Source organism: Triturus cristatus, chromosome 8, assembly GCF_964204655.1.
Source record: "Triturus cristatus chromosome 8, aTriCri1.1, whole genome shotgun sequence".
NCBI classification, from domain to species: Eukaryota; Metazoa; Chordata; class Amphibia; order Caudata; family Salamandridae; genus Triturus; species Triturus cristatus.
In genome coordinates this window covers 718,993,435-719,065,523 of record NC_140591.1, presented here as the reverse complement: position 1 = coordinate 719,065,523, position 72,089 = coordinate 718,993,435, and positions in this window count along the sequence as shown.

Genomic DNA, 72,089 nt, shown 5'->3' with positions numbered 1-72,089 from the left:
AAAAACCTTAAAATAAATAAATTAATATATAAAAAATATAATAAAACATACATAACTTAGCATTTAAAAAACCTTACAAATTCACTTAAACAACCATAGGTTTCACACACGTTATAGTTAGGAATTAGCATTTAAAAAACCTTGCAAATTCACTTAAAAAACCATAGGTTTCACACATGTTATAGTTATAATTTGTTTTTCGCCCTAAATTTCTCCTTGCCAATCTTTCAGGGTTGCTCGCTTTCCTCTTTCTGCAATAGATTTCTTGTTGTTACTATCAAATGTGTCCACAGCCATCCTCCTAAGCATATGGTCTCTCCAAATACCCTCTATACTCCATCTTGTCTTCTTTGCTCTGCTGCATAAGTTCTCCAATATGAGATAAATGAATAATCGTCTATTTCCTGTGAGCCGTAGTCATAGCATTGGAATTATAAAAGCAAATCATCAATTAAATTAAAATAAAATGATTTTAATCAAGGGAATATATATATATCTATATATATATATATATATATATATATATATATTACCTACTGGCGGTCGCCAGTAGGTAGTTATAGTTAGGACCACGTTTCCATAGGAAAACCTCAACATTCTATTTTGAATAACTTTGGCGCCGGTCGACGAATCCTCGCGAATTTCTCAAAATAGGTGGGGCGCTATGCTCCGCTCCTACCCTGAAAGTCTCGGGGGGATCCGTCAAGCGGGGGCTGAGATAAAAGGGGGGTCCCAAAACGCGTTTTTCCCATGCATTTTTCCATAGGACCTTTAGAACGAGCTACAGCCCGAACGGCTGAACAGAATTACTCAAAATTTGGCAGAGAGGTAGTCCCTAGGTCAAGGAAGTGCCTTTTGTAGGTCTGGTGTAAATCTGTTCAGTATTTCCGGAGAAAATAGCATTTAAAAGCATATATATATATATATGCGCGCAGGGTGCGCGCACCGTGCGAGCACCGTGCGAGCACCCTAACGTGCGCGAGCGTAATTCTGATTGGTGGTTACATGTTAGTCAACGTTCGAATCGGTCGAAATCAGGAAGTGTCGGCCGCCATTTTGTTTGTTTTCAGTGCGAGAGTGAAAAAGGAAGGTGGCGAACGTGAAAAGGGGGCAGGGTAGAGAGTTCCTGACCCCCTAGCCTTTGTCAGGGGGTCCCTGAAGGACCCCGAAGGCAAAAAAAAAAATTTTTTTTTTAAAAATCGCGGGGGTGCGCGCACAGTGCGCGCACCCTGAAAAACAAAAAAAAAATTTTTTTTTTTTGCAAAAAAAAAAAAATAATTCGCAGGGTGAAAACCAAAAAAAAAAATAATAATAATTTTTAATACGTAGTTTATTGTAAAATAAATATATAAAAAATAATACATAAATAAATTAGCATTTAAAAAACCGTACAAATTCACTGAAAAAACCATAGGTTTCACACACGTTATAGTTAGGAATTAGCATTTAAAAAACCTTGCTAATTCACTGAAAAAACCATAGGTTTCACACATGTTATAGTTAGCTGGACATTTTACTGATAAAAAACCAATGAAATTCCCCCGTTATAGTTACTGTAGGCAACTATAACTCACGCGACCGTAATCCTCTGCTGATGACATATGTGTCTTTATGAAAAAAAAATATTTGTAATATATGTATAGCTAAAATTTAATGGAAGAAGACATGGGCAAATAAGTGTCTAAATACAGTATTAGCATCAGCAGAGGATTACGGTCGCGTGAGTTATAGTTGCCTACAGTAACTATAACGGGGGAATTTCATTGGTTTTTTATCAGTAAAATGTCCAGCTAACTATAACATGTGTGAAACCTATGGTTTTTTCAGTGAATATATATATATATATATATATATATTTATATATATATATTCACTGAAAAAACCATAGGTTTCACACATGTTATAGTTAGCTGGACATTTCACTCGTAAAAAACCATTGAAATTCCCCCGTTATAGTTAGACCGCCACTCTATCACAAGGATGATGTCATCAGTGATGTCATGAGTGCTGCCACTGACCATGTCATGAGTGATGTAATATGTGACGTCATGAGCAGTCGATTGCGGGCGCGCGGGTTATAGTTATCTGAACTAACTATAACGGGGGAATTTCAATGGTTTTTTACGAGTGAAATGTCCAGCTAACTATAACATGTGTGAAACCTATGGTTTTTTAAGTGAATTTGCAAGGTTTTTTAAATGCTAATTCCTAACTATAACGTGTGCGAAACCTATGGTTTTTTAAGTGAATATATATGTATATATATATATATATATATATATATATATATATATATATAATTGTTTGATACTTATATTTTACATTTTAAAATAAAAAGTATGTTAATTGTTTGGAAAATATGCAAATTAATAAAATCAATATGTTAAATTAATTTTGGGATTTTACTTTTTTTTTAAAGATGTTATTTCCATTTGAATTAAGATATATATTAAATGCATAACATAAAATAAAAAATATATAGGAAACATTTTAATAAAATAAAATATTTGGGAATATTTTTTGCAAAATTCTGTATTTGAATAATTTTTGTAAATGTGTATTTTAAATTGCTGAAATGTTAATTTTTTAAAATAGTATTACAAAAATATATATTTGAAATTTATTTAAAAAAATGTAAATATTTTTTATTTTATTATTGTTAATTTTGGAATAATAATACAGTCCTATTTAATGGTTTATAGTTTAGGAATGGTATAGAAAATTGTCACAAATAGTTAAACTATCCATTTCTCGGGGAGGACTCCACTATTCGGACACTCCCATTGTCCTTCTTCTATCCATCCCATGTTAACTGTTCGGACACGCGACTGGAAGAGGGCTGGACAAGGGTGGGACGTGGAAGCTATAACAGAGGGAACAGAAACATCCCCTATTATTCTAACAGGACACCCCAATACCTGGACTATAATCGGTTTACCTGCCTGGAAGGGGTTGACTGACTACCTAATAATCCCAACTTAGGGTGTTATGTGAGGGTGAGTGGCACTACTACGAGCAAATTTGTTTTGCACGATCGCTCAGTGTCAGATATGGATAGAGGTGGACCAGGGAGAACGCACAGCATACAGAGGGTCCAGCTAGGGGCTAATATTGGTACTCCCATTTCCGAAGACCAATCTGGGATTGCAGCAGAAGGAGGTATGGCGGAGAATAAAATGATTTCCGAGGGCAATGTTGAACTAACATTGAAAGCTATACCGATCTCAGCTACATTAACTATTTTGTCATGGAATTTAGCAGGACTAGCCAACAAAATAATGTGTCCTGAATGGGGTTCCTTTATAGATACAAATGATATATGCCTCTTTCAGGAAACATGGGCTAGGGTAGAACACCACCGGAGTGGTTATGCTTCTTTTTCAGTCCCGGCAAGGTGGAGCGGTAAGGGTAGACCTTCTGGGGGCTTATTAATCTGGGTCCGCACCCATTTGGGATGCCGACCCAGGGTTTTGAACACGGCATCAGAAGATTTACAGTGTGTCATTCTAGAGTGGCCGAATGACTACAGGCTTGCTGTGATTAATATTTACTCAAGACCTGTAAATATAACATCGGAGTCTGGTGCCATTGAAGAACTTTCTGTATTCTTAAATACAATTCCCCAGGGTACCACTCTCATTAATGGGGGTGATTTCAACTGTCATTTTGAGCCGCTTCTGGGACTGACGGATAGTGGTTTTGTGGAGGAGGAGGAACACTGGAAAATTCCCCAAGTAGTGGGCCCTTCACCGAGGTCCTGGGCTCCTTTGGCTGTCCAAATCATGGCCCTAACTTTAAAGCACTCAATCAGGGCATGTAATGGCCGCACATTATCAGATGCCCCATCTAAGTGAACTTACAACAAACCAGGCCAAGAGTCTCGTTTAGACTATATATTTGTTGAAAGTCGCGCATGGGACAAGATCGTTGACTTTAGGATAGAAGATAGGGAAGACAGTGATCATAATCCACTGATCCTGGTATTTCTTTCCCCGGCCAACTTTGTTGGTTCTGCTAGCTCAAATGATGACCTAGATGATAGGTGCCTTTTATCGAGCAACAGGCGTAAGGTTAGGTGGGAAAAATTAGTTACCCATCCAGATTCAGTGGCGGAATTATATAAGCAGGCAATTCCGCTACTGGAAGCAACCGGTTCCCTTCCGTTACAGCGCCCTGAACCTGAAACATATCAAATATTTAGTGACTTAAATTTGGAATTGACCACGGTCTTGGCTAATGTCCTCAATCCTATAGCGCCTAAAAAAAAGAAGGACCGGTAATAGACCTTCCTGGTATAATACTGCCTGCAGTAAATCTAAATCAGAACTCCTTAAGGCTGTTAAGCTTAATAACAACAAAGCGCTAATAAGGAAAAAACTATTAGAATACAGGCAGTTAATACATCATGCCAAGATGGAGTGGGACAGCGACAACTGGGCCAACCTAACCTTGGCACTAAAAACAAAGGATTCCAGGAAATTCTGGCAAATTTTCAACTCAGGGTCGTCTGACTCTTTACCGGCGATTGTGCCCAACATCGCTGCCAGTATTTGGGAAGAGCTTTTCTCAACCCTTTATGAAAGTGATCATTCTATCCCCGATAGAGATCAGGGGCCAGTATTGTTCAATTCCATTTCTGACCCATATGAGGATAAGTCTAGTGAACAAGAGGTCTTAGTTACCTCTGATCCCTATGAGGATGAGTTCAGGGAACAAGAGGTTTTAGCTATAATTTCTAAACTCCCAGCTGGCAAAGCCCCTGGGCTTGATAAGCTCCCTGGAGATCTTTTTAAACATGAACCTAAGGTTTGGGCTCCCTACCTAACGGCTTTGTACAATGCAGTACAGAAAGGGATGGCGAGACCTATTACTTGGCTGGGACCTGAGATAGTCCCAATTTTAAAGAAGGGCTCTCCTCTTCTCCCAGCCAATTATAGGCCTATTAGCCTTATTGATGTACCCCAAATTTTTTTTGCAAGGCTGATTCTGGACCGCCTTAGGGACTGTATGCAAGAATTTTCTATCCTGAGCCCATATCAGGCAGGGTTCAGGAAGAAGGTGTCTACTATTGACCAGATTTTCCGTATGACACTGCTACTCTGGAAAACCGTTAAAGTGGAGGGGGGTTCGTTGTATACTGTTTTCGTGGACCTCCGTGCGGCTTTTGATTTGGTCCCCAGGCAAAAATTATGGTCTGTCCTTCTGCAGATGGGCATACCTGTACCTTTACTGAACATGATAATTCGTTTGCATAAAGGTAATTTCGCACAGGTCAGGCGTGGGAAAAATGGTGTCCTAACTTCTAGATTCCCAGTTGACAGGGGAGTCAGACAGGGGTGTGTGTTGGCCCCCACCCTTTTCTGCCTCTACGTAAACGGAGTATTCACACATCTGAACGAGGTCATAAATAGCGATGCCCCAAAGCTTGCTGGTTCTCGGGTTCCCGCGATTATGTTCGCAGATGACACCCTTCTGCTTTCTAAGTGCCCGATGGGCATTCAACGGGTGTTGGATGGTTTCGAGACATTCTGCCTTGAGCGCGGCCTAGAAATAAACACACTCAAGACAAAATATATGATCTTTAACCCACCACCAACGACACGTCCTAACCCGACCATAGGGAGAGCTAGCTTAGAAAGGGTTCAGACCTTAGAGTACCTGGGGCTCACCTTAAATGAAAAAATGACATGGGTACCACATCAAATTAAGGCCCAATTGAAACTAACCCAAGCAACCGGGGGGATTATAAGACTTATAAATAAATCATGTGCCAAACCAATTGCCCCACCCCTGGAAATATATAAACTCCAGGCAAGGGGTGGTGTAATCTATGGCGGTGAACTCTGGGGCTTTCATTGCCTTCCAGAGATCACAGTCACAGAGAACAAATTCTTAAGGCAATTGTTGGCCCTCCCCACTAGTACACCCTTATTGCCATTGAGATTTGACTTGGGCCTCAGATCTATAGATGAGGAACTGGGCCTTAAACCCCTAACATTTTGGCGGAGGATCTGAATTACCCCAGAACTAGAGGGCTATAGAAAAGAGCTTATGGAAATTTAGGGATTACCTAATGCAGGGAAACATTGTTGGCTGAGGTACGTAAGAGAGGAACTGGAGAGAATAGGTCTTCCGCAGCTGTGGTCCAATCCGGCGACAGCATGCATTAGCGTCTCACGAAAGTACCTGGCTAACTCGTACTATGAAAGTAAATTAACTGCCCTAATACAGAAATCTCAATCTTCCATTTTAACACAATAATTTTTAATGTTCAAAGATCATTATCAGTTCGAGCATGTTTTAAATGATATTAGACCACAACTTACAAGGAAACTATATCTCCAATGGAGATACGGCACCTTACCTATAAGAGCTTTCACAAGTAAATGGTCTCCGCTCGTCCCAAAAAATTGTCCTGGCTGTGACGCGGAACAGGAAGATGAACTTCATATATTATTTTTCTGCCCGGCTTACAAAAAGCTTAGGAGGTGCTGGATCGTTCCACTTTGTAAAAACTTGGGTTTTACGCACTGCATGGATGCTTATCGAATTTTTCAAACAGATCCATCAATTATAACTGTTTTCGCTGTGTCATCATTCCTTGCAGCTGTGTGGAGGAAAAGAAGGATCTGTGAAAATTCTGTTTGAAATCATACCCTCCCACTAAAATGTGACAACTGATTTGAGCTGGTTTTTAATGGAGTCACACTAAAGTCCTCATCACTGTCGGTATGTTCAATGGGCGTTGCTGCCTCTGTTGCTGCTGTAATAATTGATACATATATAATTGTATTATCCTCCACTTTTGCAAAGGGTTGTTTGTTCTTTTATATTTTTATCAATTTTACTGTGTTTTTATTGTTAATTGTATATCTACTTTTATGACTGATTGTCGAAATAAAGATAAAGATTGATTGATTGATAAACTATTATAGTAATAAAAATATTTTTCCATCTGTTAATATTTTCATTTGTATATATAGGTTAGTAGTTTAGTTAGTTCTTATAATAACAATTATAGTAAAAAAAAGGTGTATGAATATTGAGTATTAATTGTTTATTTAAATTGTTTAAATTGTATAACGGGTGAAATGTTTTCTATTAAAGTGGATGTTGTAAATTCCCCCTCTTTAGCGTCCGACACCTTTTGTCAAACAGCCTTGATTGGTGTGGGATTATTAAATGTCACCCCTTTAGTGTCCAACACCTTCCCCAAATTGTTATAGATTGGAGTGGGAATAGTACATGTCACCCCTCTGGTGTCCAGCTCCTTCCCCAACTTTGTATAGATAGGAGTGGGAATAGTTAATGTCCCCTCTTTGGTGTCCAACAACTTCCCACCAATAGGATTGGATTGGAGTGGGAATAGTAAATGTCATCTATTTAGTGTCCAACGTCTTCCCAAAATAGTTTTAGATTGTAGTAAGAATAGTAAATGTCACCCCTTTTGCATCCAAAACCTTCCCCCAATATGGTTGGATTGGAGTGGGAATAGTAAAAGTCACCTCTTTAGTATCCAACACCTTCCCCAATATGGTTGGATTGGTGTGAGAATAGTAAATGTCACCCTTTTTGTGTCCAACACCTTCCCGCACTATGGTTGGATTGGAGTAGGAATAGCTCCTTCTCAGTAAATACTAAGTTATGGAATACCCTCCCCCATCACCTTACTAGCCTCAAAAATATTATGGCCTTAGGAAAGCTCTTAAAACCCGACTTTTTACTCTATATTGCTCATGGACTTTTCGTTCGGGCCTCCAGGGTCGCTGTTATGTCCCTGAGCTTAGGTTTGATTAATGGCTTCAGCGCCTTGAGGCCTTATGGGTATTTGTGAGCTCTTACCAATTTGTTTTATTTCATTTCAGTGTGAAGTGTGGCAGGGAGTTGTGAGTTGACAGATTAGGAAAATGCAGCAAAGGATAGTGTGACAGGAAGTTGGAGTGTCTGAGATACAAGAAGGTGCACATGTACAGAATTTGTGACAAACATGTGGATAATTTAGGAGGTGGGTAGGCTGGAGAAATGGGAATATGACAGTAAATGCGAGTACAACAGGGAACAGGAAGGTAACAGATATGAATAAAGTGGCAGGGTTGTTAAAGATAATATGTACTTCAAGAGGTATAGGGATAAGGAGAGTGATTGGTATGTGATTGTGATTGATAGTGTGGCAAGAACTAGGATGGTGATAGAAACTCTTAAAATATCAAATATTTAAAAGTGTGGCTCTCAAAGAGATGGTGATGTAGGATGGTAGTGTGTCAGAAATGGTAAGATTAAAGGGGACTAGGACGAGGTCAGGGACGAATAGACTGACAGGAACTCAGGGGGTCACAGTGATAGGATGACAGTTAATGAAAGTGTAACAGGGATGTGAAGAGTAATGCATAGAGGAGCAATGAATGACAAGGACAGATAAAGAGACAGGTTAAAAGTGTGACAATGATAGGGAGGATAACAAGGGTGAGAATTGAAATGGGTTTGGAGGGTCACAAAGATTGAAAACTGATAAAGAATAGGATTATGATTGAGGGGCTCAGAGAGATCCCAAAAAATAACAGGGGTGGCCAAACTGGATAGATGAGTTTGTAATATGATTGCAGACTGTTTCAGGGACTGGTAAAACAACAGGGATGCAAAGATGAAATGCAGATATCATCCGCAGCCCTGACGGTCACACAGAGATTGTGCAGTGGCAAGACCACCATCTTTTTGACTGAACCGCCTGAGGTCTGCAAATATCAGACACACTTCCCCTTTTTCTCCCACCAATCTATTTGTCAATGGCTCAAACCCTTCTTCCAGTGAGGCTTATTATGCTGTCCGCAAATTCTCACTCATTTATGATTCCTCTACTTGTCAGAAACAAATAGAAAACGTGAACTGCAAAAATCAGTCGCAGCCCTTCCTACCATGTGGATACTGTGGAGCACCAACAGCACTGCTCTTCTATTTCAGTTCTCTGCCTTGGGTCTGCACACACCAGATATACTTCTCTTTACTCTCCCGCTACCAGACTTGTTCAGCTCTTAACTATTTTTATTCATTATGGGTTACCCTGAGGCTTCCAGACTTCTAGACATCCAAATTCTATGATGTATCCACGTATAATGCAATTCATCCTGAATATCAATTGTTACTTTGCAGACTGTAAAATCTAGAGTCATTATTTTATGGCAAGTATATTGGGATTACCTTTGCATCGCTGTTTGTTACAATGGAAATGACTGTACTTGACAGATATTCGAGTATTATTTCGAGCCCCGATGCATATAGATAAGAACTAGGGGGCATATCAGCAATAAATTGCGATAATGATCGCAAAGCACTCATATCGCTGTTCTTTCTATCGCCGGCTATCGCTGGATTACTTCGCCGAGTTAGCGCGGTATTACCAACGTGTTTCCCAAAGGCGATGAGAAATCCAGCGATAGCGGAGAAAAGCGCCAATATCGCGTGAAAAACAGCGATAACTGGTGAGCGCTAATGATGAGCTTGTAAATATGGGAGTGTGGCTTTAACCTGCCAATCCACCTCCCATACACTAATATGCCCCTACATGGTTAAGTCAGGTTTTGAGGAGACGTAAGGATCTGGCGATACCCGCGGTTAGCTGGAGTTTCAATATCGCCTCGCAAATCTTGTTAATACAGCGCTGTTGTGTTAGCGGTCTCTTACATGTTGTAACTTCAACGGCACGCCTACTTTGCATCTCATTAGCGATGTTCATCGCTGGAATGAGATGCGGTGCAAAAACGGCTGCTAACATGCGTTAATGCATGTTAGCGCCGCATTGTAAATATGGAGATGAACTTATCGCCGCTTTTTTAGCTTTTAAAGCCAAAAAAGCGGCGAATTGACCCTTGATAATATGCCCCTAGAAGAGTTAACAAATCACATATCCCAACACTAGCCCAGGTATATCAGACCTATCAATATTAGATGTTGAAATACTCTATATATCTTCAGTAGAAACCCAGAGTCAAATGATGCTGACACATTTAATCCCTTAAATATTTCAGAGCAGACCAGTGTTATTAGCCAACTATATGATTATGGGGTAACAATTAATTTTAAAAAATGACATCAAGTTTAAACCAAAATCATCCTTTTTACCACAGCTACCTTGTGAGGGTGTAAATGTGTTCTGTGAACTTGTAAACATAGAGTTCCTCAAATGAAGAAGTGCAAGTACACTTAGGGATCAATCATGAGTCTGGTGGTCCACAGATCGCCAGATTTGCAGGGGAGGCGATGGCGGTCTTGCAACCACCCTATTATAATTAGGGCGATCGGACCACCATTTACCTGCTGCAGCTGCCGGGGAACCGCCATTCCCTGGCGGTGGTGCAAGGGTGTAGAGGCCGCAATATTATTGGTGGGACTGCTGCGGTCCCGCCAAGCATATTACAAATTTCCTCTCCCCCACGGTTTTCATGGCGGTACCTCCTCCATGAAAACTGTGGTGGAGAGGAAACAAAGGGGGGCCTACTGGGTCCCCTTGTGCCTCTGTGCGATGGGGTGCATGCAGGGGGGCACAATATGTGCCCCCTGTGTGCATACACCCCAGTTCCTGCACGGCATGGACTTTTCGGTCCATGCTGCGCAGAAACTGTTTTTGGTGGTCCCATTGCGGTGCCCATTTACAGGGCACCGTGGTGGAAACGCAAAAACAAGCCCGCCAGACATGAAAAACACTCATAATCTGGCAGGAGGCCTGGACATGGGCTTGGTGGCGCCGCAGCGGACCAGGCGCCACACTGCTTAACTTATAACCAGGCTTTATGTAGGTACAGGCTGCACAGTCTTACACCTGCACACTAGCATGCCTTAAATGATTTATCAGAAGATTGCAATATAGTCACTAAACCCTCTGGTAGGAGAGGTAATACGGTTGTCTTATTCAAAACAGATTATATAGAAGAAGCACAAATACAAATAAATGGTATCTGTTTCAAAGGTATTCTCAAATAATAGTATAAGGAATTGTGGGACAAATTCACAGAATTGTTGCCTAAATGAACAAATTGCAGTTGACCTGAGTAGGAAGAATACATCTTTTTGATGAATGATTCACCCGCTACACCGACATTATACCTACTTCCAAAGCTGCATAAGAAGAGACATAAACCTATTATCTCATCCGATGGAAAATACTTCCATGGACGCGGATCATTTCCTCTTCCCATTTGCGCAATGCTTACCATTTTATATGAGGTACCTGAATGATTTCATGGGTCCTACTCAACATCAGCCTTTATGATGGATGTAAACTTCATTTACACTACTATCAGACACATGCTTGCAAACATTCTTTCGATGTAAAAGATATAAACTACTTGGAGCACACCAATTTGCTCATAAACATGATGGAGGTTTGTTGTAAAAATAAATGTTTTTGTTCCAATATCAACATTGCAAACAGACACAGAGGATATCACTTGTTTGGCTCCCAGCTACAGACATATTTTCATGGGCTGGTGGGATGAGCATGTACTCTGGGCACAGGACATTGATTTTTTTCAAATTGCATTGTTATCTAGTTAAGACATAGAGACATTCGTTTCTTCAAATGGAAAGGATCCCAAGAAAAAACAAGCATTAGCATAGACCATGGGTTCTCACAAACTTTCTCTCGGGGGCCAAATTTACAGTGTGGTTGGAGGCCGAGGGCCGCACCTTGGGGGTGGGGTTATTGGGAGAGGGGGAGGGGCTAGAGCAACAAAAAAAAACTCTGACCATGAGGTGGAACACAGGCCCCTACAACGGACGCCTTCGTCCACTGAGCCACCGGACCCGGCATACACATCTCTCTCTCTCTCTCTCCATCTCTCTCTCTCTCTCTCTCTCTCTCTCTCTCCCCCTCTATCTCTCTCTCCCTCTCTCTGTCTCCCTCCCTCTGTCTGTCTCTCTCCCTCTGTCTGTCTCTCCCTCCCTCTATCTCTCTCTCCCTCTCTCTCTCTGTCTCCCACCCTCTCTCTGTCTCACTCCCTCTCTCTGTCTTCCTCCCTCTCTCTGCTTCTATCTGTCTCCTTCTATCTGTCTCCTTCCATCTGTCTCCTTCCATCTGTCTCCTTCCATCTGTCTCCCTCTCTCTCTCTGTCTCCCTCTCTCTGTCTCCCTCTCTCTTTGTCCCCCTCTCTCTCTGTATCCCTCTCTGTTTCCCTCCCTCTGTCTGGCTGTCTCCCTCCCCCTGTCTCTCTCCCTCTGTCTCCCTCCCTCTGTCTCCCTCTGTCTGTCTCCCTCTGTCTGTCTCTCTCTGTCTGTCTCTCTCTGTCTATCTCTGTCTCACTCCCTCCCTGTCTCACTCACCCTGTCTCTCCCTCCGTCTCTCCCTCCGTCTCTCCCTCTGTCTCGCCCTCTCTCTGTCTCCCTCTCTCTGTCTCCCTCTCTCTGTCTTCCTCTCTCTGTCTTCCTCTCTGTCTCCCTCCCTCTGTCTCCCTCCCTCTGTCTCCCTCCCTCTCTGTTTCCCTCCCTCTGTTTCCCTCCCTCTGTCTCCCTCCCTCTGTCTCTCCCTCTGTCTCCCTCTCTCTGTCTCCCTCTCTCTGACTGTCTCCCTCTGTCTCCCTCCCTCTGTCTCCCTCCCTCTCTGTCTCCCTCCTTCTCTGTCTCCCTCCCTCTCTGTCTCCCTCCCTCTCTGTCTCCCTCCCTCTGTCTCCCTCCCTCTGTCTCCCTCTCTCTCTGTCTCCCTCTCTCTCCGTCTCCCTCTCTCTCTATCCCCCTCTCTCTCTGTCTCCCTCTCTGTCTCCCTCCCTCTGTCTGTCTCCCTCTGTCTCCCTCCCTCTTTCTCCCTCCCTCTGTCTGTCTCCCTCTCCCTCCCTCTGTCTCCCCCTGACTCTCTCCCTCTTTCTTCCACTGCCTCCCTCTCTCTGTCTCCCTCTCTCTGTCTCCCTCCCTCTGTCTCCCTCCCGCTATCTCCCTCTCTCTCTGTGTCCCTCTCTCTCTGTCTCCCTCCCTCCCCCTCCCTCTGTCACCCTCGGTCTCTCTCCCTCCCTCTCCCTCCCACTCTCTGTCTCCCTCTGTCTCCCTCCATCTCCCTCTCCGTCTCTCTCTCATCTCTCTGTCTCTCTGCCTCTCTGTCTCTCTGCCTCTCTGTCTATGTCTGTCTCTGCCTCTATCTGTCTGTCCCTGTCTCTGCCTCTATCTGTCTGTCTGTCCCTGTCTCTGTTTGTCACTGTCTCTGTCTCCCTCCCTCTGTCTCCCTTTCTGTCTCTGTCTCTATCTGTCTGTCCTGTCCCTGTCTCGGCCTCTATCTGTCTCTGTCTGTCCCTGTCTATGTCTGTCTCTGTCTCTATCTCTGTCTGTCTCTATCCCTGTCTGTTTCTGCCTCCATCTGTCTCTGTCTGTCTGTCCCTGTCTCTGCCTCTATCTAGCTCTGTCTGCCCCTATCTCTATCTGTCTCCTTCCCTCTGTCTCCCTTTCAATCTCTGTCTGTCTGTCTCTGCCTCTGTCTGCCCCGTCCCTGTCTCTGCCTCTATCTGTCTCTGTCTGTCTCCATCTCTGTCTGTTTCTGCCTCTTTCTGTCTCTGTCTGTCTCTTCCTCTATCTGTCTCTGCCTCTATATGTCCCTGCCTCTATCTTTGTCTCTCTCTCTGTCTCTCTCTCTGTCTCTATCGCTGTCTGTCTTTACCTCTATCCACCTCTGCCTCTATCTGTCTCTGTCAGTCTGTCCCCGTTTTCCTCTGTGTCTCCCTCCCTCTATCTGTCTCCCTCTGTCTCCATCCCTCTTTCTCCCTCCCTCTGTCTGTCTCCCTCTGTCTGTCTCCCTCTCCCTCCCTCTGTCTCCCCTGACTCCCTCCCTCGGTCTCCCTCTGCCTCCCTCTCTCTGTCTCCCTCTCTCTGTCTCCCTTCCTCTGTCTACCTCCCTCCCTCTGTCTCCCTCCCTCCCTCTGTCTCCCTCTCTCTCTCTGTCCCTCCCTCTCTGTCTCCCTCCCTCTCCCTCCCACTCCCTGTCTCCCTCTATCTCCCTCTCCGTCTCCCTCTCCATCTCTCTGTCTCTCTGCCTCTCTGTCTATGTCTGTCTCTGCCTCTATCTGTCTGTCCCTGTCTCTGCCTCTATCTGTCTCTGTCTGTCCCTGTCTCTGGTTGTCCATGTCTCTGTCTCCCTCCCTCTGTCTCCCTTTCCGTCTCTGTCTCTATCTGTCTGTCCCGTCCCTGTCTCTGCCTATATCTGTCTCTGTCTGTCCCTGTCTCTGTCTGTCCCTGTCTCTGGTTGTCCATGTCTCTGTCTCCCTCCCTCTGTCTCCCTTTCCATCTCTGTCTGTCTCTGTCTCTGTCTCTCTCTCTCTGTCTGTCTCTATCTCTGTCTGTTTCTGCCTCTATCTGGCTCTGTCTGTCCCTGTCTCTGCCTCTATCTAGCTCTGTCTGCCCCTGTCTCTAGCTGTCTCCCTCCCTCTGTCTCCCTTTCTGTCTCTGTCTGTCTCTGCCTCTATCTGTCTGCCCGTCCCCGTCTCTGGCTCTATCTGTCTCTGTAAGTCTGTCCCTGTCTCTGCCTCTATCTAGCTCTGTCTGCCCCTGTCTCTGCATCTATCTGTCTCTGCATCTATCTGGCTCTGTCTCCATCTGGCTCTGTCTCCATCTGGCTCTGTCTCTATCTGTCTCTGCCTCTATCTGTTTCTGTCTCTGTCAGTCTGTCCGTGTCTCTGTCTGTCTCTGCCTCTATCTCTCTCTGTCTCTTTCTGTCTCTCCCTACTGCCCTCTGTAACCCTCTGTCACCTCACCCGACTCTCACACCCTGCTGTCATCTGTAATTTTTTGTCACCTCACCCCCCCCCCCCGCTTGTGTGGCAGCTGAGGCAGCTTCCCTTCATGGGCACACACACAGCCCCACCTGAGTACTTCACAGGTCTTTAAGAGACCATTTGCATGATAACGAGGCTTTGTTGTATTTCACCTCTTCTTAGCGCCCCTGCAGCTCCATTCGGACTATCACATGAATCGCCCGGCCCCCTCAGACCAGAGTCTGTGTTTGCTGACACTGTAAAAAAAAAAAAAATCAAACACCGGTACGATGTCTGCAAGGTCCGCGGGCCGCCAAGAAAGGCTTGCCGGGCCGCTGGCGGCCCGCGGGCCGTACTATGAGTACCCGTGGCATAGACAATAGGTCTTGCCTTCGGGACCTTATAAGTGTTTAGCCATGCAGCACATTATCCTGTTAATAATCCTGCCACACAATTGTACGCCATATGATGTTTAAGGACGCGATCCCTGTGTCAGTGCAGCCTAACAGTCTATGCAGTTCAAACAGTGGGGATCCGGAGGAGGAGAGTGAGGATGTTCAGTAGAGAGGAGAGAAGTGAGGAGTATCGGAAGGAGGAAAGTGTGGGAGAGGAGGAGGGGAAGAGAGGATATTTGGAGAGGTGGATGGCGGGAGAGAGGATCAGAGGAAGGGTGGGACGTGGGAGAAGGAATCAGAAGGAGAGCTCCAGGGAGGGTGTGTGAGAGAGGAGAGAGGATCAGGTGGAGGGGCTATGAGGGGATGGTGGGGAAGAGAATTATCAGGGTTCAGGGGAATAAGGGCCGGTGTTCAGGAGGGGATAAAAGGCTATGAGGAGGAGGAGGAAATTGGAGGGGGACAGCAAGGGAAGGAAAGAGAATCACAAGGAGGGACAGAGTGGGGATCAGAGGCTAGGAGGAAGAGGAGAGGGAAAGGGGCGGGACGACAGGTGTGCAGGAAGGAGAGAGGCCAGGGAATCACGGACGGGCAGAGAGCGGGTCGGTCGAGAGCGGGCGAGTGAGGATTAGTGAAGGGGGAACCAGGGAATGGTAACGGAGCAGGAAGTGGGGAAAGGGAATGAGAGGGGGCAGAAATGACTCATACAGAGGGTGGAGGGGAGGACAGAGAGCCGGTGAGGATTATTTCCGAGGATGGAGCGAGATGACAAGAGAATAAGAGGGGTGAAGGATGAGGGGGGGCAGCGGAGACATGAGAGGAGACACGTAAGGGCGGCGCGTGAGCCCAGGCAGTGAAAGGAAACTGAAACAAAGGCTGGGACCATGAGTGCCGTCAGCATATTAAGAGGCTGATATCAGATCTATGCTTTTCCAGTAATATCCCCGTGTTCCTCCACATGTCGCCAGGACTTCATCAACATTGTTATCAAAAAGCAAGCCATTTCTGTGACTCAGAACGGGCAGCTCAATCTGAGGATGAAACGTATTTTTCCATCTGGGGCTCTTGGGTCCGAGCTGACGTTATCGCTGGGCCACAGATGTGAGATGAAAGGAGGAGAGAGCCCTTGGCAGACACGTGCCGTGCGCCTCCAGTGCATGAACAAAGGCACAAGCGCAGTGCATTGTGGAATAAGTGTTACACTAGCGAGGTAAACAAACCCGGGAGTAGTGCGCGCTCGCGCGCTTGTACCCACCGCTGCCTGCGAATAACAGATGGCACACTGTGCGCCGATGCTCGTAACAGCAAGCCGTAGGCTGTGGACGGATACATTTCATGGGAAAGGTGGGACATGCACCCGCCTTTGCCCAATTGCGTGCTGTCTTCGCACGCAAAGCCCAATCGAAATAAAGTAACAAAAAAAACCACACGAGCGTGTGAAAAGTCCAGATTGATTCCAAAAGGTCGTTTTCCTAGGGCAGCGCACATAGGTTTTGTAAAATATTGAATCAGAATAATTTGAACTTGAGTTTAACTATGAATTACAGCAAGAATTGTCTAAAGTTCATAGACTTGACATTTATAATCGGAAAAAGAGAGACTTTTACAAAATGAAATCCTTGCAGGAAAATCCATCTTGTTCTCTAGTATGAGTCATTCAATAGTTTAAAGCACAACTTGCATTTCAGTTAATTTATATGAGCTAAACACAATTGTAGCTCAGCTGATAGCTATGATACTTATGAATGTACCTGTGACCAAATTCTGATGGATACAGGGGATAGTCCATCAAAGTCTTAAAACAAGCAGCTGAGCAAATGGAACAATACACTAAGGAATCCATTCTATATGAAAACAAAAGTTCAGTGAAGTCCTTCAGGCATGATTCAGATAGTAAATATATTAGAGTTATAACTTCATAAAGAACCCAGGCATATGAAGTCAGCTGCGTATTGACCAAAAATTAGAATATTCAAAAAAATGCTAAAATGCTAAAATCAGTAGTCAATCAGAGACTGTTTAGTACATTTTGCAAGTACCCATCTTCGAATGGCTAACTAGCAAGAAGCTATTTACATAGCGGTAGATACACCACATGGCTGAACTCAAAACCGATGTGGACAGTGTAAGGCATGTAAGCTTAACACTAATGTCACTGAAAATGTTTTGCTGCTTTAAGAATGTAAATGAAAAATCAAGACTAGTATTAAATGTAAAACTGAATGCATGGTATATGTCCTGGGGTGTCTTTGTGACTGCATAAATGTAGGAAGCACTATCTTCTCAGTAAAAAATAAATACATTAGAAAACATCAGGGAAATTGCAAAGATTTAAGTTCCAGCACTGCCAAAAATGTTCATTTTTTGAAAGCACATATGACCATTACAGTCCCCAAAGATCCATGTCAGCAAAACAGGTTACTTCAGCTTAGATGTCTAAAATCTAAATATAAAGTAGTCATACAGAGCCAGGGGCCAGAAGGTCTAAATCTAGATGAAGAACTGTTTATATATTTGAATTCAGTATTTCAATCAGCTGATGTATGATGTCCTTTAAGTTTGAATGTTTTATGTAACATTTCCATATTTTAATTATTACTATTTACCTTTTCACTTTCCGTGAAGTGCTCCTGTGAAGGATGGACTAATCCATCCATATCATATTATGGAAGATGTTTATTGTTTTCAGGGTTTCTCAAACATTGCATAAGACAATGAAAGACTTTGCAGCAATTAATCATTTTTCACTGGTTTAATAACCTATTGATATGAGCAAAGAAATTGACCTTTGACAGTGTACCTAATTTGAGGAAGACAGAATGAAACAATTAAGTAGTTTACAAGCTTGTTTGTCAACTGGTAAATGCACTACTGACCGAAGCACAAAACAGTTAGGTCGAATTATAGTTAGGGCTGTGTGAAATTATAATAAGCTGTGTGTGAAATTACACCTTTGAAACATTTACCACGCCTACATGGGTGGGGCAAAATGTGCCAGAGCAATGTCAATGGCGACGTTTAGTACTTTAAAAAATAAATAAACAACAAACAGCATTTCTTTGATGTGATATGTTCAGAATTCCGAGCTGCCCTGGAAGTCCTATTGAGGGGCTAGAAGCTTTAAGCCCACCCAGGACTCCCTGAGGCTGGATACATTCTCTTGAATGTCCACCTCTTTCACTTGATGTGCACAGATTACAAGAATAGTTAGTGCTCTGGAAGACCCGGGGACCTGGCCCTAGGTCAGAGTTGCAGCTTACCCTGGAGTGGAAAATCCCGACCCTGGGCTCTGTTTTTCAGTTCAATGTGAATCAAAATGCAAGCAATGGGGTGCTGCAGGTCCGGGGAGGCCCGGTGAGGTCTCCCCACCTTGGCCAGGTTACGAAACCCTGACTGGGGCCTGGGTCAGCCTCTGGACCTAGGCTCTGTTCTCTGGCCCACCATGTTTCAAAGAGCCTGGGACAGGGTCCTGCAATGGCAGGTAGGTCTTCCCTGCTCAGTCAAGTTAATAAGCTCTGCTGGGCCCCGTGTCAGATCTTCAGCTGGTCCTGGGGTGGAAGCCTCCAGTCCTGGGCTCTGTTCTCTATCCCACTGTTTCTCAAAGTACCCTGGACAGAGTCCCACAGGTCTAGGACAGTCTCCCCTGTTGCCAGGGTTTGGGCCCCAAATCAACTCTGGCTGAGTCTGAGTTTGAAGCCACTAGCACAGGACTCTGTGCTCCTTCCCGTCGTATCTCAAAGTGCCCAGGATGGCGGGGTCCATCAGGCCCTGGAGGTCTCCATGCTTGGCCAGGTTAAGAAGCTCTGATCAGGCCCAAGTCATAGCTCTTGCTGGCCTTGAGGCAGTAGTAGTAGTCAGTGAAAATGCATTGATTGGTTACTACAAACCATTACAATCATCCAGTCATTATGTGTATGAGAACAATAGTGTTCTAAACACATTGGGCCTGATTACGATGACGATGAGACCTCCACCAGCTTGTTGGTGGCGGTCTCACCGCCATTGTAAGCATGTTTTCCGCCCGCCACATTAGGATTACGGGCAGAGGGGTGGGGGTCAGAGAGACTAATCTCCACTAATCTGACATGCTCAAGGAGCTTGTCGGACTGTCGGAGGGCACTTTGATCCCTAAAATGGTGGCGGTGCCATGAAAAGGCTGGCACAAAGGGGCAGTGGGGCCCGTAGGGGCCCCCCCTTTCTCCCTAGCCCTCAGTGTTGGGTTTTCGGGGCCACCTATGATGCCCCCTACATATCCCAGCACCATGAGGCAGGCACCCCATGGTGCCTGCCACATAGTGCAGGCATATGCACAATGTGCGTTTTTTGGACTGCGGCATGTGCCGCACGCCGCAATACCAAAAATACACTTTGCGGTCACCTTGAAGGTAGTCGCATTGTAATTCTGGGTGTGGGACCACCGACAGCTTGTCGGGCAGTCCCATCCCCGATTCAATTATGTCCGACTGCTATCATAATCATCCCCATTGTCCTTTATGTGTCCTATTGTTACAGTGCAGAAGCGTAACTTAACAATCAAAAAATGATTGCAGAGAGAATTCATTACAATTTGCTGTAGCGAGCTAAAAACTTGATAAGATATAACATGACATAACGTGATAAAATATACCATGACACAGCAACGTTAAGAGCAGCAAAAGTGTATTAAAAAGAAGTGAAGCCTCATTTTGGGCTTTCAAGTGCAAGTTTTAGATAACGGAAACTACGCTTAACTGATACAATACATTACGTTGACAGTTAATAAAGTGCAATTTTTTCATGACAGAAACTACTCTGATCTGATACATAAAATAACAACATTGATAGTTGTTAAAGTGCATTCATAAAAACAAGCATTTGCAATGCAATAGGTCTCGCATTTATAGGAGTTTGAACTATTGGCATTGTAAAATTACAATGCCTTTTATTTATGTTTTGGTTTTAAAACAAATAAAAGGCATTGTCATTTACAATGTCAGTAACATAAACTCGCATAAAAGCAGCGTGTGGAGTGCAGCAGTGTGCGGCGTGCAGCAGTGTGAGGCGTGCAGCAGTGTGAGGCGTGCAGCAGTGTGCGGCGTGCAGCAGTGTGTGGCGTGCAGCAGTGTGTGGCATGCAGCAGTGTGTGGCGTGCAGCAGTGTGTGGCGTGCAGCAGTGTTTCGTGTAGCAGTGTGAGGCGTGCAGCAGTGTGCGGCATGCAGCAGTGTGCTGCGTGCAGCAGTGTCGTGCAGCATGCAGCAGTGAGTAATGCAGCACTGTGCAGCAGTGTGTGGCATGCAGCAGTGTGAGGCGTGCAGCAGTGTGTGGCGTGCAGCGGCATGCAGCAGTGTGTTGCGTGCAGCAGTGTGAGGCGTGCAGCAGTGTGAGGCGTGCAGCAGTGTGAGGCGTGCAGCAGTGTATGGCGTGCAGCAGTGTTTCGTGAAGCAGTGTGCGGCGTGCAGCAGTGTGCTGCGTGCAGCAGTGTCGTGCAGCATGCAGCAGTGAGTAATGCAGCAGTGTGCAGCAGTGTGTGGCGTGCAGCAGTGTGCGGCGTGCAGCAGTGTGTGGCGTGCGGCGGCATGCAGCAGTGTGTGGCCTGCAGCAGTGTGCGGCGTGCAGCAGTGTGCGGCGTGCAGCAGTGTGAGGCGTGCAGCAGTGTGAGGCGTGCAGCAGTGTGTGGCGTGCAGCAGTGTTTCGTGTAGCAGTGTGAGGCGTGCAGCAGTGTGCGGTGGGGAGCAGCATGCAGCAGTGTGCGGCGTGCAGCAGTGTGCTGCGTGCAGCAGTGTCGTGCAGCATGCAGCAGTGAGTAATGCAGCAGTGTGCAGCAGTGTGTGGCGTGCAGCAGTGTGCGGCGTGCAGCAGTACATTCCGTATGACTGCCCTCCTCAAATCTGTGCTGCTGCTAGAGACAAACAAACATTGTAAATTATCTACGTATCTAAGACACATTAACATCATTACAAGGCCATGTGCTTGCCCCTGAAAGCTCAGGTAGCCATACTAGCTAAACATTGAGTCACGTCTTGAGCCAATCAGGTGAAGTTTTACAAGTCTTGCTGAATGCTGTTCCTCTTTATCAGACAAAGTAAATTCCAGGACAGAACAGATGAAAATGAAATGTGTCCTTCTCCGATTGGGTAATGTAGTAGCATATAGTCACATATAGTGTTTCCTTGAAGTGGCAGCTCAGCTGCAACTTAATCAGAGGAAAGCCTCTGAATGAAGTAGAGAGTATGGGCATTACTCAAAGGAGCGACCTGCGGCTCTCCAAAGAGCAGACACCCCGTCAACAAACAACCCTATCATCTGCTGTTCTTCGTGGTAACTAGTGATAAAGTAAACATAATCAAACACCGCTCCATAAAAAGAGCCTCAGAGATGCATATTGAGGTGGTTGGGGCAGGGGAGTTTAAACCTGTATTTGTAATCACAGCTCGGAAAATATGCTCCCTCGATAGCAGGTTTTGAATTGATTTTTGCTGGATAGTAAAGTTGCTGGCGTGGGCAGGCAGAGGTTTCTTCCAGTCTGCTTGTGAAAGTCAGAAACAGTGAGTAGATAATGCCTCTTGTTCTCTCTAAAGTTCATTCTTTAACTCAGAGAAATTCCAGGTCATAGTGATGAATATTAGATGCCTTAGATGCAAAAAAACAGGCACTGGGCTCTGCACTGAACCAGCTCAGCACCATGTGGCCCCAGAGCTCAAACACAGCCCAAGAGCACAGAGCGAAGCAGAGTGCGCCCTGCGATGGGAACCCCTCAATGGTAACGGGTCCTTACTCCCAGGGAGGCACTACAAGGTCATACCAAGAGCAGAACGTGCGCTATACTACTGGGTGCAGATGACATAAATATCATAGCTTGAGTGTGACACATGACGAGTGTCAAGTAAAGTGAATTATATTTAGGATATGATGCTTATATAGAACAAACGTGAATAGTTAGATAGTTTTCATTGCAGCCCCAAATCCTTGATGTTTACCCATATGGCTTATTTCTTTGTGAATGGTGCCCCATTCTATCTGTGAAAGCCTGTTTTTTGGTGCAAAGTTCCTGTATGGCCTGCAGACACGCATTGTGCAGCTATAAAGATTTTTGCATGTAACTATTTACTTGTATTTTTTTGCAAAGTACCCGAGGAATGCGGCTTATATGAACATGTAAATAAACATTAAAATGAGGGTAAACGGCTGGATAGCAATAAAACGCATGGAACACATTGTCTAGGGCTGTTGGGATAGACTCTGAGGAAAGGAGGTTGGATTAATCTCACTTAATGACGATGCATTGTTTCAACGGAGCAGTACTGAATTATTTCCTTTTCTACGGCTCACTGTGCTCCTTTGTAAATGATAGGGTTGGGTGTGAAAGGCTAGCTCTCTTAAAACGCTCGGTGTTAGCACCATTGTTATCAGAGACGCTTGAGCCCCGGAGAGGCGCGGAAAAAGTAGGTGTGAAGAGCTGGAGGTCGCTATCTTTATGACACGCACGTGCTCAGGGTCACTGATACTGAGGAAAAGAACCCGACAGAGTCACAGGAAGAAATAACGGGCGGCGAGAGGTGAGGCAGCGGAAGGAGTAAGTAATGGCAGAAATAAAATACCATTACTTACCTGAGAGTGGGGATGGGCACAGACACCGTGTTCTAGAGCCAGGCGTGCCAGGGAGGAACATCTTAATGCTGTTTAAGGATCGAGATGGGTTTAGCGAGGTTCTTCCCATTTTACACAGAAAAGGAAAACCAAAGTATGTGATACAATCATTTGCCGAATCATGCGGGAAATACGAGGTAAATGATACGGTGAAGAAAAGCAATTTATGCAGCCCCTGTGATCAAAGGCAGATTATATGGCATGTTCTGTTGCATTACTGTATGGTAATATATACATTTTAATAGCCGTTTACATATAAATGGATCTCAACGCTATAGAAAAGATCTTTCCCAACAAGCAGGAAGTGGGATAAGGGAGGGGGTGGCAAATGGTGATCACTTTCGCGGCCGCTTTGATGTCCTCAGTGGCCGCGGCTCACTGAGGACATCAAAGGGGCTGCGAAGTGATCAGGCAGTGCTTTTCAGGCTGCCAAATGGTGCGCGCGCCCAGGGCACATGCACTGTATTTGGAGGCCTGAAAAGCCACTGTTTGCACTTCCAAAACTCGCTTACTATAAGTCTCGCCAGAGCAGCGCTAAAGCGCTGTCTCAGACGAGACCTAATGATAGCGTTTTTCATTATGTTGCGGTAGGTAGAATTTAATGACAAACATTGCCAGATCTATGTCCCCATCTGACATTCAATGGGCCAATATAATTAAGGTACAACTAACTACTGAAAATTAATGAAGGCAGAAATATCTATCTAGAGGTGCTTAAATATAGTAGCAAAATGGCAAAGTTCTTCCTGAGCAGGGTCACCACTGCCCATAATCAGTTCAGGGTATAATATGAAAAGTGCAGAGGTTTGAATCAGTAGACTAGGGAGCAGTCAGATACATGCTTATTTACATGCCTATTTACAGGTGCAGACTGCAGTGAAATGACTGCCCTTTCCAGACATTTTATTAACCTGGCCAGTAGATGTAAATCGATGCCCTGCAAGCAGGCGGACATTGCCACCTCCAGAGTCCATACTCCAAACCAAATGAAACATCAGCGTACAGCTGTTTTCTTAGAATGCAAATAATATTAGTAAGAGACTCGGGGCAGATTTATGTAGGACTTGCGCCACTTTTACGCCGCCGTTGCGTCACTATTTGCGTAAACCCTGCCCAACGTTGCGCCCTATTTACATTGTGACGCATCTATGGAGATGCGTCACGGTGTAAAGCCCTGCGCCACATGAATCTTGCGTCAGGTTACATGTGGGCATTTCTACGCAGGGGGGGAGCGTTCCGTCGCAGGAACGCCCCTGAAAAGTGAATCTACAAGATTTCACTGAGTCACTTTTCCAACGCTGGTGCATCAAAACCCTGCGCCTGCTTGAAGCAGACGTAAGGCTTGACGCATCTGTTACAGATAGGGCAAGTTGGAAGAGTGCTGGAGTTGCGTGTCGCACGCAACACTACTTCAGCACTGCGCCAACTTTATGCCCCAGATGCGGCACGCATCTGTTTATTCCTGCGCCATGATGCGCCGCATTGTAAATGCGGTACAAATGGGGGTTATGATGGACGGAGCATCAGAACCAATCAAACACTCACACCCAGTCAACAGATGTGGGTTTGATCCATCACCGTTGTTTAGCCCACTCTGCCACCCCAGTTCAGACATGGCCATATGCAAATCAGTCTGACCCTGTGCCTCATGAGAACAGTCCAGCCCGAACTGCCAAGCCATGCCTTCCCTGGACCGGAAACAAGCTTCCTAGGACTGGTTTCTGGCATTTCAGCCGTCTTCAGCCAGGCTTGCTTGAATCCAGTGGCAAAGTGAGCAAGGGACTCACGTCTGAGCACACCCTGCCAACTTATGGCGAACAAAGCGGTACAAATGGGGGTGGTGATGGACGGAGCATCAGAACCAATCAAACACTCACACCCAGTCAACAGATGTGGGTTTGATCCATCACCGTTGTTTAGCCCACTCTGCCACCCCAGTTCAGACATGGGAATATGCAAATCAGTCTGACCCTGTGCCTCATGGGAACAGTCCAGCCCGAACTGCCAAGCCATGCCTTCCCTGGACCGGAAACAAGCTTCCTAGGACCGGTTTCTGGCATTTCAGCCGTCTTCAGCCAGGCTTGCTTGAATCCAGTGGCAAAGTGAGCAAGGGACTCACGTCTGAGCATACCCTGCCAACTTATGGCGAACAAAGCGGTACAAATGGGGGTGGTGATGGACGGAGCATCAGAACCAATCAAACACTCACACCCAGTCAACAGATGTGGGTTTGATCCATCACCGTCGTTTAGCCCACTCTGCCACCCCAGTTCAGACATGGCCATATGCAAATCAGTCTGACCCTGTGCCTCATGGGAACAGTCCAGCCCGAACTGCCAAGCCATGCCTTCCCTGGACCGGAAACAAGCTTCCTAGGACCGGTTTCTGGATTCAAGCAAGCCTGGCTGAAGACGGCTGAAATGCCAGAAACCGGTCCTAGGAAGCTTGTTTCCGGTTCAGGGAAGACATGGCTTGGCAGTTCGGGCTGGACTGTTCCCATGAGGCACAGGGTCAGACTGATTTGCATATGGCCATGTCTGAACTGGGGTGGCAGAGTGGGCTAAAGAACGGTGATGGATTAAACCCAGATCAGTTGACTAGGGGTGAGTGCTTGCAATGTTCAACACTCCGTCCATCATTTCCTTTGGTTTTGCATTGTAAATGCGGCGCATCATGGGTGGCGCAAGGGTAAACTTGCGTGCCACATCTTTCCTGGCGCATCCCTGCTGATTCACAGAGATGCGCCAGGCAACATAAATCTGCCCCTCGGTACTTCCTGCATCCTCTGCAACATGAGCATGAGTGCGGGTATCCCCACGGTGTAGTGGTTTTAAGAGGTGTAAGTAAACATCTAAGATAAATATATTTTGCTCATAACAGATGGTTCGTATGCAGACCTGAGGATTGAGACTCTGGAAAGAAGATAAAAGAAGGGAAGCTCAGGCCTATCTTGCAAACACCTCAATAGTTTTGATGTAGGTACAAGCTCTATATGCTTGCTTTACTCGTAATATAAATTGTCCATAGTTTTGCTGTTGAACCCAAATCTCATTTATCTGTAATTCAGCTAAGAAATATTGATACATTTCCATTCCGTTGACTTTGTGGATTTTGGCATTGTCTTGATGCTCTTTCCAAATACATGCTTTCAGGGATTGCACGGGATCATGTTTCAAGCAGTAGCAACACTTAACGAATAATGCATAAGGAGATGTAGAAAGGTTAATCATGACAAACTGTAAATGTAGTTGGCTAACAAGCTATAGGTAGATCAAACACCATCCTAATTGCCTCTGATTGAATTTGTGCCGAGTCAGGGTGCAGTCTGGTGCCACAGGTAGGAGCCCCATAACTAATGGGTAGTTTGAATTTGGCTCTAAAAACGTCATAGGAACGCTAGTTCCGGTGAGGCTATACAGCCTTATTGGTCTTAGTTGATGCTGTAACAACTGAGCCCAGCTTTTCATGGATTTCAATTGGGTTTTCAATGTTAATTTTGAATCAATCGAGATTCAAAGGGGCAGATTTATGAGGCCAGTTGCGCCATCGGAACGTCACTTTTTGTGACGTTCAGTGGCGCAGAAGCCTGCGTGATATTTATCAGGCAGCACTGAGCCACTTTTTGTGGCTTAATGCTGCCTCATAAATATCAGTCCCTTCAACGCAGTGTTCTGCGTTAAAGGGGCGTGCAATGGGTGTTGCTGGGGGCGTTCCCAGCAACATCCATGGCCTTTTGACACTGCCCCAGATTTACGAGAAATCGTAAATCTGAGGCAGCGCCAAAAGCTTACGCCTCCCCAGGGGAGGCAACAGGGAGGCGCAACGGGGAGAAATATCTTTATTTCTCCTCGTTTTTCCTTTTTCTATGTGTGCTGCATTCTGCAGCACCCATACAAAGAGGAAAAACCTCTTGTGATTATTTTTGTACAGAAAGGTTTCCCTTCCTGTACAAAAATATTCATCTCCGCAACGCAGGCACCCTTGCACCATGGTGCAGAGGTGCCTGCGTTGGCGCAGGCAGCCCATTATGCGCCGGCGCCGGCGCAGGGGAAAGGAACAGGAATGCGCCGCATTTTATAGATTCGGCGCATCCCTGCCCATTTCTTTTGCCGTAGGGAAGCGCAGCAGGAAGGCCTGCTGCGCTTCCCTACGGGTAAACCTCATAAACTGCCCCAAAGTTTCTGGTATTTTCCAATCCTTCAACTTCCGCCAGAGAGCGGCCCGATTAACTTTATCAAAAGCCACACCATAGCCAAGAAACAAACATACAATAGAGACTTTTGGACTACTGTTTTTTTGCCAGCAGGATTATAGAACATACATTATCTAGAGTTTCATTGCCTCTTCTAAACCCTCTCTGACAGAAGGGTAAGATTTTAAGAGAATTGTTCCAGATTTCCAAATCTGCCAGTACTAATTTAACGAATATTTTGGGCCCGATTCACAAAGGTAAACAAGGACGAAAGTCTAACTTTACAACTTTCGGTATTTACATAGGGCATTTATGAGTAGTAAAGCTAGACTTTTGTCTCAGTTAAACTTAAGTTTTGGTCTTAAGTTTAACTGAGACAAAAGTCTAGCTTTACTACTCGTAAATGTCCTTGTGAATGCCGAAAGTTGTAAAGTTAGACTTTTGTCTCAGTTTACCTTTCTGAATTGGGCCCTTTGGCTTCCGAATCCAACAAGCCTACTGTACAGATGTTTCTGGCTTGTCTGTTGCTCCCTTTTTAGGTCTCGCCTGACCCAGCGCATGCGCTGGTCTGGCAAGACATTTTGTGAGGGCTCCAAAAAGTGCTACCAGGCCAGCCTAGAGCTACAGTGCATGTGCGCGTGCGTCGCGCTTTACCGCGATTACTTTCACTTTCGCAGCTGCTTTGATGTTTGATCGCGATTGCGATCACTTTCGCGGCCGCTTTGATGTTCTCCGTGAGGCTTCAATAGATTGCAGCAGTTAAAACAAGCATTGGCATAGCCAATAGGTCTCGCTTTTGGGACCTTATAAGTGTTTAGTTATGCAACTGTTGCATGACTAAACACTTATAAGGTCCCAAAGGCGATACCTATTAGCTATGCCAATGCTTGTTATGTATGGGTTGTAGAACAGATCCCTGCCAGTTCTCTAAGATAGTGCTAGAATTTAAAGCACCATTATAAAATTTCAGTAGAATATCTCCCCATCTGCTGGGTTCATGTTTGACATTATTAAGATCTGGTGCCCCATTAATTTTCAGAGCAGCCATGGTTTTAACTATGTCAGATTTTTCCCATCTCTGGATTGCACAAGCCTTTGATAAATCTTTTGCTGGTCCAATAGCCCCTGTTCCATCTCTTTGGAAGGTCTGCGATTGTTACTAATATTTACTGTGCAGTTATTTTCCTTAAGATAGTACAGTTGCAATAGATATTTCTCCAAAGTCTCTCCATCAGTACCGGTCATTCCTGGAGAAGAGCAAACCAATTTCCGAATATGTTTCCAAAATTCTGTGTTATCCTTGGTCCTTGCCCATTTGCAGATAATATGCCATCTATTGCTATCAAATTCTGATTTTCCTTTCCAGCATTTTGCACTATATTCTCTTTTTCAATTTGGTGATTAGAAATTTACCCACCACCTGTAGTTTTTTCTTTTTTGTAGTTTCACAATTTCTTTCTTTAAAGACCTTAATTCATCCGTATACCATGACAAATCCATATGAGGATTACGTTTGCATGCCTGAGGGGTGCTAGTCAAACTCCTTGAGGTTCATCTTGGTTGGTAGTGTTCCACTAATTTGGAGACGATATTGACCAATAGGTTAACTAGAACATTATCCTCAGGTGTCCGGAGTAATTCTTTCACTAAATAATCACCTGTGCTCGCCCCCCCCCCCCACCACCCAATTAGGGCAGCGGAGTGTCGCTCCCCCTGCTGCCAGTGCAGCAGAGGTGAAAAATAATGTTGAAATCAAATGAATTACCATTTTATTTATCACTGCTCCCAGCCTGTGCAGTGTTTGAGGGCGGGGCATTGCTGCTGACTGGCAGCAGGGGAGTGCTGCTCACCAGACCTGTTTCCACTGCACATGCCACTTGGGCTGGCTGTCTTTCAACAGCCTGCCTGACATGTGCAGTGTAGACCTATCCACCTAGCTGTCTTAGACAGCTGGGTGGAGAGCAGACACAGGCTCCCTGTGCCTGCTGGAGCGTCAAGGCAGCCCTCTCCAGCCAATCCTGGCGCTACTCTCATGCTGCTCATGTGCAGCATGTGAGCAGCATCAGGATTTGGAGAGGGTTGGCTGAGTCTCCAGAAGTATTTGATCTGTCTGCACTCAAGACGAGGAAGCATGGGCAAGTACGTTTTACTTTTTATTTAAAAAAATTTGGCCCACTGACAATCACTGTGAGAAACTTGCATTGCCGTGAGCCTTAATAAAGGGAGATCTCAGTCACAGCTCGTTATATTAAATTTGTTAATGAGCCGTGATTGAGAGCTTTGAAATGCAAGCCTAAAGGCATTGTTATTTATTTCAGTGCCTGCCTCTGGGTTTTGTGCTTGGCTGAATGACTCTCTACTGTCGAGAGTCACCGCCCACCACTGCTGAGTGATGCTTCCACTGATCATAATCTGCTTGTGTTGGTTGGTTCCATTTGACTCACTGTAGTCTACAGTCCTCATCTGATGAGGACATGCTCTTGATCTGCTCTTTGCAGGTAGTTTCCAGGTTAAAAATAAATCTGACAATGAAAATCGCTTTTAGACCCAGGAAGAATTTTAAACAAGATTTCCATTACTAAAAGCTGAATGTAGACAAAAGTGTAATACAAGATGTTTGGCACAGTCCTCTTTTTATGCTTGTCTCGCAATGGTATAACTGGTTGAAAACGTCCATTGAGATTAACAGCCCATGGTTGTACAACATGGCCCAAAAGCGTTCATTACCACCACATATGTTACGGGGAAATAAACCATTTCTGACATTTTACAATATTGCTGAAGTTTCACTAGTGATGGATCTTGTAGGACTGCCTAAGAGAATTCCTCATTTACATCCCCCGTTAAAATTATTTCATGTTCTGGTAATACCTGCTGCAAGATATCAAGTTGTTCCAAAGGTACTCTGTGCATTATTTTCTTTCTTGAATTTTGAATCGGCTGGAATGTAGCTACGTAACAACAGAAACAATGCTTTATCTCTGTCATCGAATGTAATGTTCATTATTAGTACATAGCTTGGCTTAGTCTTGATTACTGGGCAACTACAATTTATTTTTCTTGCAATGTAAGTTACACAACCTCCTCTCAGCCTTCTATGATAAGCTAGTTTTGTAGCAGGTTAATATAAGTATTGAAACCTGGTAGACCAACAATTGAGTTTACCCAAGTTTCTTGTAAGCAAATGATGGAAAAGTGGCATATCCATGATGAGAAGTCTCTGTCAGTTATTCAATTTTTGGCTCCTGCTGTGTTCCAGAATAGACAGAGTGGTACATTCATATTCTTCATGGACCATAGGACTTCCTTCACCTAGGCCTTCTTGTGGTGTGTCATCAATTACCTGATCTCCAGTCTTCAGGTACTGGTGCTTGAGCCACACCTGTAAACGTGACTCGCTGCTCCACCAAACATGTTGCCATCCTGTTTCTGTAAACAAACAATGATTCGGTCTGCATAACTTTGTTGGAAGCTCCCTCATGCGCTTGTTAAAACACTTGAGTTCAACAAATTTGTGTTGTTGGAAGTGTGCTTACTTGTCTCAGTAGATATTTTTTTTTAATGGTGTTGGATACTTGGCTTCTGCTTCCTGTACTTCGTCAATATTCCTCTCCAAAAATGTCCTTTTTTGTAGCACGATTAACTTCACAACGCCTAGGTTCGCACAACTTATTTCAGTGGCCTCTATTATCTTATTACTTCCCACCCATCTGTCCTCTACACATTCCACACATTCAAGATCCCTTGATTTGATGGCTGCACTGGCTGGGATGGCTTCAGAAAGTCACAGGAGGGTGCCCCTGTTTAGTATATCATGTCTGCCTTCTCCATAATTGTTGCAAATTGCGTTACTGGTCGACTGAGGTATGAGCCCTGGTCAAGCAGCAACCACAATCTTAGTCAAGGTGAGGAACAGGGAAACCCTAAATTAACCTGTGCTGACTCTCTGGTAGTTTGGCACAGAGTAGTCAGGCTTAACTTAAAGTCTGTGTGTAAAGTATTTGTGCAGCACTTCAAAGAGTAAATAGTGAAAACCCCACACAAAAAGATCTCACACAAATTCATTAAAATCATTCTGACTTTAATAAATGAAAAAGACCAAAACTACAAAAATCCAAATAGTAGAACTGAAGATATTGATTTTTAAAGTTTAGAGTGAAAAATACCAACAAAAAGCAAGAACCGCTATTGGGGATATCTCGGCACGGTGAGCCGGGACAAAGTCCCAAGTGCAAGCCAACCACGATGTTATGCAAGTCTGCTGCAGGTACCCAGTTAGGCTCGCTTAACAGAGTACCTTAAATCCTCGTTAGGGAGCGCTACATGGAACAACGTCGCAGACGTGTTGCGAGAACGAGGCAATGCGTTGCTTTTGAGATGTGGCGAGGCTGTGGTTCAAGGTCCTGTTGCGTCAATGTCGAGAGTCCTGTCGACTGGGTTCATGATGCGATTTCAGGTGTCGAGGATACGAGGGTCAGCAGAGGCGATGTGCCGATTCCGATGAGCAGTGAAGCAGCGATGCAGAGTTTCGCCATCATTGTCAAGGCAGCCATCATTGAGGGATGTGAGGAGCTTGTGATGGGACTGTGTCACGCAGTGGCGGCTCAGAAGGTGATGCATTGGTCCCAAGATGTGGGAGGTGGCAATAATACGAGTCTCATGTGACTGGTCCAATCCAAGCAGCAGAGGCAATACGTCACTTCTACTTGTGGATGTGCTGCTCGGTTGAGGAGATGCTTCGGTTCTGCTCGGGTATGGGTCACTCATCAGAGAAAAGGAGTCGGTTCTGCTGGTAAGCACCATAGGCCCACTTCTAAGGGTCCAGGACTGCGGTGGCACCACTTGGCAGGGTAGACTCACAGATGACATATTCCAGGTGCAGTGGATGGAAGCCTGTTATGTCCCTGAGGGTTCAGATCAGGAGGGTCAAGAGATGCAGGTCCAGGCCTTCTCACCCAAAAAAGAGATCAGGACACCAATACATGAAGTCCAGCAGAGTGCAGTCCAGCAAGGTGGCAGTCCTTCAGCAGCACAGCAGTTCTTCCTGGCAGAGTCTCCACAGGTCCAGAAGTGTACTGAAGTGGTGGTGTCTGATTTTCAGTATTTAAACCCAGTGGTGCCTTTGAAGTGTTGGAGACTTCAAAGACATGCCTTTGAAGTGCACAAAGGTGCTCCGTTCTTGCCCTGGTTCCTGACTTACAGGTGGGTATGTAGCCCTTTGTGTGTGGGCAGGACACAGCCTATTCCGGTGTAATTGAGGCTGTGCCCAGCTCCTCCTCTCTCATCCTGCCAGGGATGGCCCATTGAGACATGTCTAAGCTCCCATTTTGTGTGGCTGTCTAGGATGAAAACACAAAGCCCAACTGCCAACTACACCCAGTCATGGGATGAGAGACAGGCTACAGTCCCCAAATGGCTAACGCAACAAAATTGCCTAGTTTCAAAAAGTGGGACTTTCATAATTGCAATTTAATATCTGACTTCACTATAGGTTTGGATTTTAAATCAGGACTCCAGAGACACCTGACTTAAAGGCTTTATCTCCCCCTAATTGCTAATTACACTTATAAAAATGTAATACGGTAATTTCAATGTTCTCCTATGGAAGAGGCAGGCCTTGAAGTAGTGAAAAATTAATATGAGAATTTTTCACTACCAAGATATGTCAAACATAAGTACATGTCCTGCCTTTTGCATGCAGCGCACACTGCCCTCTAATTTGTCAAGGGCCTACCTTGGGTTGACTTATATATATAAAAGAGAAGGTTTGTACCTGGCAAAATGTCTATTTTGACAAATTTGGTGTCTGAGTGATTCACCAGTCCCAAGTTACACTGCCTGTAAATGGACCCATTGCCATTGTGAATCCAGTAACAGTGCTCTTTTAATCATATTTAATCCACCTTCTTCTCGTTTGTGAACAAAAATGAGATGCACACTTTATTAACCACAGTGAAAAACTGTTTAAAACATAATTCCTCCCCTTGTAACAATATAGATGTCATTCATGATCATAAACAACCCAATGCATTTTGGGAGGTGTCACTTCGTCAGGGGTAGCTAAAATGTGAAGGTTGAGAAAGATTCCTGTCACAATTAACATGAAAAAACATATTACAAACAAACAGAAAACACTAAGAGTGCATCTAATGCAGCCTAGGCTAAATTTGGTCATAAGTTCCATTCCCAAGCATTTTTCACAATAGAAAGGAATGGTTCAGTGCGGAATTGTGACTAAATCTCTCACAGTAGGTTTGGGCACCTATTTAAACTCTCTGTTTCCTGCCACAAACCTCAAGTACAACTCCCCCACTTTGGTTTGCCCTCCTTGCGTAATAGTGTGTCGCGATGCAAACAGATCAGGCCTGCCTAGGGCTTCCACAGTTTACTTGACACAACTCAGCCACAGGATTCTAATCCCTAAGTCACAAGGAAGACAATCAATAATAACTTCCCAGTTGAACGATACTTTCCGATTGCTCCAAATCGAGGTCCAAAGTGGGACAAGCCTCACCAGGTCTACCATGTAGGGCAGACCCAGTTCCTCATGTAGGAAATAATGTGGCCTACCTTGCCCTACTTTCAGTAGGTGCCTTCGACAGCAATTCTGCTCCTGTTGAAGCCTGGTGCATTCCTAAAAGACCCATATCCAAGCCCCATAAGTCAGAGCGGATGTGCATTTCAATTTATATACCTCTAGGAGGAGTAAAATGGGTTTGCCACTCAAATGTTTCATGACACATCACACAAAGCCTCATGTGAGAGGTTAAAGCAAAGGCAGCGATTTGAGGTGCAAGGTAGGAAACTACTTCTATAGTCAAAGGTCACTTCAAGGTAGGGAAATTCAGTCAGCTTTGTAATGTGATTTCCCTCAATAGATATGGGTATGACCTTGATTCTTTGCTGTCCACTCACCATATAGTGAGTTGAAGATATATTGGGTTCGAAGTCTAAGCTGGATCCTGCCTATTACATTTCTTAAATTTGGGAAATATAACTGAGAGCTGCCAGGAAATTGAAATCCTCTGAGGAGCTATAGCATTCAGAATATTGGTAATGATGGGGCCCACAAATTGGTGTTTTCTTTAGAGTGGTCTATTGGGAACCCATCAGGACCCGGTGTTTTTGTCGGCTGGAAGAGATAGCTATGGGCACCTCTCCAACAGTAAAATATATTTCGATGGGGAACGTAGGGGTGTCATCTACCTGAGACTTATACTGATTATGCTGAAAGGAATATATATGTTTAAAATGATTGGTCCAACTATCTGCGCTAATGGTGGTGCCCAACCTTACTCTAAACACCCACAGTCCACCTCCCAGTCACAATATCCAAAAAATCCTTGGTATCTCTCTCCTTACAAGTTTTAATTAGACGTTCCCAAATTTCCTCCTTGAGGATAAGCTTTGCTTGTATAATGGCTAATAACAGAGTTTGTGGTCGTGTATATGTGTGTATAGGTGTGACTGACACAGTATCTGTGAGGTGTGTGTGCATGTAGTAGTGTTTGTATGCATGTGTCTCTGTGTTTGCAAGAAAATATCTGTAGTTGTGTATGTAGGTGTGCAACTGAGTTGTCTGTCAATGTATGTGTGCGGGTGTATGCGTAATTGTGTCTGTGAATTAATGTGTTGAGGTGTGTGGAAGTGTACATGTGTGTGTGACTGTATGGGGCTGTCTGTGTGGCTAATTGTGAGTGTAGGATTTTCTGGGTGGATGTACATGTATATGTATGTTACTGACTGTGTGTGTGAGTGTAGTTGTGTGAGTGTGTTTCTGTGTATCTATGTTTTATATGGGAGTTTTTCCTGTTATGTGTATTTATTTTTGGTTGTATATTTTCTCTTCTTGTGAGACTGTTTATGTATGTGTGCTTATGTATTGAGTTTGTCATGTTCTGTATATGTGAATATGCATGTGTGTGTGTGTGTTTTGTGTGTGCGTGTGTGTGTGTATACGAGTAATGAGTAATGATAGTTATGAAATGTGTGTGTGTGTCTACATGAGAGTATGTTAGGGTGTGAATTGAGAAAGATGGAGACTGTCCCGGTGTGGTGTGTTGTCACTGTGTTCCCTGGCCTTGTAGCATCTCAGGTGAAACTGATCTCATCTGTATTTAATTTCACTGATGGCTTTTGACGACCATTCTCCCCTTTACACTGGGTCCATATATAATGTGTTTGGGCCTAACTGTAACATAATAATGATGCTTCTTGATATATAAGTGGTGATTCACAACATAACGTGCCCGCCCCTAGAATAATGTAGGTCCTGGGAGAATGTTTGGAATTATGTGACATACTGGAGACACCCATAGCCTGATGATGCCAGATTCTGGCAAAATTCTGTCTTGGCTTTATGAAGATAATTTTTTGTATAATGGTGTCAATTTTTAGTTTAATGTGGGCACTCATTTCATGGTGATGCCTACTACTAGCACAGTGCGTTTCTAACTTAACAAGAAATTCCAGGCATTCCCTGGGGAGGCATGTTATGATGGCAACCATTTGTGACTTCCTGCTGAGCCGTGCATAATGGTGTTCATTTTCATCCTATTGTGGACATCCTTGACATGATATTGCCCATGCCTTTCATTATGTTCACCATGCCATCATGATGGCAAGTCGGTCATCAATGTGCCTGTACTAGCAGTTATAAACTATTATAGTCGTGGATTGTGTGTTTAAACAATATTTGATTAGTTAACTAATAGGGGACACTTGCATCTTACTTGTTGGTGTAAAGCAACAGATCTGAAAGCCTTTGTAACAAGTCTCCTTTATCCATTTATTAATATATGCATTCATCGAATTACCCATTTATTCATCCACTTAAGTCAAATGACCCATGCATCCAGCCATGCACTTATTTATGTCTATGCATTCACCAACCCATTCATCCATGCATGCACTCACCAGTTCATGCAGCATCTATCTATACATGCATTTACCCATTCATCCATATGCTCAATAACTCACTCAACCAGCCACCCCTTCAGCCACCCCTTCATTTTTTCATTCATGCACTCAATCACTCACTTCTTCTAATCAGTTTATTAGTTTTAAAAGTGCTGTCAATGGATCATATATCACTCTTTTTTTGATAATGTACATCTCAGATGCTTAGTCTAATATTTTCTCCTACTCATTTTTGTGTAAAATTCTATCCTTTGTCTTCAACTTTGTATCTAGCCTCTTCTGGATTCCTAATACTTCCTAATAGACTGGCTCCTATCTATAACTTTAAATGCCTCCCATTCCACAAATAGTACATCATGTAATGGTTCTGTCGGATCAATTTGCAAACAAACCTTCTTACTACTATAGGGAAGTACAATTGATAGATCATCCCTTAGGTGTCAAACAAAGTACCACAAAACACATATGCACATAGGCAAAAAGTTGAATAAATAAAGACATTTATCTTGCTTCAACACAATCCATTACCCATAGACATAATACAGAGTGAGAGGACAGGTTCTCAATTTGAAGTGAATATAAAGTGCTCATGCAAGTAGTGTTTGTGCTATTTACAAATAATACTGTACAATTTATTTACATATTATTAGGTACGCGGCATGGCCAAGCAAGATTGCCAGCAGGAAGCGTTTCCGAGCAGCTCTGTGGCTGCCCCGCAAAATCCTGCAGGATCTGCAAAAGCGGTGATCTCCCCACGCCATCTCTCACCTCATTAACTCCCGCATGCACCCCACAACGATGGGGGTTCCTGGAGTGCCAGGGCTGTACTATAATCTGGAATTCATGGCCCATGGCCGCCAGGCGAGAGGGGCAGTCGGACAGGCCCTGCAGCAGGCTGGAAGGCCAGGAGACACCCAACTGCGATGATCAGAGCCACTGGGGTACCCAGGCTGGCGTGGTGGTAAGGAGCCTGGTATGACGGAAGTGGCTTTTCCCACCGAAGCAAAATCCCCCCCTCTGAGAAAGAAGAAAGATGGAGTGCTGAGAAGGCTGCACTGCAACCTGCTCTCTCCACGTGGCACGGCAGCCCTCTCCCCCCAGTCGGACGAACCGATTGCCAGGGCCCAGTAAGGTGTTGGGCTGCGGTGAGCTGAGAGCCGGGCGCACTCGAGAGAGTGCCAGCCCAATACGAGCAGCATTAAGAGGAGGGTCTTCTTAGGCCAACGACTCCTGCCCTGCAGGAGGCCCCGGCTTGACATTGGAGGGAGTCGGGCCTTTACTGTGAAACACTGCACCTTGAGGGATACAGTGATACAAGCACCCTACTGGCTGAAGAGTTGGGCTGTGGATCTTCTCTTCTGGGCAGCATGGAGGCGAGGCGGCAATCAGTGGATGACAAGCACCGCCATATGTGGAGGCCAGTGTGACACAGCCCCTTCTTGAGCCCTCAGATAAGTACCCTGCCTAGAGGTGATCCCTGGCTGCAAACCACACCCCCCCGGGGACCAGCTGGAAGATTTCAGGTGGGGAGCCAATAGACCTCGGGTACAGTGAGTATGGGCACCACATACATTGTCCTGGACAGGCCGGAAGGGTAGGGCCCAGGTGAATATTTGCCAAACACTGTCATTGGACACCTTGGTGGATAAACCCTCAAGGGTGGAACTCCCAGCAGCTATCCAGGGATCCGGGGTTGCATTAGAAGGCAAAATCAAGACTGTGGCCCTAGAGGTAAATCTTCTTTGTACAGACCTGCAGAAAGTAGCCGATGAGGTCCAGGTTCCAGAGGGATCCATTCTGGAACTACAAATGGAAGCGGTGACACTCAAACGGCAATTGGCCACAGTCACTTCCAAGACTAGGATGCTGGAAGCAAGTGCGGAGGACGCTGAGGAGAGATGCCGTCAGAATTACCTATGCCTGTTGGGCTTACCAGAGCGGGCAGAGGGAGCAGAGACAGAGGCCTTTGTAGAGCGTTTGATCTGGGAAACACTCCTACCTGTGGGCCTCTCACCATTCTTTGCTGTCGAGCGGGTGCACCGGGAACTGGTGGCCAATTCTAAGCAGGGAGCACCCCCAAGGGCCATTATTTTCCACATACTTAATTACAGGAAAAGGTACTCTGTGCTAAGAGCAGCCTGAGAAGCTAGTGACACTGGTTTTAAGAATCACAAAATATAACTGTGCCCCGATTATTCTCACAAAGTGCAAAAAAGTTGAAAAAGCTTCCTGGAAGTTCAAAGTAAACTGCACTCTATTGAACTCCGATATATGTTGCTGTTCCCAGGAAGATCAGGACATATTCGAGATGGGACAGGGGCAATTCTTACCATATGCCAAAATAGACAACACAGTGAGGGAACTCCGAAACATGTACCCGGTGGCGCCGCCGCCTTCACATACTCTCCGAGGATTGCTCCATTGGGGAGACAGTAGACATCTGATTCCCCTCTTCTATGGGGCACTCTGTGAGGACCAAACTAATAGAGACAATAAGGCGAGAGCTGCATGGGAGTTGGAGTTAGGAGGTCCATTAGAGGATGCAGACTGGAAGCATGCATGTGCCTTACTGAAGACGGTGTCCTCCAATAATAGATTTAAAGTGATTCATTTTAATAATTTATACCGCACCTACATGATACCAACCAGGCTCCATAGCATCGGCCCAAGCAGGGGGGCAGGTTGTTTGCGTTGTGGGGAAGATGGGCCACATTCTTGTACCTATCCTGGCACTGTGTAGAGGTCTATAATTTCTGGCAACTAGTAGTTCCCCTTGTCTCAGCTGCGGTGGGCGTTGTTGTCCCCATGACTTCCGGTGCCTGTCTGTTGGAGGGGATCAAAAAACCCAGGGGGCATAAGACATCATACAAGCTGCTCCAATTGGCATTGCTGCTTGCATTAGGCTGGATGGTTCCAAGGATCCCAAATGAGGGGTTGTGGATAAAAGATGTGTTGAAATAGGGAAATGTGCAGTAGCAGCATATGAAACTGTCCCGCACAGATGACAAAGTGGCTGAGGATTTGGACGCGTGGGCTCAACATTGATCGCCTTTAATGAATATGTTATGTCTGACAGGGCTTTAGATGGGGAAGACCAGAAATGAATGGAATATTGACACCCATTGTAAGTGCCTTACCGAAAGCTGAACCTGGGTTGTGACTCATTCCGCTAAACAGTGCATTATGGATAGGGAGTTGGTGGACTTGCTCCAGTCTGATGGAGGAATGATTATTGTATCCTCTGATTATCTTACTGGCACCTATGACCTTGCACTTTATGTTATGTTGAGCTATATAAAATGCAAAAATAAAAGTTTAAAAAAAGATACATATATTATTCAGTACACTGTCCACATCATGATTTCAGAAGTAGTTGTGGTTGTATATTCATAAATGCAAATATCAATAACAGCCAGTCTCAATGGTATAGCAGAAATATGATCATTGACGTCTCGACCTCAAACACCCAAGGTGTGCCTGACCACATCCACTGGAGTCTTGATCAGGACAACGAAGGACAATGAGCCATATGGAGGCACCCTCGACAGACGAGTGAGAGTCTTCAGAAATGGTGGTTCCAAGAGATCGACAGCCAAAATGACCTTCTACAAAATACGACTTCAGCCCACAACTTTCTCTCAAAAGTGGTGCAATTTCCCAAGGTAGTGGCTTTATGCAACAAGATGTATGTTAGCAATACAGCTAAGGATTAGATTTTTCCTCCTGACGCAAGTGCTGAAGTAATCCTTTGACTTTTATTGTTTTTGGGGCCGAAACTGGGTTGGGTGAATGTGAGATACAATATTGAAAAGAAAAAGCAATACCTGTTGAACCGTCCCATAAGAGAGGTCTGTAGCAGAATTTGAGTGGAAGAGATTGGGGGTGTGACATACTATCATTCACTTTGTCTGTTGGCCAGCCTGGCCTCAGAACCCTGTTTCCTGTTGTGTGTTGGTCCATCCAATCGCACACCTCTCATTGCTCTCTGAAAAAGAAAAGTTTTACACTCCACCATTAACTTTATTTTTTCGAGGAATAGCAGCACAGACTCCCAGATCTCGTAAATGTCTCTTGATATCTGAAAAATATGCTGTCTTTTGCTGAGCTGCAGTGAAATAGTCTGGGAAAAGGGACCGCAAGTGGTTTTCAGACCTGAAATGTTCAGTGGTCCTGGTGTACAGCAGAATGACATCTCCCCAATCTCTGTAGCGAAGAAGGGGGGTGCACCACCGGTCTGGAGGGCAAGCTAGGGGGCTCGCTCCAATGCAAGGTACTTAAATGGTGCCTGAGGGGTCACCTTAGTGATCAGCCATTTCTACAAGATATGCTGCCATGTCAGTCGACTCCACTTCCGAAAACCACGGCCCAGATGTCGTTGCAAGTCTCGCGCTATGTATTCGAGGAATCTTGCTCTTTCGATATGATCAATGACTTGTTTGCAAGGCGTTAATGGTGGGGTGAATTTCGACAACTACTTCTTCAGTCTCTTCAACCTTATGCACTAGCTTGTGTTGTCACTCAGCAAGCTCATGTCTGCCACCACCTTTTCAATCTTAGCTTCTAGGGCTTCCCTATTAGCAGTGTTAGCTTTCAGGATCTTTTCCATCTCACTAGCAGGAGAAGATACCTGTTCCTTTCCTGTCAGTGCCTGTGGTGTTCCACCTGTACATTGCTGGGTTTCTGGATTTTGGGCATGCTGTCCCATATTGGCTGTCTGCTCCCTATTTGCACTCACTATGTCTCATTAGCATATGATGATCTCTCCTGCACTCCTGGGGGGGGGGGGAGGGGGGAGGGAGGGAGGTCATTGCGTTGTTTATTGTTTAACTATTTTTCCTTAGTTGCTAGGGCCACCTCGCTCCAGTGCCTAGCGGCCACAGTGCTTTCGCAGAATGACCGGTGGTTCTTTTATTAATAATTTAAGGGATCTCTTAGGTCAGTTACACATTGATCCGATCAGGCTCTAGTTGCCTCGTGCCAGGCACTTAATTTACAGCAACTGGTCTCACCTGCTACCCATCAAGCGTGCCAGGCATTAGATACTGCTTTTTTCCAACCTCCATTCATCGGTAGGGAAGCCGACTACACTTGTTTGGCCAGATGATTTCTAGGTTCCAATCCATTGAGACTATAGTTTTGGAGAGAGCAATGTTGATATACAGAAGCAGGGGGTGAGGGGTACCAGAGCATAGGGTAAAAATAAACCTTCTGATTTCTCTACCTTCTTAGAGAATACTCTCCCACATTTCACAGGCGATACTATCCAGGATGCTGAGGCATTCAGCGCTTGGGTACTTCATGGCAGTCATTCTCTGCCCCCGATCAGAAGTTGCCCTTTGAAAAGAAGAGACCTCTGGGCACCCTGGTGTGCAACAGAGCTACTAATATTCATTCAAGAAGCATGTCAAACAGTTGGAGCGTAAATAACACTCACATTATTGTCTGACTGAAAAGGAGCATTATAGGTCAGCTCTGAAAGATTATCATAGGGAAATTAAGAAAGCGTAGTGCACTTTCCATACGGCCAAACCAGTAGGGCTGAGATCTCCCCTAAGGAGATCTTTAAAACCCCCAAACATTTTATGAGCTCCCAGGCTATTACTGGAAGCGTAACAGCCTTAGAAGGCATTTGTCAAACGTTAGTTACTTTTTTCAAAGATGAAATCCACACTGAGCTGCTGCCGGATTCAAAGTTAAGCCTGCTGCCCTTATGAGTCAGGGCACCCGGCCTCTTCAGGAAGACTGGAGTCAGTTGGGACACATTTGGTCCATTCTCCACTATACAAATCGAACAAGTTCTTAGACAGTTCAACTCGGGCTCTCCTAGTGACCTCTTTTTTCGTGGTCTCTTCAGCTGAAGTTATTCTGCCTTTTCTCACTAAGTGGCATATTATCAAGGACGGCGTTAAAAATTGTCGCCGGTTTAGCGGCAGAAAACTGCCGCTAAAGCGGCGATAATGGGCTTGATAATATGCCGCAGAGAATTCCAATAGAAGTCCATGTTCTGGTGTCAACATGGGCTTCTATTGGAATTCTCAAGGGCATATTATCAAGCCCATTATCGCCGGTTTAGCGGCAGTTTTCTGCCGCTAAACTGGCGATAATTTTAACGCCGTCCTTGATAAAATGCCCCTAAGCTTTTTAATAGTCCTGTTGACTCCATAGTGGTGCCTTCAAGATGGAAAAGAGCAAAAGTACTTCCATTAGTAAAAAAAACCATTTCTCTATCCCCTTAATATTGCCAAATTTTCGTCCTATTGCTTCTCCCGGCCTGTGCTAAAATGCTGGAAAAGTTGGTTAATGCACTGCTCTTCTGGTTTGGAAGAGGATCATCTATTGCACCTTACTCAATCGGACTCTCGCTCGCAGCATACTATGGAGACAACTTTTCTTGAGGTATCTGAAGTCATTAAATTCACCTTGGATGAAGATAAAGGTACTGCACTTATATTGCTTGATTTATCTGCAGCATTCAATGCTGTCTTCCATCTGATTCTTTTTCATGGGGCGGCTGAGCTGAGTATCACAGGGTGAGCCTGGAGGTGAATTACATCTTTTTTGTAGAAAAGAGAGACAGAAATTTGGCTGGCGCCTTACACGTTGTCCAGCAAGCAATCAAGGTTTGGTGTGCCTCAAGACTCTTCATTCAACCCTACATTGGTTGATATGTATATGGCACCTCTGATCAAATTTATTGAATCCTTTGCGGATGATACCCAGCTGATTTTGCTGTTTGATCCCAGTTTGGAAGTCATAGGCTCCACCATTCATTCATGCCTGGCTAATGCATTCATCTGACTACAAGAGAGCCTTTTACAATGCAATGCTGATAAAACAGAGTTCATTCTATTTGCGCAGGTGGATAGCAGTGGGTGTACAGCTGTTGGACGAAGAATTTTCCACCCCCACCCTCAAATTCAATAGCTAAGAAGCTTGGAGTTAGGATTGACGAGCTTGCATTTCACTCTGTGATGCTTTCGGTGGCTGGGACTTGTTTGGGCCTTCCACGCTCAATAAGAAAGTTTTTAGATTTTCTTCTCGTATCTGCCCATAGGACAGGTATCCACGCACCAATAACTGCGAAATTGGGTTACGGGTACATACTCTACTTGGCCACTCCTGTTAAATGGGTTAAAAGATTGCAAACAGTACAAAATGTGGCAGCATGCCTGATTTTTGGCATTTACAGAGGGGTATCGGTCACTCGACATATATATAAATTACACTGGCTTCCCATGAGGAAAAGGATTCTCTTTAAGGCTTTGGTTTTTGTACATCAAACCTTCTATAAGCGTGACCCGCAATAGCTGGCAAATAGAATACATCATTATGCCCTCTAAGCTCCTCATCAGCACTCCAAGTTAGAGTACCACCGAGCTTTTGAACAGCCAATGCAAGGGGGGGGAGGGGGAAATCTTTCTCAGTACTAGCTTGTAAGGAATAGAATGCACTGCCTTAATGGCCTGAAGAAAATCTTCCATTAACTCCCGTTTAGGAAGGCTCTTAAGACCTAACTGTTTGCTTTGGCATAAGGTTGATGTAGCACTTTGACCTTGGTCAAGGAACACCGACTGGGCAGCAGCTTCTGAAAGCTCGTTTTTAAAGGGACCATGGGCAGGGACATTTTAAGGAATTTGTGGGCCCTGACCAATACCTATTACAGCCCCTGTTCAGAGCGTGTTTAATTCTATGATTCAATTTCAGCTCTTTTATGCCTTCTTTAACCAGGTCACTGACAGTGACGCAATCGTCCAAATTCTAAACGTGTGTACATCTAATATTCAGGGATAGTGATGCGTGTTTTCAAAATGTGTAACACAGGAGCAGTTCACGATTATTACTCCAAATAATCTCTGTGACACCCTCCCACTTCTCATATGTCCGGTCCTATTGTGATCTAACTGAAACCTACTTTATGGATGTTGCATGATAAATAAACACAACATTTCTCTGCAAAATGTCTGTAATACGCTCTCACACATCACCCACATTAAAAATACATTAAAGGGAAGCAGTATTAAAACAATCTGTTTAAGAATTATTCAAGGTAAGCAGGGCAAGACTCGGCAGATCAGATCTGGCTCTATCAAGGGGTTCCCTGAAAGGCTGGGGCCCTGGGCCACAGCCCACTTTGACCATGCGTTGAAACATATCTGCGCATCGGTCTGCGCTTCGGGACCAATAACCAGCCATGGGACATATTGTCAAGAAACGGCGTTAAAATTATCGCCGCTTTAGCGGCAGAAAACTGCTGCTAAAGCAGCAATAATGGGCTTGATGATATGCCCTGGAGAATTCCTATAGGAGCCCATGTTCTGGTGTCAACATGGGCTTCTATTGGAATTCTCTGCGGCATATTATCAAGCCCATTATCGCAGCTTTAGCTGCAGTTTTCTGCCGCTAAAGCGGCGATAATTTTAACGCCGTGCTTGATAATATGCCTCCAAGTACTCTGCATACGAGGCCTGGCAAGTTTAAGGCACTCAGTGCTCTGCTCAGAACCCAATCTAAAGCTTTGGGTCTGACAGAGCACTCACAATGCATCAGCCCGGCTAAAGTACGCAGAGTGCAGCTGGAACTGTTAGCCTGATGGGCTTCTCAACACTTAAACCAGGTATTTATGTGAGCAATGTAGTTCTGTTTACATTTCAAGTTTAACTTTGTCATGCGTGCCCTAAATGTATATGATTTTGTTAGATGAGTGTGTCCTTAGTTTATTACTTAACAACTTGTGAGTGCATAAACTGTGAACTGAGTCTCCTTTATGTGTCTGGGTAAACTTAGGGTCTAGGTGGGTGTGCATGACGTAGCTGTGGAGTTGAGGATTAACCGCTTCAGTGCCCATGACGAGATGGTCTCGTCATGGAGCGCGATTGCGCTGTGCCCATGACGAGACTATCTCGTCATGAACCCCGCCCGCTAATGCAACGCCCGGCACAGGGCGGGGAAAGGGCGTGGCACTGAAGAGGTTAAGGCAGTGACAGCTTCTCACTGTGCCTAACGGGGGCCCTTAAAGGTATTCATACAACATGTTCATCTAATTATTGGCCTCTCTACAGAGTGCACAGCATGATGACAAGCTCTTCCATCAAGATAATCCATGTCAGTGATTCAGTCCCTTTTTCATTTCACGTTTTACTTGATTTACATTCCCTGAAAGTACATGCATTTTCTAGATGATATATTTCTATGTTTTTTAATGCACTCTGTGATTCTTGTATATTGAATTCTGCGAATGGAGTTGCTTCTAGGTGTCTGGTATGAGTGGGTGTGCACGGCGGGGGCGATTGAGGGTTCTGGAGCTGACACGGAAGTCAGTGAAAGTTTCTCACAGTGCCTGTCGGTGGGCCACAGTTGTTTGGACCACACACTCATCCACTCTGTAGCCTCTCTACAGAATACACAGTCACACACATGTGTCAATTGTATATACCATTTTATGTGAAGGATTGCGATGGTGGAACACAGCTGTCGAAATAGTGACAGCACCAAACAAAGGAAAAGAAAAGGCTGTATTTACAGAAGATGACAGGGACAGTGTTTGTTAGTATGTGTAACCATGGCGAAAAGAGTGATAGAAGTACATGCAAATAGACGGTTAGGAGACAGTGGAAGAAGGTTACCTGTGCGATATGCAGATCGTGCATTTCAGGAGGATGTGACCTGAAAAGTGGCGTAAGTGGCTAGCAGAGTGAGAAAGTACAGAGGAAATTGGTGAGAAGAGAAGAACAGGAATGCTTGTCAGACGCTAAAGACCCCTACAATTATTCACAGGCCAATTCATGGTCTTAATATCTCAGAATTGCAATACCTTCCATTCCAATTATTCACAACAACATAATTGTTAATGTCACTCATATGCCAACTGAAACCATAAAAATTTCACTCAAGCAGTCTGAAAACTTGGCAATATTGCTGAGGGACACGCTCCATCTCAAACGTCCAACAGGCTACCCCACTTACTACTCACTCTCCTGGGACGGGTAAAGGGCGCTGTTTGCAGTATCAGCAGCAGCCCGAGCTTTCCCGGTTTACCTCAGATGAATACCTGAGAGGAACAAATCAAGCCCAGTCCTCCTTTCAGACCGCAGTGGACGCCATTTTGAGTGCAGCCAGGCCTTGCTCGAGGCCAAAGAAACTCCACATTCTCTTGCCACAAGGGTCACTGGGTCGGCACGCGACAGTGAACTCCCTCTGTCTACATCTATGATGTCTCAACTATGGCTGCAGCTCTTACGCTACGGTAGGATAACTGGGGGTAGGGCCTGCTGGGTGCTCGGTAGAATGTGTCTAACTCCATGAATTGCTGTCCACACCCCCACCCAATCACTCACTTATCCATCCATTCTACCAACCACTGTCTCATTCTTGCATTCATATACTCACCCCTAAACACAACCATACACATAAACCTGTGGGTACATGGTGAAGTTCGAAAAAAAGCACAACCTTCTGACGTTGTCAATGTTGGTTTCAGAGGAGTGCCATTTGAAGGGGTAAGGCTATCCTAAGAAGACTCGTATATTGGTCAGAAAACGGAGTATTGCAGTCTTCAGATCGTTACTGGCATCCATTTAGTAGTGTGTGGTGTATTCTGTGCACAGTTGGTGCAATGTGCAGGGCTTTAAGTGAAGAGGGTCTCAAAACGGGTCTCTATCGGTCTCTGTTTTGTGCCCTGACCCAGGCGGTCCGTTTTTTCCTAGACTCCAGTGACAGCAGCCACATCGATGTGCGCTGCTCACACTGCTCACTTCTCACTAGTGGAGACGTTACGGCATGACGTCATGCCAGGTGAGCGTTGTTGGGGAAGGGAAATCCTTTGAAGAGAGTCATTTTCTCTATGGATTTCTCTTCTCGAAACTCAGAAGTAGCAACATTGTCGTGGTGTCACCAGGGTTTTAAGTGGAAGCGTTTTCAAAATGATATACAAGCCATAGTTGCTGCTTATTTAGCTTATGCAACTAACAACCATTGACAAAGCCAATAGCCCTGACTTCTTGTATGCATGGGGTTTCTTTTTGTATCATATATATTCGGATGCAATGACAGAAACAGTAAAAAACAAGTCGGGCGACACACTATGCTAAGCACTGATTTTTAGCTTATGTGTTTTTAAGCCGCAGCCCTTTGAGAGACCACCCCCATTTTTTTCCTCCCTCTTAAAGCCCTGGTAATGTGCTAATGTACGTACTAGAAGGCAGTGCCTAAAAAGCATCGATCTTTATTAAGGAATGTGTTGTAAGCTTAACGAGCGATATTACTTTTTCCTCAGATGTAAAATTGTCAGAATTACTTTCAAAACCACCAAACTTCCACAAATATACAGCAAAACGAATGCACCTCAAAAGTATTATATATTCGCACATCTTTGTATATATTTAATTGAAGAAAAAAATAATCACCATCACTTTTCAAAGCAATCTTCGTTATGATACAAATTGTTCAGGAGAATCGTTATAGCTCAGTGCTGTACAAGGAGAACAGTTCAAAGTCCTAATTGATAACGTAGAAAAGCCTTGCTTCTCGACCCATTTTTGAAGTTTATATTTTCAAAAAGAAAATCAGCCGCAACGAAATGCCCGCACCATTTGAAATTTAATGTTAAGCTGAGGTACCAAAGTTTGATTAAAGTCTAAAAACACAAAAAATATCATAATGAATTCACACCTTCGAAATTGCAAACCAAGTTATCAGAGCAAGACCGAGTCAATACGTTTTTGAGAAGTTCAAATGGCGCCTTGGCAGTTAAAAATTAACAGTACGATCTGCCCTTCGGAGCTGAGCCAAGATCTCGTTTTACTGTGGGTGTCTTAAGATACATACACACTTCTCTTAAAAATATATATAATATGCTACCAACAATGACTCACAGATGAAGAAGTGAAGTCATTGTCAGAAACAGGTTTCCGGCATTAACACGTTGGTGCATAAACTTCACGCACTGATTAGAAATCCTGTGAGCTTTATCGCTTAACTGAGAAAACAAGAGACAGGGGTTAAAGGCTGAATGAGGTGAGTGATAATTGTTAAGACTCCACCACAAAGGTTAAGGTAGATTATTTGCAGTAGTAAAATACACAGTACAGATGATGTTTCTCAGTCTTCAGTCAAGAAGTAAACACCAACTCCTAAAATCCCATCCCACAAGCTTCTGCCCCTTCCAAATTCCACCTACCGTTTACCACCATAAACTGGAACTTTGTATACTTAAACATAACACAAATCAGAGGGTCAGCTGAAAAACACTGCTATATGTCTACTGCTTCTATGACAATACTTTGCCATGAATGAGACTTTAATCCAATTGTTCGTTGCTGTTATGTCACAACAGTGGAAAACAATACTTGAGTTCCACTGCTGTAACTTCACACAGGAAAGTATACACATTATCAGCCTCCCTGCATCTTCCTCTGCCTCGAAGCAAGTAGGAGGGAAGGGAATAGTAGGGTTTTCTACCAGAACGTCTATATTTTAATATCAACCACAGAGAGATATCTCGAAGATATATATCTTCAAGGTACATTGATGTGGATTTAAGAATAATAAATCGATCTATCGCTCTCTTATTCTCTCTTTCCTTATTACCCAGTAGTTATAGTTAGGACCATTTTTTTCATTGAAAATAAACTTTTTATGTTGCTAATACCTTTGTAACTGTTTGACAACCAAACTTCCCAAAAGAGTGCTACTTTTTGACTAGTCTGCGCATGGAAGGTTTTGGAGTGATCCCTCAAACAGAAGCCGAAAAAAAGGTGGGATCCCAAAATGTGTTTTCCCCATTCATTTTTCCATAGGCACTTTAGACACAGCTATAGCCTAAACCGCTGAAGGTATTTACACCAAATACTGCAGAAAGCTAGCACTTGATCCAGAAAGAGTGCTTTTTGTGTTTTGCTGTAAATTTGTTCATTAGTTTTTGAGCGAATAATGCTAAACATTTTTTATATCTAGCGACATAAAACCTGCACAGATCCTGAGAGATCTCAAGCTGAGATCTGATTAGCTGCCACCACTTCAACCCGGACTGGTGACATAGCCCGAGTCCTAAAACACATTTACAAACAAAAAAAAATAAAAAAATATATATATATATATATATATATTCACTGAAAAAACCATAGGTTTCACACACGTTATACTTAGGAATTAGCATTTAAAAAACCTTGCAAATTCACTGAAAAAACCATAGGTTTCACACATGTTATAGTTAGCGGAAATTTTACTGATAAAAAACCAATGAAATTCCCCCGTTATAGTTAGTGCAGGCAACTATAACTCACACGACCGCAATCCTCTGCTGATGCTAATACTGTATTTAGACACTTATTTGCCCATGTCTTCTTCCAGACATTTTTAGCTATACATATATTACAAATATTTTTTTTTCATAAAGACACATATGTCATCAGCAGAAGATTGCGGTCGCGTGAGTTATAGTTGCCTGCACTAACTATAACGGGGGAATTTCATTGGTTTTTTTATCAGTAAAATTTCCGCTAACTATAACATGTGTGAAACCTATGGTTTTTTCAGTGAATTTGCAAGGTTTTTTAAATGCTAATTCCTAACTATAACGTGTGTGAAACCTATGGTTTTTTCAGTGAATTTGTACGGTTTTTTAAATGCTAAGTTACTTTACGCCATTCGTGGCGTGCGCGCCCACTTAACGCAGTTCGTTCCGTGCGCGCACGGTGCGCTTCGCGCACGGTGCCCGCACAGTGAGCACGCGGTGCGCTTCGCGCACCGCACGCCCACTTTACGCAGTTAGTGCCGTGCACGCACGGTGGGCACGCGGTGCGCGCTAGATGGGCCATGCACGGACGATGCGCTTCGCGCACCGTGCGCACATGGAGGACATATGATGCACTTCGTTTTGAAAGGTAGTATTTTAATTTTTCGTATATGTTATAAGCCATGCACAAATGGTGCCCTTCGGGCACCATTTGCACACGGGGTGGAGAGAGTGTGGATAATTTTTGTTTTTATTATTTTTTTAAAAAATATTTTAGTTTAACTCATCTTTAATAAGCCATGCACAATTGCACACGGGGTGGGGAGAGTGTGGATAATTATTTTTTTTTTATAATTTTTTACCGTACGCGTACGGTAAGCGTAATCGGCGAAATTAGCGAAAAAATAAAAATTCCGTTTTTGGCCTTGGGGGATCTTGGGGGACTACCTCAACATTGCTATGTGTGTGGGAGCTGTCTAAACAGCCCCTTTACATGTTTTTGTGCTTTATATTTTAAACATCACTCTCAGTGCGAGAGAGAAAATGGCGGCCGCCGCTTCCTGGTTTCGGCCGATTCGAATGTTTACTAAGATCTAAGAGCCAATCAGAATCGCGCTCGCGCACGCCACCGTACGCGTACGGTAAGCGTACCGTAAGCGCACCGTAAGCTGGCTCAGATATATATATTGATTTAAAGGCTATTTTCTCAGAATCTACTGAACAGATTTACACCAAACCTACAAAAGGCACTTCCTTGACCTGAGGACTACCTCTCTGCCAAATTTCTAGTAATTCTGTTCAGCCGTTCGGGCTGTAGCCCTGTCTAAAGGTCCTATGGAAAAATGCATGGGAAAAACGCGTTTTGGGACCCCCCTTTTATCTCAGCCCCCGCTTGACGAATCCCCCCGAGACTTTCAGGGAAGGAGCGGAGCGTAGCGCCCCACCTATTTTGAAAAATTCGCGAGGATTCGTCGACCGGCGCCAAAGTTATTCAAAATAGAATGTTGCGGATTTCCTATGGAAACGTGGTCCTAACTATAACTACCTACTGGCGACCGCCAGTAGGTAATATATATATATATATATATATATATGGACTTGGTAGGAATACCCTGGCCCCTAGGCCTGGTGGTAGGGTCCCAGAGGGACCCAGCCTGGGGCCAAAAACATTTTGTTTTTTAAAAACATTTTGACACTAACTTGCGAAGGATCTGCAAATACGCAGCAAAATGTGTAAAAAAACATGCGAGGGCTCCTGTGCTTGTATTTTAAAACCATGCGGTGGACCAAGGCTGAGGCATTTATTTTTTGTGGGAGGGGCGCATGGACCTGCTCCCCAGGGTGATTTTTGCACCAGGGACCCCATTCACTGGGGTCCAACATCTTATTTAGGGGGAGGGAGGCATGCAGCCCCCTTTCCCTGGCCAATTTTGAACCCTGGGACCCCATCCCCATGGCCCTACGTATTTTTTCAGATGGAAGGGCACACAGCCCCTCTCCCTGGGCCATTTTCAGCTCTGGGTACTCCATCCCCTGGGGTCTAATGTATTTTTGAGGGGGAGGAGGGAATATTGCCACCTCCCAGGGCCCCTTTCAGCCCTAGGTTCCCCATTCCCTGGGCTCGACTTTTTTTCTGGGTGCGGGGGGCACGCATCACCCCTTCACCTATGGTTTCAGCCTCGGGACCACATCTCCAGGGGACTGATATATTTTTAAAGGAGAGGGGGCCAAACGGCCTCCCAACCGAGCCTCTAAAGGCCCCTAGGACACCATCCCCTGGGGCTGCTAAACTTTTGAAAATGGAGGGGTGCCACCCGGCCTCCCTCCTCACCCAGTTATGGCCCAAGGACCCCATCCCGGTTCACTAGCTATGTCCCAGGGAGACGAACCCTATGGCATAGTGGTTTTCTTGCCTGGAAACCAGAGTTTGCTCCCGCTTGGCTGGAGCATAAAAAAAAACTCCCACCACACACACAAAGTCTGCTGAATGCCAATGGTAGCTCTTTAAATGCTTCAACCAGCTGGTAGCAGACTTTCCCACACTGATGCGGGCAGGGAAACAGATCAAAATATTGCTCCTGCCCGGAGAGAGCAGCATTAGTATCTGCACTCTCTGGGCAGGAGCAGTTCCGGCTCCTGCTGCACACTGGAAGCAGGCTGGGGCCGCTGGGGCTTTGAGGCTCCCCCTGTGGCCCACAACGAGTATATGGTGGATGTCTTGGGTGGGCACCCGAGCATCCACCTTTAAGTAATGAAGGTCTTGGGGGATGGGCTATCCAGGGCTGATAATTGATTGGGGAGGGGAACCATGCAGCCCCCTCCCCTTTACTTAAAAAAAGCAGCCCTGGGGGATGGGGTCCTCAGGGCCTAATAAGGCTTGAGGAGAGGTGCCTCAGTGCCACCTACCCTTTATTTTAAGTGGTTGCCCAGGGGCATGGAGTTCCCAGGGCCTAATAAGGCTCGGCGAGGGGGGGCATGTGGCCCCTCTTCCCTTCAATTGAAAAAAATGGCTGTGGAGATGGCCCTCCTCCCCCTTAATAAAAAAATCACCAGTTAAAGTTATCTCAAGTAACTATAACTTGTGGCCTAAGGTAACTATAACTCACACCGTTGCCACACACTGATAATTACCCCACATATTACATCACTCACGAGATCTTCTATGACATCATTAATAATATCACTACAACATTTGCAATGAAATTATTGATGAGAAAACTGTGCATGGTGGGGGCGCAAGTTATAGTTACCTTAGGGCACTAGTTCTAGTTACATGAGATAACTATAACTCGTGAATGTCTGTGGTTTTTAGAGTTTAAAATTTGTTATTACTGAGCATTTCACCTAATTATAATGTTACTTTCACCTTTCAGTGAAATATATATATATATATTTATATATATATATATATATATATATATATATATATATATATATATATATATATATATATATATATATATATATATATATATATATATATATATATATATATATATATTATCTACTGGCGGTCGCCAGTAGATAGTTATAGTTAGGACCGTGTTTCCATAGGAAATCCGCAACATTCTATTTGGAATAACTTTGGCGCCGGTTGACGAATCCCGCAACATTTTCAAAATAGGTGGGGCGCTCCGCTCCGCTCCTACCCTGAAAGTTTTGGGGTGATTCGTCAAGCGGGGTCCGAGAAAAAGGGGGGTCCCAAAACGCGTTTTCCCCATGCATTTTTCCATAGGACCTTTAGTCGAAGGTACAGCCCGAATAGCTGAACAGAATTACTTGAAATTTGGCAGAGAGGTAGTCCTCAGGTCAGGGAAGTGCCTTTTGCAGGTCTGGTGTCAATCTGTTCAGTAGTTCCTGAGAAAATCAAAAGTAAAATCATATATATATGTGGGCGGAGCCTAACCGCACATCTCATCCTGAGATCTGATTGGCTGTCAGCACTTCATCCAAGAAGTGTTGGCAGCCATCTTGGGACCAATATACATGATAGCACCTCATCAAAAAGCATTGCAGTTAATAGATGGTTTTAAGACTTTAGTTACATTATAAATCATTTGTTGATGGTACCATACTCATTTTAGGAATTGTGGTATGTTCTAAGGTGATTTCACCATGTGAAAAAGCCTTCTGCTGGGATATCATGATTGAGAGAAAAATATTTTCTCATGCTTTTCCCACAGAGGTTTGGAAGGTGATCTATAAGCTAAACCAAGAGCTTATTTTCTGTAAATTCACATTATCTTTCTCAGTCATGTGAGAATGAAGTCTGACATTCTCAGTAAAACATGTACATCCAACAAGGGCAGAGACTGTCAGTTGATTCCTTTGTGTTCTACTGCAGCTTCCCAGAGTGTTCCAAAGAACTACTAGAGCGCTAACAGTCCTACTTATGATAAACGTATGGCACACCTGAAGCCATCTTGCTTGGATTAAAGTGGTAACTCTTAAAACATTTAATTTAAAAAGGAACAAAATGAGGGGGTTCATTTTTCCATAAAAAGTATGATTAGTGCTGCAGAAAGAAAAATTAGGGCACATTTTGAGTGACTTCTCAAATCCTCTTCTATTTCATTAAAAAATTCTGACATGCAGACTGAAACATGCACTTTCAATACCAGCAGCAGTTTTCCCTGGTGAGCAGTAGCTTTACTACAGTGATCTAATGAGCAAAAAGAGTGCTAACATTCTGAATTTATGGCAAATGTGTGACACATCTGAATGCCTTCTTGATGGAATCAAAGTAAAAAACTGAAAGTATTTCCTACTGAGGAGACTGCAGTAAATGAGGAAATTAGGAAACTTCATAACAAATAAGTCTCCCAAGATGGCCACCAGAGACAAAAGAGCCCAAATATCACCCAGATGTAGCCCAAGTATAGCCCAATGACAGAATGTCCCAGAGTGTTCTTAAAAACAACTAGAGCGCTTACTGTTTTTATTATGACAAACGTATGGCACACCTGAAGCCATCTTGATTGGAATAAACTGGTAACACTTAAAACATTTAATTTAAAAAGGAACACAATGAGGGGGTTCATTTTGCCATAGAAATTATGATTAATGCTGAAGAAAGAAAATGAGGGCACATTTTGAGTGACTTCTCAAATCCTCTTCTATTTCATTAAAAAATTCTGACATGCAGACTGAAACATGCACTTTTAATACCAGGAGCAGACTTCCATGGTGAACAGTAGTTTTACTACAGTGATCTAATGAGCAACTAGAGTGCTAACATTCAGAATTTATGGCAAATGTGTGACATATCTGAATACCTTCATGATGGAATCAAAGTAAAAAACTGAAAGCATTTCCTACTGAGAAGACTGCAGTACATGAGGAAATTAGGAAACTTCATAACAAATAAATCTCCCAAGATGGCCACCGGAGACAAAAGAGCCCAAATGTAGCCCAAAATCACCCAGATGTAGCCCAAATATAGCCCAATGACAGAAGTGTGCAAAACACTTATTATTTTGTGTTTTTGCAGTGTTATATAGTGCAGACTTGTCAGGTATTGGAGTGTTTTACATGAGCATTGGTTACATCACACAAGAACAAATTCATTTTTGTTGTAGACATGGGAAGACTAAGTGATTTGACCAGAATCACAGAATGGCGAGCTGAAGCAGAAACTCCAGTCTGCAGTTCTGGAAGTAACACCACATCCTCTCCCCTAAGTGCAACATTTAATCAAGTGGTCAACTGGATAAAAAAACATAAAGATAACAAATCATTTAAAAGTGCTTTGTCGCTATTTGAAAACTCAGAAAATATGTCCTTATTTGAGTCTTTTAGAGCACTAACCATAATTTTGATGCCAATAAGACCCTCTCATATATGTAATTTCTAAAGGAAATGCTCTAGGTATTACAGTTTTGATTACATCAAGATGACGTCAGGCGTTCCATACTTTTGTAATAAATATAGAATGTTAGCAATCGAGTTGTTCATTAGGATACTGTTGAGAGGCAGAGGCCAGGGGCATGGACTCTGAAAATTGAAGGCAGGTAGGAGGGTGCAAAGGCAACAATTTAACCACACTGAGCAGGCAGGAAGGGCCATGGAAGCACAACAGACTATGGAGGGCAGTGGAAAGGGGGGCAGGGGCAACAAACCAACAATACAGGACTTGCAAGAGAGGCTGTGGCAATGTAATAGACCATTGTGGGCAGAAGGAAGAGGCAATGGTAGTACAACCATACATGCCAACAGACCCGATTTAGCCAGGAAACGTCCAATGTTTTTAAGCTCAAATGGGCTTTATTTGATCTGTCTCCTGTCTACAATCTCCTATTTTTCAATGTAACTCAAAGGGGAAAATCAATACCCCAGTTTTTTTTCAAAATCTCCCTCTTACCAAGTTCAAAATGTTCGCAAGTATGGTACATTGGATCATGGAAGGAAATGGGGTAGGGACATGGACTTGGATAACAGAGGACAGGAGGGACATGGAGAGGTGCACCAAACTGACCCTGCAGGGCAGGCATAAGGGTTTGCAGCAGCACAATACACCACACAGGGCATGCGGGACGGGAGTGCAGCACAACAATCCATAGAAAGCAAGAGGGAGGGGACAGGACCATGCACATGGACAACAGAGAACAGAGGGTCAAGAGGCTTTGGTAGCTAGCTGACCATAATGGACAGACAGGAGAGAAAGCTGCAGCATAACAGACCATAAAGGGCAGGAGGGACGGATCAGGGACATTACAATGGAACAGACAAGCCAGGAGGGAGGGAGTAGGGGTCTGCACATGTAAACAGAGGGCTGGGGGCAAGGGGGCAGGGCAGGAGCAGCAAGATAGCCATGGAGGTCAGGCAGGATGGGCACTAGAACCAAGACACACCATGAAGAGCAACAGTGAGACTGTGATGGCATACACACAGACCATGGAGGGAAGGTGGGAGGGGGTCAGGGGCAGCTAACTGACCACACAGGGAAGGTGGGAGGGGCCATGGCAGCACAGAAGACCATGCATGGCAAGTGGGAGGGTTAGTGGCAGCACAATGGCTATGATGGGCAAGAAGGAGGGTGCAGGGGCATGCACAAAGGACGATGGAGGATAGAAGGGAGGGTCAGGACCTGTGCACAGACAAGAAAGTTCAGGGGAAGGGGCCTCACAACAGACCGCACGGGGCAGGCAGGAGGAGCAGTTGCAGCACAACAGACCAGGGAGGGCAGAAGGGTGTTGCAGTACAATGGACCATGTAGGACAGGAGGAAGAGGATAGGGGCATGGCATGTGGACAGGCAGGGTGGAGGTGGCAGGGACAGGTTACAGTCATCTGACAATGCTAGGCAGGTGGGAGGGGGGTGGCAGCTCAACAGAACACTCAGAGTAGATAGGAGTGGCAGGTCCATGGAACATGGTGGGCAAAAAGGATGGAGCAGGGGCATGCACAAAGACATCGGAGGGCAGGGGGAAGGAGAATAGGGGCAGCAAGCTAAGCACAGAGTTTAAGCAGGAGGTCAATGATGGGGCATAGAATTGGGCAATGGAGGGCAGGAGGAGTGGACTGGTATATCATACTAAATTGAGGGTAGTGGCAGCACATCAGACCATGCATTGCAGGAGGGAGGAGGCTAGTCCATGGATTCACACAACAGAGGATAGGGAGGAGGGGGATGGGGCAGCAAGCTAACTTTTCAGAGAAGGCGGGTATTAGGAACTTTATTGTTTTTAAAACGTGTGTCTGTGCAAACTACTTAAAATATGAACAAGTATGCAGCATAATCTCACTTGTATTCAGGAAGAAGAGGACGTTTGTGACTGTGACTCCGGGCACACTTGGCAGAAACACCCCCTGACCCTCCACCCCCTATCGCAAAATGTAATGCCCGTGAAAAGGGTAGGTGAACAGAGTGTTATATAGAACATAGTCCTGAGAGCACGATTGAAAATGAAAACTAGATATAGTGTATGGTATAAACTATGCACCAAAAAGTGTGATATAAGATGAACCGGGCGTGAAATATAATATGCAATACATTGTGCGCAATGACAGATTCATTGGAGAGCGCGAGATAGCACAGGCACTAGCGCGTGCTATGCGATATGCGCCTTGGAGTGTAATATGCACAGGGCAGTGTTGTGTAACCTAACTAGTCTCTAAAGTTGTAATATAAAATATGTGCTGGGGAGTGTAACGTTGCATATGCACTGTGACAAAGATATGGATCCCAGATTGTAATATGTATGGCATAGCACTGTGCGTTATAACAAAGGCATCGAGGAAGGCACGTTAGATGGGGCAATATAACCCGTGCGAAGACAAGTGTGGCATGACATATTCACGGGGTGGTGTTACAGTGCACATGGGCTAGAGAGTATCATAGCATATGCACTAGCTAGTGGAATACAACACAGAGGTGTGTGGCACTCGGCAGGCAATGGTGGGTGTAACACAGCATTGGGCTCTGCCAGGAGCGCGCTGTGACTCTCAAGTGATGTTCGTTCCCTTTCCAGAGAGTAAAATAAAAAGAATTACACATCCGGCAGTGGATGTGTGTTTTATTAACCGTGAGGGGGGTTTCTTGCATAGTTTTGGTCGAATTTTTGTCGAATCCCCTTTGAATGGCTTGGTGTGCATGTGTATTAAATATGCCCGTCAATAGCTACCCATGTTTGTATAAATAAACAACAAGGATGTCTACCGGGATTAGGCACGGTAGGGCATCAGACATGTCAGAGCTTCACTAGTGGTGTAAATACATTCCACGTGGATTCATTGTATGCATAGTCGCCTTTTAATGAATATCACGCAAATCGTCATGGTGATAGGTACGTACGGTTTGTCCAGCATGTCCTAGGTGTGTCTATAAATATATATATTTTAAAAATAATAAAAAACAGTGGCCGGCCCTGGGGATTGGGGTCAAAACAATATAATTAGGAGACAGGCCCTGGGGGATGGGGTCATCAGGGCCAATAAATTAGAATAAGAAGGGGAACCACACAGCCCCCCTTCTTAAAAAATTTAAATAAATAAAAGACTGGCATCGTGCCGGAGGCCATGCCCCCTCCTTGCAGCACTCTGCAAACGCGCCCCCTGGCAAGTTGTAAGTTAGGGAATTAATTCCTCTTCAATACTGAGGGTCCCTGAGGGCCAACTAGCCCAACAGGCATCTCCAGTATGCTCCAGGGAGCTGCGCTGCAGACAGGTGTTCTGAGGCCAAGCCCCTTTTTACACCTCTCTGCAACGCAGCTCTGTGGCGCTTACTGGAGGTACCTACTGGTCTAGTTTGACCCTAGGGACCCTTAGGATTCAAGGGGACTTAATCTCTCAACTTAGAACAGCCACAGGGCGCGTTTACACAGTGGTGAAGGGAGGGGACGGGGCCTGAGGTGACGTGTGCAAACAAGCACTATGGCACGTTTTAAATTGGGGATATAATTTCCCTTCAATACTGAGGGCCCCTGGGGGCTAACTAGCCCACCAAGTGCTTCCAGTAAGCGCCACTGAGCTGCATTGCAGAGAGGTGGTCCAGGCCGTGCCACTTTTTACACCTCTCTGCAACGCAGCTCTATGGCACTTACTGGAGGTACCTAGTGGGCTAGTTGGACCCTAGGGACCCTCAGGATTCAAATGAACTTAATCTCCCAACTAAAAACGGACAGAGGGCGTGTTTACACAGTGGTGAAGGGAGGGGACGGGGCCTGAGTTAACGTGTGCAAAAACGCCCTGTGGCCTGTTTTAAGAGGTAGTTTTAATCCCCCTGCCCTATTATATACTAGGGGCCTACAGAGGAGGTCATGCTAATCACAGGGGGACCCCAACGCATAATGTTCCCTAGTGTATGTAGGTGTTTTCACTGTATTCTAAGTGTCTTTTAACATAGCACTGGCTCTAGGACTGGTTAGTCAGACTCAGTTACCATCAGTATCCGTCTGAAAAAGTTGAGGGTACAGGATGATTTTGCAACAAGGCTTCTTTCTGCTCTTCTTTTTGTTCTTTCTGCACGTTATCCTTCTTCCTGCACTTTTCTTCGTCTTTGAGGACTTCTGTTGCTTCTTTCTGCACTTCTTTTTTTTCTTTCTGTGCATTTTTTCTTCTTTCTTCACATGACCTATCTCTGTAGGCATAGTTAGAAATTAGCATTTAAAAAACCTTTGAAATTCACAGAAAAAAACATAGGTTTCAGGCACGTTATAGTTAGGAATTAGCATTTAAAAAACCTCAGAAATTCACTAAAAAACCATAGGTTTCAGGGGTGTTATAGTTAGCTGGACTTTTCACTTGTACAAAACCATTGAAATTCCCCCGTTATAGTTAGTTCAGCTAACTATAACTCGCGCGCCCGCAATGCACTGCTGATGACGTCACATATTACATCACTCATGACATGGTCAGTGACATCACTCATGACATCACTGATGACATCTCAAATGACATCACTCATGACATCACTGATGACATCATCCTTGTGATAGAGTGGCAGACCTCCTCTCACCCTAATATAACCTTTGATACACACATTCAAAAATAGAGACTAAAATTTTCAAAACAATGGACATACCAATACCAGTTACAACAACCTCTTCAGTAATTCTAAGATCCACATACACATACACTCATTCACCAACAGTCCTATACAGTCACTCATACATGTACTCACTCATCATATGTACTCATACACCTATACATCCTGTTACACAATGCCACTCATCCATAGAGTTACTCACACACATAGTCACTCATGCTAATAAAGAATCAAACATATATTTACTTGCATATACAGTTATACACATGGTGCAGATCGGAGCTTCCGAATCCCCTCTACTTCCACGGACGGAGTGATCTCACAGTCACACACGCACACGCACATCACACGCTGGTGGGGCCCATTACACCAACATTCATCCTACCACTCTTATCCGTGCCATGTATAAGGGAAACACTTTCTGATACCTATCCAATCTGCATGTACTTTGAGGTCAATGGCATCTACTAGTTGCTTATAAATCTGGCGAAAACATTTCAAATAATATGGAAAAAAATTCAATAAACATGACAAGAAAATAACCACCCGACACAGAGATTCAAACAGAATATTCGTTTATCTAAAATTGTAGGAAAAGCCAATTAAATGCAAATTCATTTCTCTCATATTTACCTATTCTGTCTAAATGTCAGAACCGATCCTCAGTAATCCCATCAAGGTTTCTAGCCGTCATGTAGAGTCACCGTCCTCTCCGTCAGCATAGGGACATCAGTTCGGGAAGAAGACGCGCTAGACCTCTCTAGTCTACTAATATTTATACTAAAATTTACATTCTGTAATGTTACAATTTATTGTTCAGAACGGATGAATGGCGGAAATAATGTCATCGTGGTACATTTGCGATACTGTGCAAGATTTTCTCACACTTAGATTGTCCCAAATAATGAATAGAAAAATTAGATGTCCATGACTAATTCGATACTTCTACGGATGTCTCTTTTAGATAATTTGTATCCCAGTCGTGGGATCATCAGTTCATAAGTTCAGTATTCAGGTTTGTAACAAATTCCATGTTCAGGGGCTCTTGGCATCCGTCCTGGATTTGTCGTCATGATCATGGCTTTTCAGTTTTGTCGAGTGGGCAAGGTCACAGGCAGCACGAAGCTTCCTTGCAAAAATTTCCATCAACTCGAATGCAGGCTGCGGGTGGTAGCCATTTTCTGGTAGGCCACATTGGTCAACTTAATCGAAATAGAACATAAAACAGAATTACTGCACAGAAATGATTATACAGTGTTACTCCCCTGCTAATACCCTTATGTGTATGTATTTATCTAGCCATTTGTGACATCAAAAGCCATTAATGCATATTAATTATAAGCGCAAAACACAATAACATCACATAAGCAACTTCTAATTCGTCAATAGCTCACCAATTTAGTTCACTTATTATTTTAGCCATGCAATAACGTTCCCACGTGTAATTCTTCTGTTAATAAGGTTGATTAGACACGACTTTAACATATCTTTAGTAGTTAATAATTAATCAGTAGTACTTTTAATTATAACATGCAAAAAATGAAACAGGTATTCGGTTTTAAAGTAAAAACCCTGCTCCATCACATACACCACCACACTTAATTCTACGGAAACTTACACATACTTAGTCTTTTAAACAATCACTTATAGAAACACATACTTATTCATACAGGAACTCTTTCAATCTCTCACTCTCACATATACTCACTTATATACACCAATAGTCAAATATACTAGTTTAAAACATATGTAGTTACTCATAAAGACACTATTGAGACAGTCATTCACTCACTAACACACCCATACACACACTCATCCACCCATACAGTCCTGCACACATGCTGTGTTCAACACATACAAACAGTGAGTCACTCATTCATGCACCTATGCACTACGTAATACCCCCCACCGAACCATGCAGACACTCAGACTGATACTCAAAAAACCAACTAATAACCTATATAGACACCCATGTAGCTACTCACCAACCCATGCAGCCACTTATACACAAAGTGAGAGACTGATACAGATATTTACATATTTAAACATTACTCACTAAGCCATGTATTCACTATGATACACTTAATCAGTCAGTTACACAATCAATTTTTCAAAAACAAATCATCCATTTAGACACTTATATACCCATTTATTCTTCCATCGACCTTGAGATATTAATATATAAAACATATTTAATTTTCAGAAAAACACACATCCACTGGATGATGTCATCAGTGATGTCATTTGAGATGTCATCAGTGATGTCATGAGTGATGTCACTGACCATGTCATGAGTGATGTAATATGTGACGTCATCAGCAGTGCATTGCGGGCGCGCGAGTTATGGTTAGCTGAGCTAACTATAACGGGGGAATTTCAATGGTTTTGTACAAGTGAAAAGTCCAGCTAACTATAACACCCCTGAAACCTATAGTTTTTTCAGTGAATTTATATATATATATATATATATATATATATATATATATATATATATTCCCTTGATTAAAATCATTTTATTTTAATTTAATTGATGATTTGCTTTTATAATACCGATGCTATGACTACGGCTCACAGGAAATAGACGATTATTAATTTATCTCATATTGGAGAACTTATGCAGCAGAGCAAAGAAGACAAGATGGAGTATAGAGGGTATTTGGAGAGACCATATGCTTAGGAGGATGGCTGTGGACAGATTTGATAGTAACAACAAGAATCTATCAGGGGCGTAACACAGGCCCCCGCAGCCCCCGCGTTGCGGGGGGGCCCCGCGCTCCAGGGGCCCCCTCACTTGATTCACTTCCTTTAGTGGTGCGCTGTGCGCACAGCACGCCCGGCCTCTTCAGCCTCTTCCATAAATTAAATGGTGCGCAAGGCGTGCATGCCTGGTCCCCGCTGAGCTTCAGAACTCAATCTCCGATCCTCTTCCTCTTAAACAAGAACTGAGGCTCTTAATAAATGTTGCACGGGCCCCGGCCGGGCCTCTGAGCCTCTTAAGAAATGGTGCACGGGCCCCGGCCGGGGCCCCTGAGGCTCTAATAAATGGTGCACGGCCCCGGCCGGGGCCCCTGAGGCTCTTATAAAAGGTGCATGGGCTCCGGCCGGGGCCCCTGAGGCTCCTAATAATGGTGCGTGGGCCCGGTCGGGGGCCTCTGAGGCTCTCTTTATATTAAATGGCGGGACAGGGTGGGTGCCCGCAGCGCGCACTTGCTGCCTTCTGGGACGCGTATCCGCATTGTTCAGGGTGGTGGCTGGGCTGGTGACCAATGCCCTGATTGCATTTGTCAGGACATGCGCATTTAGCGCGCGCGCAATTAAAAGTGCGGCGTCCATTTCCAAGAAGACCCTCACCCAGCCACGCTCCTACGCAACGCAGGTCAGGACTGTCCGAAGTCCGTCACCGGCCTTTATCCACAACTTAAATTGCCCCCCGCCCCTGCCTGGCTAGCCTTGCCCTGCCCTCAGCCCTGCCTTCTCCCCGGCCCGCTCGGCCTCGTGCCTAACTCTGAGCTGCAGGCCAGGCCCAGCCCTCAGGTCAGGTGAGTCTGCGTCCGACGGTCCGAGCCTAGTAGGCAGGAGGAGTGGTTCGTGGGTGGTGGCGAGGACCGTCGGAGTCTCAGTGGGTAACGGGGTGGTAATCTGTAAATTTGGTCTGTTATCAGGGAGGCATCATGGTGGGGCCCGACCGGCAATAAACCTTTTAAAAGATAACATGGTGTGTCTTATGCTCAGCTCACCTCCCTGTCTGTTCCTTGGCTTATTAGCCTCCCTACTGCTCGATCACCTCATCATAAATGATTCTACTGCTAGTGCTACCAGAAGGCTGCGGTACCGAACAGAGAACATCAATAATCAGGCCTTGAACGTGACATTTGTGTTCACAAACCAAACATGCACAGTCACACAGCATAGCCCTTTTCAAACGCGGGCCGGAGAGCATGAATCACGCCTTGTATATCTATTTAGCAGCAGTTGGGGGGGGGGGGGGGGGGGGAGAGGGGGCGGTTTCTAAAGGCCAGGGAGGCAGTTACACGAGCTAAGTGGGGGGATAAATTAAACCAGAATGGAAAATTAAACGTGCTCCCATGTGTGCTGCTTTGCTCCCAGGGGTTTAAATGCAGAACAAATATCTAATGAACTTTCCCCGATTATGACGAAGTTTGCGGTGCTACTTTGGCACAGCCACTAAATATCACCACAATCACAATCTTGTTACATTATTTGGTATTTCTCAGCCACTAATTGTGCGCACGGCTCCATACTTCACCCACTCTCTATCCAGTGAGCCAGCAGCATTCTCCTTTCATCTTGCATGAGTATCCTCCTCTTGCCTTCCCCAAGTATTTCCGCCTCTCTATCTGTGTAGGCCGGGCGCATGTTTTTAGAAACTGCATCTGCATTCTCCAGATCTCATGGTGCTGACATGAAGAAAACGAATTGCAATAAACGCATCCCTCAGACGTCTGGATTTTTTCCATGAGTAGCTTGTAACAAACAAACTGGCAGAGGGGAGGCGAGTAGACGGAGCAGAGCAGCAAGGTGGAGGCTGGAATGTATTAACTGCAGCGCAGTCACTGTCTGAGCAGTCTGTGGAAATGGCCCTCAATTAATTAGCTCATTGATAGCCAAATTATGTTTACATTGGCACGCTTTCTTAACATGATAATGGCTGGTACGCGACCTTACAAGTGTCCATGGCAGTTGTTTAAATACCATGCCAACCCCATGTTCGGTGACGGCGGGAGATCTGTGTTTGTGGTGCGGTGGGGTGTAATACTTGCCAAGAAATACAGCGAGGGAAGAACGCAAGCCTGACTTGGTCTGGGTGGGTGGACGCAGGGAAGGTTCTCTCCTCATATATTTTTTAATGGGCTCACATAGTGCGTTTTAAAGTACAGCTTTCACAGAAATCTCCTCAAAAGCCAAAGCCTCTGAAAGGGCACATTAAATATTACAGTACTTTCACAGCCTGACATATCTTGACATATAAGCCTCTTAGTTAATTAAATAGTGTGTGCACGTACGGGCCCGGTCGGTCCTCAGAGAGGCTCTTCATTATAAATGAGATAACATACATCTCCACACTGTTTTCCTTTTTATTCCTCATTAGATCTTCCTATTATACCCCATCCTTACTGGCGCTCATCATCATCATCTTTATCCCCACTACCTGCACTGCTCACTTGTGTCATTGTTGTTACCTTCTCACCCCTTTCCTCCTTTTAATCTTCTAGGCTCTCCCATCATTTCAGTCCATTCACAGCCCCTCTTCAAGATCCCCTCATCTGGTTCTTCTTTTCTCCTCCAAGTTCTCATCCTTTCTCTCCCTAGTGATTCCCCTTCATCTCCTAAAAATCGGTTTTTGTATGTAGTGTTTATGACCGCAGATGCGTCTTTTCATATCACCATCAGCAACAGATGTTGTTGCAGGGATTCTGCTCATGCACAGAACTATGCGCAGGAAACCAAGACCTCAGAGAATTGTGGTGTACCAAAAACTCCCCTCGGAACCAAGAACCCCTTATCCGACTAGCTTAGTGTCCCATTCGTTATCCGAGATTTAGCTCGGCGGTCCCAATGTATAGACAACCCAGAACAAGCGACTTTGTATATTCTCAGGAATGGTGGGAATCGGAAATACCTGTTCGTATGATTATATCAGTCCACAACAGAATAACAAAGACACGGTAAAGTTTAAAGAGTTTATTTTATAAACCTCGCGTCCTAAGATGCAGTAACTTGGCTAACATAAGCAGACAAATGGTCAAGATCAGAACCATCAGCATTGTTACAATACCATAGAAAATGAAAGGAGCAATCATAATAAAATGACAGTGAAATCAGATACCCTCCTTTATCTAGTAAACTAATAGGTTATTATTAGACTAATAGAAGGTCTCTAGGCTCGAATGGGGGACCCCATACCGTATAGATCAGCTTAGTAGAATCACATCACAGGATCAGCTAGGCTCTCTCCTGCAACAGCTCTTCTCCTCGAATGAATCTAAAAACATGCTGCTCTGCAATATTAAAGTACTCGTCTTTCAGGTATCTGCAGCTGCGTGCATGTTATGGCTAAAAGGTGGTACGATCAACCTACACACAACAACATGCACCGTCTAGTGACCCAGACTTGTTCTTTACGCGATGTACATACCAAGGTCACTGCTCACTGTTAAGGATGTTAAACAACAGACAGTTCTCATGTGAAGCAAAGTCGAGTCAGCAGTTCTCAAGCAATAACATGTGACAACAGTGTTGCGTGCAAAAAGCAGCAAAAGCGGCAAGATGGCTTTCTAACAGCTAACGCGGTTGTGCTAACTTAGCGTTGTAAATAGGGAGTGGCTAAACCATCCTACAATGTCACTATGCACATTTTGAGTATAATAAAGGGCTAGGCAGTGACCACAAAGTGACGTGTTGTGCAATAGACCTGTCCTCTGATTACTTATAGTAGCTTTCAATTAGTATGTAATGAGTCACAGTGTTTTGATCCCAGAAAGATGAGAGGCCAAGTAGGCCCTGTTAAGATTTTAGTTGGTTACTTGTTTGCTGAGGAGCACAGAATGTACAGGATGCAATATTTATCTTATGCACAGAACCAACTTCTCATTCTGTAATGTACCATTGCATACTTTTGTAAACTGGTTACATAGGCTTAGTTTTTTACTGGTTCCATGCAGTACCCCCTGGGCCTAATCCTTACATTTGAAATTCACATTTACTGCTATAGTGTGAGAAGGCATTTCATGAAAAGGAATATAAAGTAGGGTTGCCAAAAGAAAAATGCCAGCCATGTGTTGTTTAAAGACACTAACTAGGGTTATAAATAAAAATGTATGTATTCATTTGTTATGTGACTTTTCTGTCTTTGTCCCCTTTAATTATCAGTCATGGATCATTCAGGCAGCCCTTAAACACAATTAAGTGTTTTCTATTTGCTGTTTGAAGTATGCACAGATAAGTGCTGAAAATATGGCTTTAGGTGACTGCTTTATTTTTGTCCTGTAGGGGGCATCAAAATGAGCTGGTAACCCTAATCATAAGACTGGAAGTTTTGTTGATCTGAGCACATTATTTCCTACACCCTGGATCCCTATTAATGCCAAAATAACAATAGTTTAACTTATACCTGAAGCCCTACGCTGCCATAAATAACCTGCTGAGTTACTTCAAGTGTCCGGGAATGCACCCTTCATTCAGACAACTCACTCCTCTTTCTCGCCCTTCACTTTTACGCTCACCCTGTACTCACAGCAATCACAATGCACTCACACTATTCACCCGCTCACCCTGCACTCACCGTCCTCACTCTGCACTCGCAATGCACTTGTGCTGTTCACCCTGCAGTCACACGAGCTTCAGTCTAAAGATCTGGACCTTTTACAAGCATCAAATATGTTAAGTAGCGCAGCGAATACATTTGCCAGTTTCATAGAACAGTTTGAAGATGTTAAAAGCTCAGCATCTTCACTTGCAGCTGCATGGGGAATTCAATTTAATTTACACAAAAACGACCACGACGCAAAAAAAAGCACTTCGATGAACTCAGTGAAGACCAAAGGCTGTGCAATCCTGAAGACAATTTTAAGGTGTCTGTGTTTTATGCTAACATAGATATTGTTGTAAATCAGATAAAAACTCGATTTGCTGGTATGAACAATTTCATTTCATGATGCCTTCAGAAATCCTCAGAGCTAGTGAGGATGAGTTGTTTGAAGCAGCCATGACCCTGGCAGCTCATTACGAAAAAGACTTGTCCCTAGAGTTTCCACAACAACTCATCGCTTTCAAAGCTGTGTTGAAAGAACAAATACAACTTATCTCAGGTGGCACAATAAAGGATCTGGCTGACCCTTTATTATTGAGAAACCATGCAATTCTGCCCAGTGTTTTAGATGTTGCAACAGCACTGAAACTTTTTCTAACAATTCCAGTTACTGTAGCCAGTGCAGAAAGGTCCTTTTCAAAGTTAAAATTAATCAAGAACTATCTCCGAAGCACAATGACGCAGGAAAGGCTGTCGGGGCTTGCAAATGTAAGCATTGAGAGGGATCTGGCAAAAAAATTATATGTGAAAGCTCTAACGGAAGAGTTTGCACGAAGAAAGGCAAAGAGGCAAACATTCTTTCAGTCAAGTGCATCTATCCAACTCAGTGAACCAAGCAGTAGTAGCCTTCAGCCACCAGTCTAATTTGCCACTCCCTCTTCCTCGTGTAAGCAGTCTTCAGCCTTGTGTCCGCTCTTTAAGTACTGTTTTTCTGCTTTACCAGCCTTCAAACTCTGCAATTAACTTCATCAGGCTCCTGCAAGTACTGTTCCTACTGATAGTGAGTCTCAAAATGTATCTGTCTTTTCAATCCCATGAGGAAGCAGTAAGTAATATGGCATTCTGCCAGTATATCATACTTTAAATATTGTTCGCTTATATATAGGCTACCTCAATATTCTGAACATACGTTTATAGAGGCAAGAAGAAATGTATTCAGTTTAACCTGACTATATGCACCCCCTTGACACTTTATTTTGCACAGACAAAAGGGGCATCATTTGAGTAAACAGCTTTGTTTATTTTGCTGCTGAGCATATTATTGTTTTGCTGGTCACTTAAATATTTGGGCCTTTATGCACAAACTAAAGGGGCGTACTATGTCGACTTCTTTAATGTTCAAGCTGCTAAACTTGTTTTCGTTTTTACCACTTGCCTTGAAATATTTGCACCTTTATGCACAAATAAAAGTGGCATTGTTTGACTGGACAGGTTTGATGTTTATGCTGCTAAATTGTTATTGCTTTACTTTGAAATATTTATGCCTTTATTGCACAAACAAAAGGAGAATTAATCTGACTAAATAGGTTTGATTTATGTATGCTGGTGCTTGCTGTACTTGTTTTACCAGTCAGTTTGAAATATTTGCACCTTCATGCACATTGGTTGACTAAAGTGGGTTGATATTTGTATGCTGCTGTCTGCTGTACTTGTTACTGTTTTTCTAGTCACTTTGAAATATTTGAGCCTTCAAAAAGGGAATTGTTAGTTTAAACTGGTTTGATTATTGTATGGAGCTGTAGTTGTTGTTGGTTACCAGTTGCTTTGAAATATATGTGCCTTAATGCGCTCACCAAACAGGGAATTGTTTGACTTACCTGGCTTCATTTTTGCATACTGCTGGACTTGTTTTTACCATGCACTTTGAAAGTATTTTCACCTTGCTGCAAGAAGAAAGTCGATTGTTTTACAAAACGTGCTTGATTTTTGTATATTGCTGGACTAGTGATTGCTTTATTATGCACCTTGAATGTATTTACACTTTTTCTTTTGCTTTACCAACTACAGTTTGTATAGATTGTCATTGGGTTCTTGCTGATATGGATTGTTTTTATTCTACTTGCAGTGTTATTTATGGTGTGCAATATGTGTGCCTTAAATCTTGTATTTAGCATTGTTTACATTACAGAAATTATAAATTAAAACAGACAAACATCTGCATCAATGTTCTGAAGCATCCAAACAGTTTTCTTCCTCGACCTTGTTTGCCTGCCTGTTTTGGAATGCTTACTAATAAAGACATGATGGTAGAGATTGAAATTGCTTCCTCAGTTCACGTTATTATCATGCACAACCCTTGACAGTCACTAATGTGTGGCATGCAGATAATTCACCAGTCTATTTCTCTTGACTTTAATAGGCTACTGAGTTATATCTTGTGTACTTCTCATGTATATTGTCAGTCGAGTTTTTATGGAATTGCAGGTTTGGTTTTGTCTTTCAAAATTTCAAGTTATTGTCCATTAATGTCAATTCTATTTCAGACCCTTCATAGTTGTTCTTTGTTCTTCAGCCATAGGCAGTTCCTGAGACAATAGGATCGCTCCTTGGCATTGTTCTGATTGCTGCCTCAGTCAAATAATCTGCTTTTGACAGTATTGATACAAATGGCATAGCTTGTATGTTAAGAGTATTTCCCATTTTCTCATTAGAACTTAGAGAAAGACAATATAGAGGCATTTCATTTAAATGTTGGAGGTTTTAAATCAATATATACTAGATTTCTCGGTGATAGGGCAAAGTGGTAGGTGGTGTGCTGGGCCGCCGGGGGGGGGGCCCCTCCATGTGCTTTGCAGGGGGGCCCCCTCAAGTTTCGTTACGCCACTGGAATCTATTGCAGAAAGAGGAAAGCGAGCAACCCTGAAAGATTGGCAAGGAGAAATTTAGGGCGAAAAACAAATTATAAACAAACTAAAAGTATGGAAAAGAAATGGAGTGCAAGGATAAAAAGTACACTAATGAACGAAAAGGAAAAATTGAGGATCAGCCGTCAAGAACGGAAAGTAGGAAAAAGTAAACTTGAGTAATAGAAAATGAAGGTTCTCAGATGCTCCAAAATTGTCGTACGGCTTTATATTTCCTAGTAAAAACTGTGTGTATATTGGACAACATAAACGTCAGGATTGTGCCAGGTTGATTCTATGCACACCCCCAGGATATGCTGGCTATAATCCTGCCAGCCCACAAAGCACTATTGTTACCTCAAACCTAACCAGGTAGCAGATAGATTGTGCAACCTCAGGTCATGACAAATCTGATTTCCCAAGGAATCGTGGTAACAAATCTAGAGCTATTTGTTTAGACTCTCATGCATACCCAAAGTAATATACAACCTGTAGTTTCACTATACATTACAGCATTGCAATTCTTGAGTATAATATGTGTGCTGTAATGATCAATAAAAGGAAACAGAATAATGTAATTACCATTACGAGAATAGCTAGAAAGATGAAAAAGTCCACCATTGCGCTAAAACAGTGCTCCTACATAGTGCTCTGTAACATAGTCTTGCCTAGGGTGGGTGATCTGCGAAATTCCTGCTGGGTGGTCTAACTTTCCCATTCCCCCCGGGTAAGATCCACCAGGCTGTCTATCTTGTGGACAAGTCGAAAAACAGAAAACAGCTGAGCAGGAATTCTGGCATGCAGTGACCTAGCAGTGTCAGTGCTCCTCTGATCTAATCAAGGAAGTGGTTCTGCATATATAATAAACAGCACCCATATGACCATGTCGAAACCACAGCCAGGTCGCAACCGTTTTTTATAGTTTGATAGCTTTGTCGTTTACCGGACAATAACAATAATGAGATTTGTGCAGTGAAATTTATCCCTTGTTCAAGGTTTCATGATAGTGTGCCTACAAAGTTGAAATGTAATATACATATATCTTGGTGCATCTCAAAATCATATTTATCAGTATTAAAATAGTGCCATGTGGTAGTGTTCTAAACGTAATTCCACCGCAAGTGATTGGTGTCCCATCGGATAACATGGGCTGGTATTGGGACATTACCTCTATGTCCAGCTCCATGATGGCCCAGCTGATTTCTTTCATGTGTGTACTTTTTAGTCCTCGACACACTGGTGGTGTTGAGGTGTAACCAGCATCTACTTAGGTGACAGTTCAGAAAATGCCCACCTAACTTAACCGGTGTTCCCATTCCTTGGTGACTTTTTCGAAGCCTTGCTGCCCACACATAAGTCTGATCTCATGCTGGGAAGTTTTTGTTGCTCCCAGAGGTCAGAGACAAAGGACCTGTGTGAGCAGAAGGTGACACCTCCGCCCACACATGATGACTAGTGAATTGAACCGGCAATGCAGTGAGCCTCATAGGCTTCATTCATGCCACTGGTCAATCTAACAGTCCCCAGCTCGAGGACAAACCCTTCCCCAGCCCCAGGCACTGTTTTTCATGGGCAGATGGGAAATTAGCTATGCAGGAGGCATCCACCTCCACAAGGCTGACCCCACCTACAGGGGCTGGCAGCTGAGGTGAACGGCTGAGGTTGGTTCTGACAATCTTGAATTTAAGCTGAAACAGGTTCTGACTATTTTTAGTGACATACAACCATAGGATGTTGTCACTACTGAGGCGGATTAGCCACAGAACATGATTCTAATTGGCTATTAGGCCTCATACCCACTAACATTCCCTAAATCTAGGATTTAAGGGGCATCCCAGACTCCAGAACCTCAGATTTGACATGATACCAAGAGACCCGTTACACAACATAGCAGGACTCCACGAAGAGAGGTGCACCTGTGGCAGCCACCCTGTACCCACTGGATTTGAACTCGGTCAAGACAAGTCCAGTTAGCAAAGGAATGTGAACCCCTCTACAAACCCCAGACATCACAAGAACTAACTTGGTTTAGAGGATCTAGTCCCCTGCAGTTGGCAGGCGCAAACTGCAAAGTCCACAACCTTAAAGTCTTGCACCCCAAGCCACCTGACATGGCTGCTCCAAGTACATATATAGGTGGCTTCTGGGAACTGTTGTCCCAACCCTCAGTGAGGCTCAGTTTTCAACACCATTCCCCTGGTGCTCTGGATAAATATTTCTCTAACCAGAGTGCTTGAAGATACCAAGGCTTGTTGGTTTTTAGTCCAATGACAACCTGCTTGATTGAATGCTTAGAGAACAGAGCTATATCCACTCGAAGAACCAACCACTCATTTGGCTCCATCATAAA